The following is a 72,089-nucleotide window of genomic DNA, read 5'->3' as shown; positions in this document are numbered from 1 at the left end:
ACTAGTACATAACTTTATCTGTCTGCCGTTTGGTGCTGAGCAGTTAAGTCAGACCTTTTTTTTTTTTTTTTAACAGAAATTAGCTGTGGGTGAAAGCCACGCATGATGAGGGCATAAGAGTGGGAAAAAAACAGCAAAGCCGCAAGCAATAAAACCAAAACAATGAGCTTAAAAATGAACTTTTTGCAGAGCTTACATTAAGTCTGCTCCATGACAATCTCATCAAGTGCAGCTTCAAAATGGATGCGTCTAATTTTATAGAGATTTACAGATATTGCTACAGGTTGCTTCACTGTGACAAACTGTTGCCTGATTTGACACAAAAGCATTTCATTTTCTTTGCAGGATGATGACATCATCAGATGATAGGACATCTGTTAAATACCACAGTTATCAATAAGTGGAGTTTTATGTGCGTGTGAGTTTGTTCCTTACAGAGATGCTGTCCCGGGAGCCATCGGGCCTGTACGTCCAGGAGAAAGTCACGTCCTCAGAGGTCCAGCGCCAGGAGAAGAAGGAGCAGGACAGCCGGATGTCGGAGCCCAACAGGGCGTGACGCTCCCAGCTGGTGTAAATCACTATGGCCTGGGACTGCTCAGGCACTGGGAGACACAAAGCATGAGGATTAATGCACGGATAAACACATCAAAACAAGATTTAAATATTCACGGTCCAGTTTATCGTTAAATATTGCCTTTACTACATAGTCTGACTAGAATGTGCAGCAGAAATGGATTAGAAGTGCATCCTGCAAAAGCTTTTTGTCGGGAGAAAGCAAGTTAAATGCACAGTCATCTACAAGAAAAACACTGTGTTTTATACTTTTGATCTAAATACATTGGCATTTGTTCTTAAGTCTCTACATTCCTGAACATTTTTCAACCCCTTCTGTAATCACGAGACATTACCAAATTCATTTTCTCCCTGAAATCTGTCAAATAAATCCCCAAATACTTAGACATGCACCTACACACACACAACTGTTAAACTGCACATTTAGTGGTGTCAGATCCACCATTGATTCACACATTCACTCTGTAAATATTTGGAGTATTACTGGAATATTGGTGCTCGTCTCTCAAAGTCAAAGGGGAACATCATTTTCTCCATTAATATGGATTACGTTGGCTTAATCGTGTGCACTGTTTATGCTTGAATAATATCTAATGATCGATGTTAATTTGGTTTTGGCCGCAAAAATCTATATTTTACTTCCCTCTGAAACGCACTCTGCATCTCAAACAACCACCCAAGCCCCTCGGGGGAGCTGCACAGTCCTGCCACTCTGACTCTGTTAGCCGGGACAGCATCATTTTTATTATGTCGTTCGGTTTCACTTAGAAAGTGTGAATGGGCCACCAGGCGTCTCAGCATGCTCACGGCTGCATCAACACTGATGCCCCCTAAAGTGTCACGGAGCTTTGAGCCGTCTTTTCCTTCAGCACCCGGAGAGTAAAGTTCACACAGCTCTCACTGCGAGCGTCCTTGAACGAACGCCGTTAGTGGAGCCAGGAAAAACTTGTCAATGAAATCTGGCTTGACATTTTTTAATTAGAACTCTGACAAATATCTGACAGGAGTGGAGCACAGAAAGCCGGCGAGTAAAAACTCTGCCAACTCTCCCCTTTAAAAGTCATAATAATACTTTTTTTCTTTAACTTTGCAGGCTAAGAGACACCTGCTTTATAAGAGGAGATCAGATGTAAAGTCCTGGATCGTTTAGAATAAAACACCTGAGAATGAGCAAAGTCCTCCACAGGTGACCTAATGGCTTTTTTTTAATTGAATCAATAAGAAAATGTTAAGATATTAATTCAAGTGTTTCAGTTTAATGTTAAGCCAGTGTAGAGGGAGATATTACATTTCAGTGAAAGATGAATTAGTTCCCTCTTAAGCCTATTGACCCTTTTTATTATCATCAAGTCCATCAGTTTTTAGGTGAGCGCTGAGGAAGGAAACACAGAAAAGGCCCTCACCATCACATCCTCACTTAACCTTTAACCCCGCATCAGTGGAAAGATAATTTCTACATCTTCCCTTTTTAATAGATGAAATAAAACGCAATAAAAAAAGTTCAAAGAAGAATTTCTTTTCTTTTTTTACCTATTCCCAGGAGGACGACCGACGCCAGCGCCAAAAACGTCAGCATGGTTCTTTCTGGCTTCTACGGAGCTCCCAAAAAAAGACTTGACAGGAGTCTGTCAAGGAAGAGTCCCCGCTGTGGAGGGAGCGTGAGTGGAAGGAGGAGAGAAAAAGAGAGCGAGTGGAGTGGAGGGGTGAAGGACGCCAGGACACGGGGCTTCAAAACAGGACAACAACAGAAAAACCCACTGTCCATTGGTTTATACCCAACCACACCCCTCGCACAGGCCCGGCCCGGCCCATTCCTCCTCTCCACCCCTCATCAACCCCACCCCCCGCCTGCCACTTCTCTCCATTACCACCCCACATTGAAACAAAGTACACACATTATCTTGTGAAGTGGAAGACATAACGCAGGCGAGAGTCACCTGCCGTTAACAACGGGCCAACGTGATGCGAATGAATTTGCAAAACCCGTGTTCAGCATTACACCGTGATGAATGTAACGTGTTAGATTACACCCCCCCGCCTACACGCTAATCAACGCTTAGCATGTAGGCGCGAGCGAGGGTGTGTGTGTGTGTGACGGGGAATCATGACCATCTGCAGACGCTCTGTGTGTGATCGCTGCTCATATGTTAATATTACATGTGGAGCGGTGGGAGGCCGTCTCAAACCCCGTCTCTGTGTGTTTACAGTGAAGGAGGAGAGGGGGGGTGGGGGGGGGATCCTGCAGCGAGGTCAGCCCAGTGCTCTCTCCTCCGTCCCCTCGTTCTCCTCTCCATGCACTTTCGACGGCTCCGAGGCCAGCGAGGCCCCAAAACAAAGCCCCGACTCTTTGCTCTCTGTCCTCCCTCTCTCCAGATTCCTGTCGTTTTCTGACGTCGAGGCACTTTGAGACAATGGAGAGAGAGGGGGACAGGGGCCGACTGGTGTATGCGACGGCTCTCAATGCCGCTTTCTTTTCCTCTCCCTTTCTTTACTCCCTGCCTCCCTTTTTGTGACAAAGCCGTGTATTCAACATGCTTCGCCCACTCCCCGCTTCTCCAGTAACACAGACGGCGAGAGACCTGCTATATATAGACGGGTTGATGTGAGGACAGGACGAGACGAGCTAGACATCGGACCGAGACGGCGGCAGATCCAGAGGACACGGGGAGGGAATGAGACGAGCGGCGGTGGAGTTTCAGCACAGGGCCTCGTTTTCTAAAAGGTCTCATTCCATCATTCTGTCACACGTCATAAATATGCATTCGTTTAGCCGCCGGTGTCGCAACAGTGAATACATGCACAAATTAATGGTCTGCGGTTCTCCTCCAGCACCTCCAAACACACAAGCTGGATGCTCTTATTCCCAATGTGAAGTGTAAACCGTATAAGTCATGGTTTGACTCCTCCCACCCCACCCCACCCCTTTGGGAATGCATATGTTGAGAGGGTAAGACAAGGAGGCACTCGACAAGGAGGTCCACTTTACTGTGTCTTTTTATTGAGCCTACTTATCCAGGTTCCTCCTCCGTAAAAGCGGGCCCGTTGGCCGAGGCGGCGGCAGCAGAAGCATTAAGCGACAGATCGACTTTTGCTTACATTCGAGACCGCGGCATAAATTCTTGCCACTTGTGAAAGATCGCAACCACTCATTCATCTTAACACCTCAAATTCCCCCGCTGACGGATCAGCTGAACAAAATGGACCATCTGCCAACTTGTTGGCGGCCTCGGCTGTCTAAGCTTTGGCTTGAACGTCTAAATCGCGACATCCTTAACAATTATGGCAGATCCTGCCTTCGGGGCCCCCAGAGAAACAGGGGGGTTCTTTATGAGCCTGGCAGGTGCAGAATGTGGCGAGCTCCCAAAACTCGTCAGCGCCGAGTGACGGTGGCAGCGGCAGTGGCTCAGCTTGGCAGGCAGAAACTGTATCACATATAGAGCGAAAGGCCCCCGTTCCTTCAGCTGGCAGTGGTATATAGCACACTAATGTAGGAGAGGGAGAGCTTATCTGCAGCTAATTCATACAGCGGGGAGAGGTAGAGGAGAGGGGAGAACGGGGGAGAGAGGTACCAATGAGGAACACACAGAGAAAACCCGATCCGTACAGCCATTTAGAGATTTGAGCTAAATTATACATGAGTCCTCAGCTGCACTTTAGTCATATTGAGGTGGACAAGGCTTCATATCAATTGGTGTTATTAGAGATGACTGAATACGTGAAGTACCTCCGGCCTCAGCCACTGTGTGAATGAAACCATCTCAACTGTCTGCCTGTGTAACTCATCAAGCTCGTTTTCACGGGGTTGATGGTGGCCTCAGTTGCATTTGGCGGGGGGCATGTCATTAGACACCCGTAGAAATTTACAGAGCATATTTTCTTGTGATATTGTAATTTTCTTTGACGTGGAATTATTTCCAATGGCAGGAGAGAGAAAAAAAAAAAAAAAACATTCAAAAGAGCAGGGATAATCAGAGTCTGGGAAAGCATCCCGAGCTGTAGATGTTAGGAGCTCTTGTCAACTCTATCCATGTCTAATTTTTCTGCAATGTCGAGTATGTTTGTCACAGCTCTGAGTGCAGCCCTGTTCACAAGGCAGGCTGGCAGACGTGCAGGAGGGGAATGTCTATTTTTTCAAAATGTGAAGGGCTTCTGTGAATGGAGAGCATCTTTGAGACAGGACGGCTGGAGGGTTTGTTGCCCGGTTAAGACGGAGGGGAGAGACAGAAGAGACACACACACACACACACACACACAACAGGCTGGTTCACACGAAGGTCGTAACACTAATGGCCGTCAACAACGATCCAATGGAGTGCACTGCAGTCTTACCCCCTTAAGCACGATTCCTCTCTGTGTGGGCCAAAGTGAAGCACTGGCAAGTGGGGAACAACAACAACCGCCACCGCCGCCATCATAAACCAATCATGAAGTGGTCTCCTAAACGACTAGATGGGCTCACAGTTTTGCTGCAGGGAGTTGGTTAATCAAGCGAAACATTTCCATAACCAAATACGGCAAATGAGCCATGGCGAGCAATTGGCCAGAAAACTGTCAAAAGTTAAGGCTAGAAGGCAGGATTAAATATACAGCAGAGTTATGCCATCTAGGTTTTTTTTTTTACAATAGGACACCGGTTCAAAGCCTGCCGACTAAAAAAAGATCGAAAGAACAAAAACATGCCACGAAAATATGACTAGAATGTGTCTACATATATTTATGATCTCAAGAGCAGTGATCCCCAACCAGGCAGGGGTACTTGCTATTTGGAAAATTAGAAACTAAAATTTGAATTAAAAATGATGTCCTCATATTGAGTCAACTGTAATACCTGAACCCAACATGAAAATGGTGCATGGAAACTAGTTCAGGGAAGTTGAAACAGTTGAAATAGCTTCCTAAATCAAATGGATTAATGGTTCAATTTGATATCTTTTAAGTTATAAATACAGTTAAATACATAGTGGTGCCAAAGGAGGGGTACTTGAGTTCACTTGTGTGGGCTTTGGGAACCACCACTTTAGAGGTCAGTCTTCTGTACGAGCTTATTGACGCTAAGCAGCTTGTTGCAGGAGACATGAATGTTAATGAACATGTGGTCCCATTCAACCTTTAAGCTTTCTTTACTGTTACACACATGCACAGTCGAGACCTCCTATGACAGAATCATCGTTTCAGCAAATGCACATTGTATGTTCAAGTGACAAAGACCTGTAGCAGACATAGGAGTTATGACGACCCTTCTCTCCACTGACAGCCGCCCGTTATGACTCTTGTCTGTCAGGAGCAAAGGAGGATGACTCTTGTCGTTAGGAGGAAGAGCAACGAGGACGGCAATGCAGGTCTGTGGTTCCGTCCATCACTTTGATTCAGACCAATCTGCAACCTCCGCTGCTGAGAAATGAAGCCAAGTTGCCAAAAACTGCAGTTCCTCAGATGGCTGGTTGAGGAAAAGCGAGTCAGTCACCATAAACCTTTATGCGAAAAATGCTAAACTTTGTAGCAGAAATAAACATGTTTAGAGCCGGGTGCAAAGCTGTTTCGGTCTCTATAGCTTATTTCCCGGTTTATGATATTTTTATAATTTTTATACAGATCACTGGTTTGAATTATACTACGGTTTAAAGTTAGGCATAAGTGAGATGGTGGTCGCTTTGAGTGGCAGGTGGTTGTCATATCAGGTCGCTAGCTGCTAACTATCTTCTCTGCTGTGTCAAACCGGCCAGTCTCAGCCCCACAAACTATCCACCTCTTTGCCCACTTTTAGAGTTTGGCCTTGTCATCACTGCCAAGATGGCGCCAGCCGGAGCCGCCTACTTTGAGCTTCACAATGGCTTTTCAGACACCTATGGGTGATGCCACGGAGACTACGTACATATTTTATACAGTCTATGGTTGTGAAGGGAAATAGTTGCGCACTCATAGCCACAATACATGGTGTGTGTTCCTATTCTCTCTCATCAGCATGGTAGCATAGTCGGTGTGAGAATGTTAGCATGCTAACTCTTGCATTGACCTCAATGTACTGCTGTGTCAAAGTTCAGACTCTTCAGTCTCGATTGCCTAAACCTAATCCCGTTATCTCTTAGACTTTTATATTTGCACTCTTCCCACTTCATATTGCAGCTGCTGCAGAGCAATTTTCTTCAGCATGAATAAAGTTCTATCTCATCCAAAGCTTCAACAAAGCAGAGTCAGTCATCAAAACTTTTTTTACAATGACGAGTTGTGACCGTTTTAGAAGCCACAGACAAGTGATGTCCTCCCGATGGAATAGCGCTCTGGAGGGCATTTACAAACAATGTATTCTCGATTAACTTGGAGGACTTGTTGGCACAGCTGCACACAACTTGCACTAGTAGAACTGAGCTGATGAAGTGCCCTGATGAGTCACACAGAGCATGCAGTTCTGCAGAGCCTCTTCAGTTGAGGACATAATACCCCGTTAAGAGCGGAGACTGGAGGACGAGGGAAATCATATAAAGGGCCCGAAAAAAGAGGGGGCCTGACATCATCAAAATCCGAAAGGTTACTGGCCAACGCTCGGCCCTCCTGCTCAAGAAAAACACTATTGATATTCCGTGGGTTCGCCGGGGGACAATGGCCGGGCCTGTCCCTCCCTCTCTCCCTCATAGCCTGGCATGGCAGAGATGTCACAGAGAGCACCAAACAAATGGATGGAGGGATAGAGAGAGGGATGGAGGGACGGGGAGGAGGTGGAGGAGAACAAACGCATTGTTCTCGGGGTGGAGAAAGGGGTATTGTGAACAAGACAGATAGCTTATGTGGGAGAAACGGGGTGGGGGGGGGGAGAGAGGAACACAAAAGGACAGAGAAAGGTGAAACCTGGCATTTTTTTTTATAGATGCCCCCCTTTTTTTCTTTGCGATTGGAGGTGATCCATAAACCTCCTTTAGGGAACGCTACCTAGAACTTTAAAGAGGAACACAGCAGGGACAGTTTTAGCTCAGAGGAGACGTCTTCAGCTTTCATCTCTTATCACTTCTTGGGTTGCTTTTTTTTTTTGTCTTTCTTTTTTATAAATCATGCTCCACACCCCAAAAGCTCCCAACCGCTTATGTAGCAAAGGACAGCTCAACCGAGAGTGGGCGAGCAGGTAGGTTTGCAAATCCAGCTTCCCCCGCGGGACCCGGTGTGAGCGGGTGACTTGATGTGAACTAACAGCACAGCTGTTGGAACATGGGCGAGGACCTTGCTGGAGATGGAGGCCACTGTGCTGCAATGCCCTGCAGGCGTGTTATGTGCTCCAGCTGCCCCGCTCGGTAAACATCAGTGACACATATACACACAAACACAAACACGGGCGGTTAACCAGACACACACACATTCACAGAGATGATGAAAACAAACTCATTCACACACACACACAGAAGAGGAAGCGGATACTGTAACGTCTCAGCGTGCAGGCGCTCGCTGTCTACACAAAAGGTGCACAAAGACTTCCTCTCCACTTACACCATCACACGTACACTAATTAAGGAGACGGCGCTTGCCGCAGTCAACCTTCAGAGTAATCACAACAAAAGCCGGGATCATACGGCGCACACAGTATGGAATTGAATTCATTACGTATTTGCATTTTCAATATCTCATGCTCTGTTGCACGTTTGATTTCCAATAGGGTCTTTTCCATCCCTCACACTGGCTGTTTGCTCGCTGTAGCCAACTTCTAAAGAAACTGTATGGCCGACAAGTGCTGTTTGAAATTCAGATCATCCCAACACCAGCAGGTCCCTTGTTTCTATTCCAAAAAAATAGACGAGATGCGATGATGATATTCATGATGAGCGTCAGATGTGCTCCCTATCAGGAGAAGCGACATATTTCAAGAGCAAACTGGGGGTAAAGAAAAAAGACAAAAAATGCCTTTAAATCTTCACGAGGTCGACGGAAGTGAATATGGATGGAAATATAACAGTATGGTACAGATAAACAACAGTGGCAGACAGAAAGGGCAAGCAAATCTGGATTTGGATTTTTTCCATGATTACTGTACCACAATGGTGTCCTTCTCCAACTTCCAGTCAGCAGACACAGCCCACACACACACAAATAATAGCCGAACCACCAGCCGTGCAGTATGCATACTTGCATACTGAGATAGCATAACAAGCAGTGACCGCACAAGCACTCCAGTACAGGAAATACAAACCACTCTGCATGTTAAAACAGTGACATTCCACATACAGAGCGAGTCACAGCAGAACGGGATGAAATTTACATGCAAATATCCTGCAGAGGGGGATGTAAAGCTGCCCACTTGTTGTACAGACGGCCTCCCTGCAGCCGAAAGAATGCCGTCCTACCAACGGTCATTCCTAATTCCCCTGCATCTCATTGTGTTCAGCACCGCTTCCTGCTGCTGCTGCTGCACTTGAGCAATGCATTACTGATACTACCATAATCCCAGAGTACACATCCCACACAGATCAAAACACGAGTCCACAGCCTTGTCAGCAGCTCTTTAAAGGCTGTGCTTAAAGGGATAGTTTGGATTTTTTTTTTGAAGTGGGGTATGTATGCGGTACTTATACAGAGTCAGTGTGTTATCCACAGTAGATGGTGGTCTACAGGCCCAGGACGGGAAAAAAAGAAATGTGCTGCTGTGTACGTGGGCAGTGGCAAGATGTATTTTAGCCACCTGTGAACAAATATCAGTTTATGGGTACGCTATATTCAGAATATATTGGCTGCTTTACCTTTTTTCTCTACGAAGACTTGCAGCAGTTATCTAAGCTCTCTTTAAAGCCCCCAAGACTCCATTGGCAAAACCTGTATTTGTACCTTGCAGAACTCGGGAGTTGCTGGACTAAGGCTGCCTCAATCTGTTCTGCGAAGTTCAATTACTGTTTTTGTCAATGGAGTCTAGTGGCTCTGAAGAGAACGTAGAAGAGAAAGGGCTGGTTGCACAAAGGTAAAGCAGTATTTCTAAATAAAGTGTAAACTTAAGCCGACATTACTTTCTAAGACAGGCTGTAGAGGGCTCAGTTTTAGAGCTAGGGTGAAAATGTTCTGTTAATATCATATCACACATGTTGACCTAAAGCATGCTTTGGTACCAATCATGTCATGCTAGCTTGACAGAAGGGGGGCTAAATAACACAAATGTTGGCGAGGGAAAAACTGGAATGTGTATAATGACCTCTTAATAATATATTCTAAAATAATATATATTATGAAAATGGTTTCTGCATACTGGGGTCCCTAAACTGTTTTGGAACTGTATTAATTGAATTTGAATGGAAATCTTGTCGATCCAAAGAGCTCATTTGTATTTATGTGTGTGGATGTTAGTCCCCATAGCAGCCGTTTGACATATTGAACATGTTTTGAACTTGACCTCCGTGTATAAAACCCTGTTGTGACATCTCGGATGATCACAGCCTCATGAAACTTTACAACCACAAACAAGATGCCGAGGACATTCAGAGGATGTTTGGCTTATGAGCCAGTTTGCAGAAATCACACAAATCTCCAAATGCCCTACGTTTTCTAGACCAAAGCACAGCATGGCTTATTCTATGGTGTTCCTCAAGGTCTTTGTATCTTCATGTGGTATTTTGAAAGGATATTTTGATCTTTTTTTTTTTTTTTTTTTTTTTTTAAAGCAATCCTTTAATGTTAAAAAATGTTAAATTTAGCAACAACCAAAAGTGAGCTTGGGAACGGCCATCACATACTTCCATCATAATAATTTTCTAGGACCTTATACACTGTAACAATATATTTCCATTCATTCGTTTATCAGATTTATGAGCTGCTCAAATGAATGTCGAGGTTCCCAGCTTTCAGATGATGTACACCACTTCTATGTGGCATCTACTGCTCACCTGCTATCTCCCCCTAAAGATCCCCTGTCCCCCTTCAGAAGACAGAAATGGCTCTATTTGGTTCTCTAAGGGGGTGCACAGCTGAGGCTGATGGGAATGTCATTAGTCACAAACAATTTTGACCTGATGATGATGTTAGATGAAAAGTCAGCGGATCATTAAAGTGATTACAATTAATCCTGAGAGAGACACGAGAGATTTCACTCAAAACCACAAATGTCAAGCTCACGGTGACGCTAGAGGAAGAACCAGACTTCGTCCCCTGGGGACCATGAATGCCTGCAAAAAAAAAAAAAAAAAAGTACACGTTTAAATATTTGAGTCTTGATTAAAATGCTGGAAAAGCGACCAACCAGAAAGCTGATAGCGAGGCACCACTGCCAAGAGTTTATTTTTGCAGTAACTTGAGCAGTTAGCAGTACAAGTTGTTTTGTTTTTGTTTCAAAGCAGAATTCTCAAGCGGTCGCCCCCTTTTGTCAGAGTCAACAACATATTCCCAGCAAAGAGTCTTAATAGAAAATGCAATCCACTGCGATGTGTTTGTGCTTTTGTCCGCTTGAGCCGCGAGCAAAACATTAAAGTGCTTCAATCTCGGTCACAGGCTCGCTCGCATCCTCTCAGATGGCATCACTATGCAGAAAAACTCCTCTCGATCCCTCTCTGCTCCGGAGTGTAATAACTGCCCCGTCCTTGGCTCTCATGCTGAACCCCGCAACCCCACCCCCCTCCCTCCTCCTCCTCCACGCATCTCCAACAGCCTCTGATTGATTCAGGCTGGACAGTTAGTGGATTTCCATCATCTAATGCAGGCTTTGAGTGCTTCTCCTTTGTCCTGCTGCTTGAGCAACTGTCAGCTCCAGCGTCTTTTCCTACTTCTAATAACGTTTTTCGGGGGGGGGCAGCCGGCAATCTCCTTGGCTTGTCCTCTTATTACCGCACACACGCCGAAACACTTTGCTGCCTCCCTTTTTGAGTGCTCGAGCATGAATGGTGGGCCCGGGTTGAAAACATTGGTATGCCACCCATACATTTAGAGTTTTTGCTTGGCCTTTTTTTTTTTTTTTTTTTTTTTTTTGCACAGCAAAATTTTTTGATAGGGATCCATTACCAGCAGGTGTGCTCTAAACTGCTGAGTCGATGTGGTTTTTTTTTTTTCAATTTATGTGCACAGTATGTGAAGAGATGTTTACGCATTTATTTCTTTTGCCTCTGAAAAAAGTAGCAGCTTTGATAAGTCAATAAACTCAAACGACAGGGTGCTTAAAACGGGCCAGAGCCTTTATTTTCATTCGACATTACAGAAAGAAAAGAAGCTATTTACAATTATTTTTGAAATTGCCAGTTATTCAACATTCACGGCCGACGACCACAGATGATCAGTAGTAGTCCTCCGGGTCGTTTTTCTCCCCCTGATTCTGAATCTGCTGCTGCTTCTTGTACAAATCAGCAATCTGCAGAGAGATGGACAGAGAGCGAGAGGAAAAGAGAGAGAGAGAGAGAACGTAGGAGGGCAAAAAGCGTTTGCATGAGAAGAGGGAGAAGGCAGGAGAGGAAGGGGGGAGAAGATCATAAAGTCAGGTCAGTAACATTAGGAGAGGAAGCTAAAAATAACAGTTTGATTATTCATATCTGCAGCTTTGAAGTCAGGGACTCCCAGCTGCTGACTGGGAGACGGGTGTTGTGTTCACTTGAGCTCATCGGGGTTTTCGAAAGCGAAAGGAGGGGGAGGAGGTCGGGACAATGAGTAATGTGTGGGTAAGCGGGTTCCACCCAGAATCCGCGGCATCAGTACCAGTGCAGCAGGGCGGCACAGCGAGGAGGAATAAACAATGACAAGAGGAGAAAAGGTAAAGCATTTATTCTCAGCCGGAGTCAGAACTGTTCAGGCTCACTCACAGTTTCTTCTTTTTTTTCTAAACTGTCTGCTAAATCCCAGAAAGTGAGAAGTGTGTGCATCCCGTCAGATCACAACTGATAGAAGCATCATTTGGATGCAGCTGATGTTCCAACCCAAACTCTCGACTCCACAGTTAGCAGATGGTTGTTTATTCCAGTCAGTAAAAAAATGACATTATAATATGATTCAGACCTTATAAAAAAAGAAAATGTTACACCTGTTTAGGCCCTGGTAGAAAAAATGTATATATATATCTGGATTTCCAGGTGCCGTTACACAACAATGAGGAAGAGTTGCGTGATATCTGGGTTCGGTTGTCAGTCAGGGTTTGGTACTCTGGATGCTGGGGAATACGTCTCAACGTTTTGAGTAGAGAATCAAACAAGTAGACAAAGTGATGGACATTGAAAACGTCTACAAATCAAAGCTTAACGTTTGCTGCTTTTTGTCTGGTTTGTGTAACTGCTTTATTTTTTTAATATATTAATATTTATGACTTTTTGCCACTAAACATTTGGACACTGGCATACACAGATTACTGTTACTGTTGCATTAAACGCCCAACACCATCTTATAATTGAATGCCCATCCCAACTTAACAGAATTTGAGGTGATCAGCTTTTATGCAAAGCAAAGCAAAAAAAACACTAATATTTAATTTACAATAATAAAGGAACTGGAACCAGCAAATGTATCGAAACTTTTACTGAATCGTGTAGATGAACGATATAAAGATATAAAGTTCACCAGCAGCTGTTATGATAAGCTTTCAATAATTGAAGTATTTTCCCCAAAGGTAAAACATAAACACATTTGTTGGTTTGAGATTCTCTAGTGTAGTATTGCGCTTTCTTCTCTTACATTATTGAAAATGACACAAATTTGGCTTTTGAACTGTTGGTAGAAAGAAAACAAGCCAAACTATTTATCGTCTATTCTTAAAAGCAGATTAATAGTTATTATTTTGTTACTTGACTGATTTAGAACCATTAACATGTACAAACCAGACATGTAGTAGTCGATACCAATACAAGTGAGGTTCCACTATTACCAATACCCATATCAAAACCAGGGTAAAAACAACAAAACAATAAACCCTATTTACTTTAAACTCCTTTATTAACGTTTGCATGCTGGTTCTCTGCAAATGTACCCTTAATACCTGATGATCTGCCTCAAGTCACTCGCCAATAATTACATTTTAAAGATTAGATTTAGACACTTTATGATAAAACATATGATTTACCTTTGCTCAACACTATTTTTTACTTAATATATCTTGAACGCATCACAACGTAACTCAATGCAACCTCCGTTAACATCAGCGGTTCGCTCCGTTATCTATCCAAGCACGTTACCAGCTCACCATCTTGCAATTTCTACAGTGTCGCATTATCAGGGAAATGTTTTTATCATCTCTAGACAATGTGATGCCATTAGTCCTGAGGCCTTTTCCCCCCTGTACCAACGATACCAGTGGTACTGTAGAAAAACAAGTAAAATCTGTTTTTTTAGAAAAGTATTGGTTCCTGTGACGTCTTTGTTACATCCAGTTAAGTTTGTATGCAGTGTTTCATATCATAAACAACAACAACATAGTGATGTGTGCATTCACTTGTAATTCAGGTTGGTTTGGGTTGGATCATTAAAAAATGATGTGCTAGTAGGTCAGTAGGCAGGTTATTGAGGAGCAAATAAAAGAAAACAACATCTTAAATCATTTCAACTAAATGTATGTCTTTGGTAAAAAACGTATCGTCGCCGTGCCAGAGGTGGCGTTTGTTCATTTACAGCGCTATAGTCAGAGACGCCCGGGGAAATGAAAGCTTTATGTGGAACAGAATCACAGATGTGTTCGTGGTTGGATGGTAGAGTTTGTGTGTGTTCAGGTGAAGGTTCAGCTGACCTGCATATCTCTACTGGACTGTATAATTCACTGCTTTTGCTTCTGCACAATATATTACCCAGACTCCCCAACACTGAACTCCAGAGGTGCTGCTTTACCTGACTGTTATATAGCTTTGCTCACCGTGCAGTGGGAGACCTCTACATGAATCAATGCCAGTATATATATATATATATATATATATATATATATATATATAGCTTTTGAAGTGCAATGTAGAGACGGGGCATCAACCTCATCACGGTCACCTCACAGGAGCCGTCCTGTAAAATTTCAAGGATGAATAGCACCGCAAGGATGAGCTTTTTTTTTCTTTTTTTATATATATATCTATATATAGATATATATAGATATATAGATATATATATTGATATATATAGATATAAATCTATAATAGGCTATATATATTGGTAAAACTATTCAAAAGGCTCATCCTTGCGGTGCTATTCATCGGCTCCTGTGAGGTGACCGTGATGAGGTTGATGCCCCGTCTCTACATTGCACTTCAAAAGCAACACGGTCAAAGAAACAGAAAATTGAATTTCTTCGTGTTTACAGAAGGGATGACACAGTGAGCAACATTCTCACACCTTCACCCCCATTTTCCGCTTAATAAACTTATGTCAACACCGATGTTACAGGTAAAAGATACTCAACATCTGCAGAGTGCTCTGATCTTTATCTGTGTGTGGGTGAGTCTTCCCTACAGGGCTGCAGGTTTCCACCTGTGTCACAGTTTGTTTTTTTACCGCCCTCCAGACGCCTTCATACCTAAATATTACAGATTGCCTCATTATCCCCATTTATCTTTTCCTTTAAATCCAAAATACTGCCAAAAAGGCGCTTTAGGTTTTTGCTTTGACACAAAATCCTCCACCGTCGTCTTGTTGGTCAATTAAGTGATCCTGATAACTCGCTAAGTATATTACAAATCAGCTCTATAATTTGATGAACGTGGGCGCTTATTAAAAAATAAATAACTCAATTGGTTTTATTTCTATTTAAAAGACAAATAGACCCGACTGTCTGGACGCCCGTACACATGTAACGCTGCAGCTAGCCTAGTTTACAGTCATGTATACCTTGACCAAGGCCGACCTCTTTGACCTCCTGACGCTTTTGAAAACCATTTTTGACGCTTGAAACGTGTCTGACATCATTCGACACTTCCCTGCACTGTTCATTTTCATTTCAGTACAGGTTATCTGATGTACCTGAGCTCCAGTCGTGGCGTCCTCAGGCTTCTTGTCGTCTCTGATCCGAAGGAAGCGGGGAAACCTCAGAGAAATGCCCTTTTCTGGATCCACCTGAGGGCAAACAGAACGACAGTCAGTGACGGAAAAACAACCACCGACGCATGTGAGCCTTTCTTCTTTTCGTTTATTGTACTGTGCTGTAAATTGTAATTGTGTTTTTGATTTTATGTTCTGAAAGCTTTAAACCCCGACTAGTTGAAAACATCAAAAGGTTGAATCCTTTGTTTAGTTTTTTTTAAATGAATTAATTTTAATCTCTTGTTTTAGTTCAATCTGCCGCCTCTCAAATTCTCTAATTACATTTAAATATGGATGAATTGCACATATACCTTTTTTTTATTTTTTATTAACCTGTGGGAAAAAATGCTGAATGTAAAGAATTGCAATTAAGATTTTCGATGGGTTATTTGTTATCTAGAACTAAAATACACCTTATTAGAATTCTTGTGGTGTCAAATAATAATAGCTCTCTACAGAACGATAATAATCAAACTAATCAGTGAAGCGTTATCAAGCTTTAGATGTAACTGGCAGCAGCTGTGGGTTGAAAACTGACTCATAACCAACAAATAACATCGGTCCCCACTTAAGCAGTGGGGACCGATGTAAGAATTGTGATCAATTGTGAATTGTTTGGTATAATTGTGGAAACACACTGAGAAAATGGTGGCGATGATTGGAAGCGGATGTCTCACAAAAGTGCTACTGACATTTCCCCATTAAACGTTTCCCTTTTGGAGTCATTTCTTTTCTTGTTTACACATTGTTTCCATCAACTATTGGAGGAAAAATATATAAAGACATGAGGTTTAAAGCTGTAGAGTAATCTGACAAATGACCTGTCAAAACTAACCTGGTGGTTCACAATGTGCAAATAGTAGATACTACTAATCCGCTTAGCATTGATCTGTTTGCTTACAACTCGTCCACTTATCTCAAAATCCCAGTGTTTAAAAACAAAGTCTATGATATTCTATAACTAAGTACAGTAGAAAATGTGCAAAAATGTTTGCGTTTCTTCCCACGAATGTTGTCAGATTGATAGAATCCATCGATCTCGGTGGCCTTCTGCTTCTACTATGGTGAAAATGAGAGTTGAAAACGGTTAATGTTATGGGAAACCCTTTATGAGCACTGTGGGACTGTGACTGTAATGTGCAGCGGGTAATAAACAGGAATCTGTTCCATTAAATCCGGCATCTTTTACAACATTTTTAATAACTCAATTAAGAGGCGCTAATTGTGACTTTTCATTGTCGGCGACAGACCGTAACCAGCAGAATTTATCAGCGGAGACACATTGTGGTGGTTGGGGGGGGGGGGGGAGACAAACACGCTGAACTGACCAATCCCATGGCGGCCTTGTAGATGGGCGACAGCGACAGGTCGGCGCACTTCACCTCCCAAACCTGCACGGCGTCCAGCCACACGTCGGGCTCTGCTGATTGGTCGATGCGGTAGTAGGCGCGGGGTTTAGGCAGAATGTGCTCCTAAAGGAAAGAATGAACAGATAATGACCGTTTGTTTCATTAGGAATGTAATTAAATGTTTATTGTGACAAATAAACGAGTTCACAGAGCCTCAGATGATGTCACAAAACTTAAATATTCTATTTATAATGAAATGACAACATAAAAACACTTAGTATAAACACTGTAAATACATAAAGGCTTGCACAATGTAATTTTTTTTTATAAATAAAATAAAATAAATATATATATATATGTGCAATGTGTTCACAGAGAACTTGATAAAGACACAGTGGCAGAGCGGTTTTGGTCGCCCTGCTGAATCCTATCGCTGCCTCACAATCGCTTCCCAAGAGACGCTCACATTTCAGATGATACCCGTTTGCCTGAGGGCCGACATGAGAGGGTGATTTCCAAAACCACATTATCATACACCTACATGAAATACTTAGTTGTTCAGAAAACACCTTGATATGCTCGCTTTTGTCGCCGGATATTCGCCTCTTAGCATAATAATAAAAATAACAAAAAAGTATGAATAACATTGCAGCTGAGATCAAGCATCAACCCCTCCACCAAACTGTTCCTGAGACAACTGTCAGCTTCTACAATATTTAACACAAGCGATCATTCTGTCAGCGTAGGTGTCACACATTTACAAAATGATACCCGTCCTGTTTTTTTTGGCATAAAAAACCCCCAAAACATTTCAACTAATGCGAAACGGTGCAGCGTTCACCAGACTGCAGCAGTGTCCACAGAACTGGGTCATAGTTAAGTAATGCTGGGAAAAAGAGGGCTCCAGCTCCAGCAGCAGCAGCAGCGGCGGTGCTGGTTTTACTCTCACACATTATTTATACTGTAGGCATTCAAGTGACTCTCTCATACAGAGTGAATTACAATGAGCCAGCCGGTAGCCGCGTAGAGTCTTATAAAACATCTCTGCTGATCGACACCGGTTAGCGATACACCTATATTATAGTTTATCTGACAGGTTTGGGCACCAGCTGAAATATAGTCTTGATGGTTATAAACTCCCACCTCCTAGCTCAGTATAATGAGCAGGAGGAATCTCACTTAGATGCAGATATTTGTGTCATTTACACCTCCGAGCGCTGAAGCATCCGTCCTGGGGCCATATGTAAAAGACACCTATTCAAGAAGGGGAGTAATTATAATCAATTACAGGTGTTGCTGCTGCGGGAAATGCACAGATTTTTTTTTGCAGACTGTGCAGCATTAATGGTGTGGCAAGCTAAAAAAAAAAAGTTTGAGTTCAGGTTTAGTGGATAAACTGGAGGTTTTTGTAGCATCAAGAGCAAATCCCTCCGTAGAAGTCCTTTAAAGGAATATTTATATGAATTATTCACCCCGTGTTCCTCTGAATAAGTGAGGTTTAGTTTAGGGCTGCTGATTATTATGTGCTGATTACTTTCTTGATTAATAGTTTGGTCTTTGCAAAGTCGGTAAATAGTGAAAAATGTCACACAAGGTGAGAACGAAAAGGGGGAGTAAAGGGGGGGGGGGGGGCTCAGTGAGTCCAGCGCAGCAGCTCGCCACCCAGAGGAGCGTGAACAGAGTCAATCGTCTCCGTGTCTGGACTCCCGTTGGCCTGCAGCTCTGCAACCCAAGCAACACGGCCACACCGGCAGCTCGCCTTAATTCACCATCCATCACTTTCAGATGGAGGGGCCTCATTACAAAGCACTACAGAACTGGCTGTATTGGTCCGGGGGAGAGAGAGAGAGAGAGAGAAAAAACAAAAAGGGTTACACCACCTTCTCAATCACTGTTTCACTGTGATTCTGCACCGTGCAGCAGTTTGTACCACTGAGTCCAAACCCTTAACCTTTGAAATATTACTTTAAGGTTATTCCACTCCACAGCACCCCAGCGTGTAGCAGCGTAGAGTGAAAACAGTCTCACTATTAGCTGCTTTCCTAAACAGATGACTGCATTAAAAAAAAAAAAGAAAAGCCACCCCTCGGCTCTTTATTTCTGCAAAAGCGTGTCTAAATTTAGCTGATAAAAGTCAACACGAGCACTCAAATGAATTCTGACTCTCACAAACAGCTATCATTTTCAGGGAGCAGTTGTCAATTTCTTCAACTGCTGCTGCTGCTCTGCTGCTCTGGAACGAACCTCTTCAAATGTAAATTGAAAAAGCAATTCATTACCAAACTTCAGAGCACGCCTGCACAGTTACTCCAAATGCAGAATTTTTTTTATTTATTTTTTTGTTATTGGTGAAACAAGCACTTTATGAAGTCTGTAATACCTGAGCTTATTTTTTACCACTTATCTCATCTTGGTAATTCAAAAAGGTACCTGGAGGCATCGCTTAATAAATGATTGCAGTATTTGAGTTGTATTTCAGAAGTGCTTTTGCACACTGTCCATCTCAATTCTGGCATGAAAGTCTCCATTTAGATCTGTAAAGTTGGATTGAGTGAAGAATCTAATGAGGGAATGAAACGGGACCTCAAGCCACACTCGTTCTTGTCTCTTTTAGCCTCAAAATTGACTCTGAATCTGTTTCCCCCCAAAAAAATGAAGAACCTGTAGCTGCTGAATGTTTAAAGCCCCGGGTTCTGAATTTTAAAAAAATATGCAGAGGCATCGACGTGGGAAAAACAAGTGTCGAGATGTGATTCCTACCGAGCAGGTTAGTGCTCGCTGTGTCGCATTACCTTTAAGAACTTGTAATGCTGCTCCAGATCTTCATCCTTGAAGCCTGTCCCGATCTGGAAGAGACGAAAGGAGATGAGATAAGACGCACACACACACACACACACACACACACACACACACACACACACACACACACTTGGATATAAACACATACTCCCTCACAGTGAAACAGCAGACATTTGGCAGCGAGCAGCAGAACACAGCAAGCAAATCCCTCCCAACCCCCCCCCGAATCACGTCTCCGTTCTTTGCCTGAAGCGTCATGTCACCTCTCAAAAGGCCTGAGCCCGCTGAGACACGACAATCACCCAACGGGCTGACACGAACAGAGAGGGGGAGAAAACAGGCCGCTGCATCATGCAAATATAGCCTTTTTCTGCTCACAGGTGTAAACTATAAAGGGGTTTTTCTGCAGGTGTCCACCAGACGGTTTACGTTCCCCAAGGCTGCCGTCAGCACAACAAGGTTTAGAGGCGTCTCATTCGACAGTGGAACCGTAATGCGTTCGGTTTAATCCTCCACCAGGTAAAGTCCTCTGCAAACACCAACTCTGATGCAATTCTACAAAAAACATTATCCATTAAATGTACTTTGTATTTGAGTGGCTGACATGGCACGTTTTGTGTTGAGCCTCTGATTCACAGGTTTATGCTTTTCGTTATTTTTCATCTTTTTAAACAAAAACTCGTACTAGCCTGTTGCTCCGACTCATTTATGCCTTAATGCTTTCACAGAGATGGGTGGAGACACATTAGCAGATACTCACGCTGGGAAACTTGGCATTTAAAAAATAAAATAAAAAAAAAGGCAGAACAAGATTAGTCTGGATTTATATGTGAGATTGTAAAATATTGCAAAGATAATAAATATAGTACGTTTAGCTGAAGTGACTGGGACTTAATCCGTTGTTTCAGCTTCTTCCACTGTCTTTAATACAACGCCACTACCAATAACAGCCATATACGAGCCATTTGTGAGTCCATGAGACTTTTATGACTCCGGAGAAACCTGAGCACACTGACTACAATAAGCAGTAAAGTAATGGTGGGAGTCCAAATAACAAGCTGTTGCTGGCACCGTAATCCAATTGTCTTTTTGGTTTTATTGGTATTCCCTCTTATTCTGCGTGAACTGTGAGCGAACCTCGCAGCAGCGCTTTCTGCTGGAGGATCTGCTGAGGATGCGAGTCTCGCTCAAGGACACTTCAGCAGGACGTACAAGTTGAAATTACTTTCTGGGGGGGGAAAAAAGGGAAATGTGGTTTAAATTCTGCTTTTTAGCTAAAGCGGAGCCTTTCAAAGCGAGGGCTGATCAGGTTTACCGTGTCAAGGACAACGAGATTGTGCTTTTCTTTCTGCCTTTTTTTTGTATGACTGACATTGAAAAGTGAAAAGAGAAAAAGAAAGCAGAGACTGTGTGCTACATGTCTGTGACTTCATTATGAAAAGAACAGATTTTGGCTGTTATTTTTGAAGACTGCAGGCCTCTATGTACTTTTTTAGATATTACTAAAGTTGCTGTGTATGGGGGAGGAGATGCAGCAACAAAACTTTAAGAAAAGCACAAAGTGTAACTGCCAAGTTCTCCAAACATAACTGAGATTAGATAAGAAAGACTCTTAATGGGGCCAGGATATGAGCTGAAATGTGAGACTAAAATAATGAGTGGACGCACCAGGTCAGAACGCTTGACCCCCAGTGCTTCCAGTGTGCAGCTCAGTCAGCAACTGTTAAAAAAAACCCCAAAATACTCTGAAAACACTGAAACAAGCAGCTGTGCAAGCAAAGGGAGATGAAAATCATTAACAGACAAAAGGCAGGAGCTCTTCATCAAACACAGCAAGCAATGTCTTCTGTTGTGTTCTTTAAGCACAACATCCATCCTCCGCCTCACTTATACAGGATCGTCATCATCTAAAGTGTGAAGACGTCCTCCAACGAGGTTCTATTTATAAAAAAAAAAAAGGGAAAAGTCAACCAGCAGCGCCTGAAAAGGCAGCGCGCCAATCCGACGGACGCTTTCCCTTCCACCGGCTCCACCTGCTCAGTGGCCGACCGCAGAACGCTGTGGTTGTACCGCCGAGCTCCCAGGTGTGAATGTGTGTAAGTACATGAAAGGGAAAAGAAAAAAAAAAAAGTGTGTGTGCACTCACTAAATCCCCTTTCCACGGATAAAGACGTAAAAGTCAGAGTGAAAAAAACGGAGATAGAGGAGAAAGAAGAGACAGAATTTCTGCTCTGTGGTGAAGTCAGACTCCAGCTTGTTCACGCTCTTACTATCTCTCACACACACGCACACACACACGCACACACACACACACACTGTAGTGGTCACGCATTCTCATAAACACGCTTACCACTTATCCTAAGATGCACCCAGTCACGCCTTCACACACAAACTTGTAGACATATAAAGATTTTCCTCAGACTCAAGATTTGAGGGGAAAAGTGACAGTTCAAAAGCGCTCACACAAACTGCAGAGCAACCACACACACACACACACACACACACACACAACAACACCCCGCAGCACACACACGTAAACAGAAAACACTCAACGCTATCTAACTCCTTAACAAAGAGATCTGAAAAGCTCATTACACACAGGAGAACAAGCGAGTTGACAAAAAAACGCCAGAGGTGCAACGGAACATTAAATATGTTTAAAAGAGGCCGTCTCGGAGCTGAAGATTGGTCTCGCCTCCCAAAGGTTACATGTTTAAAAAACATAAATTGCCAGAGGGCAAAAGTAAATAACTTATATTAACATTTTGAACTTCAGGATTCAAGTGCCGCCTGAAAATATTGACATACATGTCCGGGCCAGAAATATGGGAACGGTTTCCTTGGAGATGTTTCATTCGGGTTCTTTGGTGCCGATAGACGCTGGACAGTCAACACGTTTGTTTGTGCACTATTCCCCCTCATAAAATAAAGAGAATATTGATAATGTTTATCTATGACACCAATGCAGGCACAGTGAAGCACACCTTTGTCCAAAAGCTACAGTCCAAGTCACATCCTACCACTGAAATACACTGAATTTATAATTCATTCGAAGCAACCCGTCTGTCTGAATGATTCTGTGGTTTCCAGAGAATGAAATTGCATAGAAAAGAGAAAAACACTTGTATTATATACAACAACTCTACCTTGGTGAAGGCCACAAGAAAGAATGTGTCTGGTCTGATGAAGTTATTTAAACTATAAGTTATTTTAAATATATTAAGTGAACAATGAAGAAATGAAAAGATATAGTCAGCTAGACATTCTTATTCTTGTGTGAATGTCTGCTGGGTAAAAAGTTCACTTTTGCTGTGTCTCAATCTGGACTCGTCCGTTAGTACACGTCCATGCAGTACAACGTGTACACTGGATTTACTTGCCTATTGCATGAATACATATGACCGTGAGTGTCCCAAATCGAAATCAGCTGCTGTGTACTTTCCCTAAATGAAGATCATAACATGGAACTGCTTCTTTGACAGTTGTATTAAAACTGAATAAAAATCAACGCTTTTTTATTTTACTTGCTTGTATGTACTCCCCGTTTCCCCACTAGACTCTCACATGTCTAGTGGTTCCTCTTCCACTTTGCAGTCAATATGGCGACCATTGAGTGTGAAAAGTGTCCACCGTTCCACAAACTAACTTCTTGACATCATCCGGGCGCCATATTTGTGAGTGTGAATGCACTTACGCACTCAAAATAGCAAGTGCGAGTACGGAAGAACCTGAATTCAGTGCTGCGGGGATGAGTCTTTTTTTTTTTTTAGTAGACCAACCCAAAAGTTAGCATCCCACTGGCTCCCTGGACAAAAAGCCAAGGAGATTCTTCAATTGGAATTTGGAATATTGCAGAAAATAAGCTCTGTGGCTCTTTCTGAACATATTTCATATCATAGAACAAAACGTTAAAATCTCTTAAGCTCGTGTTTACCGCCGAATTTATTCCAAGCATCTATCTATCTATCAAAAAAACATTAAGAAAACATTTAAATTTGACACAAGGGAACAGGAAGTGAAGAAACTCGGTGTCATAATTCAGACTTTAAGCCTCATTCCTGCAGCACTCTATAGAGACACATCGTTTGTTTAAGAGACTGTCTTCTGCAAATCCAAATGAGAAACTAAACAACTGTAAAACCACCCAAAAATGATCTCATTTTCCTCTGAGACACAAACCATGTTCCCCGTGTCCTGTAACGTAACAAACCGTGTGTTGGATGCATCGTCGCCCACCAGTTAAACGTGCACCGTGCCGACACTCACCTTGCAGATGGACTGGAACTCCTCGTTGTCCTCGTCGTAGCAGGCGAGCAGGAAGCCGCCGTAGGTGCCCGTCCTCTTGCCTTTCCCCATGTAGGCCCCGATCACACACAGGTCAACCGTGTCCCCAACGCCGTCCAGGTAGTCCTTTTTCAGCTGAGGGAGAGAACGCAGCAGCGTGTTGAGAGACGTAACTTTATATTTCATAACAAAGGATGCAGTACATTATAGCAGAATATAGCTCAATAAACAAATGGGATTATATGCATTATTAAGAGCAGAAAAATGCATCTCAATATCTCAGTTCTGACTCTTAAAAAGCACATATCTTTTTGGATTTATTAAATGCCAGAGGGCACAATTGAATGCGATTTATTAACAATGTGAACTGTCAAGAGTTGTTGAATAAGACTGAAAATGTTGACCGGCTGAATTCCCTTTTTTTGTCCTCCAGAAATATGAAAAAGGCATGAATGAAAAATGTTAAAACCGGACATTCTCTATTATCCTTTTGAAGAGTCTGAATTTTTTACCCTTCAGTTTGGTTTGTATGAAGATCAAATTCTTCCACAAAAAGAAAAAAAAGCTGCTGTACTTTTTCTTTTGAAAAACAAACAGAAGAAGGAGAAGGACAGAAGAAGGACTTTTGTCTGACTAAGTAAATTTAGTCAGACAGAGATACATAAATGTGTGCTAACTTGTATGTATGTGTGTCATAAGAGGACAAATGCTTTTTAATTGTGTCACACACACACACACACACACACACACACACACAGTCAGTGCATGCGTGTAAAGTGTAGGCGAGTTCACACCGTGTCACACACACCTTGAGCCAGTTGTGGGAGCGCTTGGCAATTTCATAGGTGGCATCCTTCTCCAGAGTCTTCACCATCAGACCCTCGCAGGAGTCTACACACACACACACACACACACACACACACACACAATAATACAGCGAAACACACATTACATTAATACAGCGAAACACGATTCTAGTAGTGCAGAAAGGAAATGAACAGATTATCCTTCAGATACATGGAAGGTCTTTGTCTCCATCTAAGACGTGCACACACACATACACACACCCACACACACACACACACCCACACACACAAACATGTTCAGGACACAAAGAGTGACGGTAGACAAAGTCTGGAGACACAACGCAAGAAAACCCAATTACACCACCCACAAGTTGTGTCTCTGTTTTGCAAAAACACACACACAAGGATGCAGACACACAACGATACAACCAACATACAGGTCAAACACAGACACAGACAACTACTGCTACACACAAACACACACACACACTTTACACATGAAGGAAGCAGGCGAGGGCACAAATGAAATGAAACTTGCATGCCACACACCCACCCACAAACAAAAAAGGTTCAGGATGCACAGGAGACAGCAGGAGGGAAAACAAATAAGAGTCTGCGTCTCACACACAGACAATCATGAATACACCCACACACACACATATAAACGCACACACACCTCGGACAGACTGCTCCAGGAACTCTGCGATGGCGTCTGTGTTGTCGGAGTCGATGGATCGGGCGAACACAAACTCTCCCTCCACTTCTGAGAAACTTTCTTTCAGCAGAGCCCGACGCCGACACAACGGCTGTCGCACAAGGGACTGCACACGCACACACACACACAAACAAATCATTACAAATGGCAAAACTGTGTGTCATTACAACCATTTCCTCTTCATAGCTTGGAGCATTGTAGTGACAATGATGAAATACCAAACTAACACACACACACACACACAGTCTTATAGTATACTCACAGATACACAGTCCCTGCAGCATTGGACACGTTCAAACCCACACAACAATCACACATATACAGACTCAAACACACACACACACACACACACACACACACACACACACACACACACACACACACACACACACACACACACACACACACACACACACACACACACACACGGTTTTGTGTTGGGGTGAAACGGATCAACGACTCAGAGTTTAGACTGTTTCACGTTTACGGATCGGATCATTATTTACATTTTGCCTTAAATCTGTTAAAGCGGCACCGAAAAAAATAGTTTGAAGCTTCATACACAACGTTGACATTCAAATTCTAAATCTACATTGAATGCAGCGCTACATTTTTTTGTATTTGGTCTGGAAAAAAAGTGGTATTGGTGCATTTCAAAATAAAAGCCTTGAATGTAAGATTTTTTTTGGGTGGGACATTAGGTAAAGCCCTAAATTTAAGATAACACCTCCTCTGGTCTTTAAACGTGGACATGACCTTGGTCTGGCTAACAGCCCCTAATGGTTTGATGGAGGGTTCCTATCAGGCAAACAATAGAGTTGGCAGTTAAAACATATAGAAAGGAGAGACAACCAATCAAAAATAAAGAAATAGATGAATGAATAAAAAAGGGCAACAGCCTTTTTAAAAAAAAAAAAAAAAAAAAAAGCATCCAGAGAGAAATGAATTCATAACATTTACATAAATGCCACATTAGGTGGGAGGCAGCATTGAAATGGCACAACTTCAGAGTCACTGGTGCTCTTTTTAATTCTGTAATTTTGTTTTCCATCCACTTGGGAATATTCGTAGAGCATTGGCTGATGGAAACATCGGCTGATTTGCATTTTCCCTCGGCTGACTTTAGGAAATTAGCCTAAAACAAAAATTGTGTGTATCATTTGTTTGGGAATCATACACACTCTAAATCCCACAAACACGCACACACAGACTCAGACACACTCCGCTGGAATCACAATGAGCGTTACAATCATGATCTGGTCACGGCCTCCAGTACCACCATCATTGGCATTCAGGGACGTCGTTGGCATCTCAGCGGGCGACAAGCACGCAGGCGTGCTCCCAAACATTAAACAAGCACACACACACACACACACACACACACACACACACACACACACACACACACACACACACACACACACACACACACACACACACACACACACACACACACACACACACACACACACACACACACACAGGTTTGCAATGACGACAGGAGTGTTTGGGAGGGATCTCTGGGTAATATTTCCCCTCATCAGCACCGGGTCTTACCTCGCCGTTGAGATAGAGGAGGTCAAAGGCGTACACACACACTTGGACTTTGATCTCCGAGGCATCCACGTCCTGCAGGGAGGCAACAACAACAAACACACACACACACACACACACACACACACACACACACACACAACACACACACACACACACACACACACACACACACACACACACACACAAACACACACACACACACACACACACACACACACAACACACACAAACACACACATTGTTTATATAATTTTCCCCTGACAGAAATATGCAAATAGACGCATCTTATTCACAAATCGCTACATCCAACCTTGGGACTTGTTACAAAGAGCTCTTTGATTTTTCTCCTGCTCATCTTAAAAGTAAAAAAAAAAAAAAAAAAATCCTACCCCGCCTCCCCTCTACCTTTTAACAGCATCGCACCTCCTCGTGGTGTTCATCCTTCTCTTCCAGCGTCATTACTCCTCCCTCCACTCACCCTCTTCTGCTTCTCCATCTCCTGCCTTCACCTCTCACGCACCTCACCCTGTTTATTCCACACTCGTTTGCTCCCGTCAGTCTCTCCACTCTGCCGCGTTACACCGTTTCCCCCTGTGGCCCCCGATGTAACATTCCATGACTTTTCCATAACTACGCCAGATTGAATATTGAGTTCGGAGATTGGGCTGCACCCGCTAAATCATCGAATCCATTTCCATGTTTGTGTGTTAAGTCCTTTTGCTTCCTCGCAGAATAGAGTTTCAAACCAGTGATTCACTAAATCAGGTCGTGCCGTTAAAAAGGGAACTGGCAGAAAGTAAACATGGATGTAAACGATGCAGGTTTCAAAACGATCCCAAAAATGTTTTAGAAGAAAAGAAATGCACTCAACTTGTTTCTTAGACCTCAGCAGTACAAGCGATGTACTTTGATGTGCAACACTGAATGTAAACAGACACTCTGTTGACAAGAAAATTCCACAGGGCAAGACCTGTCTGAGCTAGTAAATACCAGGAAACATTTGTAAAGCTTTCAAATCAAAAGCAATACATTTTTCTGCAGCATAACTAGAGATTTTTGAGTGGTTCGATAGCATTTTATCAAAACTTTCATCCTTTCGAACCCAACAGCTAAAGCCCAGCTGCGTTTCCACCAAGAAGTTCCTGATCACTTCCAGTCCCGAGACTTCTTTTCAAGGAACGAAAAAGGCTCCTTCAGCCCGTCGCTGTCTGCATTTCAAATCGCGGACTGAAGACATACGAAGATTAGACAAATTAGTCTCCAGTTCTCCGAGGGCGTTGGCGTTAATGAACGTAATGTAGAAGAGAGGGATGAAAGAAAGAACATCTGTCTCCACGGTAAATTATCTGTTGTGTGAGCGTTGGCTTGGTTATTAAAATGTGCTGAGAAGGTAATCACTGTGACACAATCAGAAAATAACTTATTATCTCTACTCTACTCTACTCTACTCTACTCTACTCTACTCTACTCTACTCTACTCTACTCTACTCTACTCTTTTTCTCTCCGTGTTTACTTTAAGATTTAGACGTAAAGCTGACATTAAAGCCTGACTTTACTTTAAACCCGACTCTGAAAGATCTTTCAGGGGAAAGTTCATGCAGTCGAAATGGGCCTCTGGACAAACGAATACTTACGTAAAAAAAGTTTTTGTTCAGCCCGTTTGTCATTAATGTTGAGCAAATCTCTGCTTTATACACATACATTACATTAGGCCGAGTTCTCTTTGGTCTCTTAATGTACTACTTTAATGAAACTTTCAGAACTTGCTATGATATTCCAAAGCTTGTAAAGGGAAGTGATCAGGATAACAAAATGAAACTACCAGTGTCTACAATAAAAAACCTTTGCAGTCTTCAAAACCTGAAAAGATGTCTCTCCCTCTGCTCATTTCCACTCGCTCGTTACTTTCCCCTCCGCCAATAAATGTTGTTTAATTAATCCGTATCGGGTTTCATCTGCTCATCTGAAAGATTTCATTTCAGCGAGAAACGCTCTTGGTAGCAAAACAAGAGGAGATGCTGTTACGAAACGGCCGAAGGGGCAGCACAATCAGTCTGTGCATCAAACCGTCATTACCAATAATCATGATCTCGTAGCGGCGGTAGTAACTGTATCGAGCAAAAAAATAAATAAAAAGTCATCAGGATAATCATTTCCATTATCGTGTGTCCCCCCCCCCCCCCCATACCGGCCCTGTCATTTCTCCTTTTTTTTTTTTTTTTTTTTTTAACTAATTTTCAAGGATGCCAAAGAGACGCCGTCTGGCTCTAATGTGATTGGTTTAATGGGAAGAGGCCGTTATTCTGATCAAAACTGAAAAAACACCTTGCTGACATTTGCGATCCTGCATCCCCCCCTCCTCCTCCCCCTCGACTCATTTGACTCTTCTGTCTCCCACTTAACAACCCTTCCCCCCCTCCCATCTTTCTGTCTTCTCTCCCTCCGTCCATCGCCCTTCGTCTGTCGGGTCGGATCATTTCACTCCATTATCCACCTCTCCTCCACCTTCTGGTCTTTATCTCCGTCTTGTTTTCTCGCTTCAACCTTTTCACTTCTCTTTTTTTTCCCCCCCTCCTCTAATCATCTCCTGCCTTCTACCCTTTTTAAACCCCCTGAGCATTTCATTCACCCCTCCCTCCCTCCCTCCCTCCCTCCCATCGTATCGTATGTACCTTTCTCTTGCGGGTGGTGAGGACCTGGAAGGGCTGGATCTGCTTCTTCTCACGATCCCAGGCCACCGCCTCAGAGTCCAGGACGCAGGAAACCACGGAGTCCTTCTTCATCTTTTGAAGGAAAAAAAAAAATAAAAAATAAAAATCACACACACACATACAGCAAAAGGGAATCATGAATGAATAAAAAGAGATTATATTCAGTAGAGAGATGAGGAGATTTTTTTTTTTTTTTAAAGATAAAAAAAAAAAAAGGAAAGCCAGATGATGTTATTCGCAAATCTGCATATAAGCAACATCTGCTGCAGCAATCAGAGGATTATCAGGAGGTTACATTGAAGTAAATACAACAAACTTGGGACATTTACACTCAGTACAACACTCAACTTTTAAAAAAATACAGGCAAACAAACTGAATGCATGTTCAGGCTGACTCAGGACCTGCAGCTGCTCTCCATTTGTTGCCAAATGCTTTGGAAGTCAACCCATTTATATTTTCTCTCTCTCTCTCCACACTACATTTATCGTTACCATTGAGTAGCCATGTCTGTTGCCGCAGTTTCTTCTACTCAACCAGTGTGTTAAACCCCCCCCCCCCATCTTTTTGGTGGGATGCCCACGTTGTGCCAAAAGCCAAATATTTCACCAGAAATGTTTGTTTCTCAGTTAATTCCTGCATTAATTAAAAGACTTTGGCAGCTGGTGAGTATTTCCCTGTGCAGGAAAACAAAAAGAAATTCACTGATCAGGTTTAGGGCTATGGGCAGATTATATTGATTTTCAAGATCAGACAGAGTGGCTACATTTATCTTAGCCACTGAATCCTGTGTGTGATGCTTAGGGACATTAATCTCTGGCGTCCCGGTCGATTTGGGGCCACCGGGACGCTTCATATGTAACTCAAACCCGATTGAGAGGCGATCAGCGAGTGAGATCTGAAAGGTGATCAGAGAAAACCGATCACAGTAAAGAGCAAAAGACACATTAGAGGTAACAGGTTGTTTGGAAACAGTGAAATGTATCAAACAGAACTAGTTCTACTCATAAGGCCATTAGGCTAAGTAATGCATTAATGTATTTGGATACAAATTAATGTGTTAATATATTAATATCAATTCATAATTAGGAGCAGGAAAGGCACTATGGAAGATTCGGGGAGAATTAGTTTCCCCTCATTAATATGCAAAATAATGCAGCAAGGTGCTGGAAAATCTAATCAGACCTTCTTCTCTGTGCAGGAAAACGTGTGTGTGTGTGTGTGTGTGTGTGTGTGTGTGTGTGTGTGTGTGTGTGTGTGTGTGTGTGTGTGTGTGTGTGTGTGTGTGTGTGTGACACAGCTTCACTTTACGACACACACAGACAGAAGACGCCATGAGGACGTCATGTCAGGGCTAAGGATGCAAATTTGATTTTAAGCAATTTCTTTAAGTAATTGTCTGCCATGTTTATGATTAGCGAATGATTTCTTTGATGAAAGCTTCATTTGAAACAACAGACATGGGCTATTTCTACAGCACAGACATGGTGAATGAAATGTCATAAATTAAGGGGAGATGCAAATGAAGCACAAACACCCAAACTTTTCACTCTGACTATCGTTTTCTTTTTTTTTCTTTTTCTTTCTGCACAAAACACGAAGTTTAGACAGAAGTAATGGTGAGAAACAAAAAGGGTGAGATAACGCAAAGGAGGGAGGCGAACCAAATGACAAGAGCGTACAGGTTAAGGAGTGAAGAGAGAACGAGGAGAACGGAGAGGAGCGAGAGAGAAAAAGAGGGGCTTGAACGGGAGCGGGAATGTGTTGGAAAAGACAAATTGTGAGAAGGAAGTCGGGAGTAAAGAGGATGTGAAAGCAGAAAACCAAAAAGGGAAAAAAAAGGTGAGAGAAGACAGAAGGCTTCGACAGGAAGGAGAAGGAGAGCGAGAGTGAAAATATGTGAGGACTGTAGAGAGAGAGAGAGAAGTGGTGAGAGGAGAAGGCTATAAGAGGCAGAGAGACGGACCAAAAAAGAGGTAAAATTGCGAACACACTGTATCAAAGTGTTGGAAAAAGATGAGAGGAAGAGAGGAGGGAGACAAGAATGAATAAGACAAGAGTGAGAAGAGAGAGAGGTGAAAGAGAGACACGGAGAGAGAGAGAGAGAGGGGTGAAAGGATAGTCGGGGGAACGAACAGGTATCATCAAGAAGTAATGAAGAAAAAAAAGAAAAAGGAGAGAGCCATGATTAGACGGAGAGACATGAGAAGGAGACAGGTGGACAGAGAGAGCCGATAAAGGTGAGAGACAAAAGAGCCGTGTAGCTTTTAAAGTTCTGGGAGAGAGAAAGAAAGCCGAGAGATGAAAGCCAGCGTGAGAGGAACCTGAGAGGGCAGATGTTACGCGAGATGATGAGATAGAGAGTGTGATGGAGAGAGGGCGAGTGACGGATCACAAATGAAAGGACGGGCGGGAAGCACTGAAAAAGTTAACTTTCCGTTTGCTGGCGTGACCTCTCGGCGGTGGGTGGAGGTGGGTGGAGGTGTTTTTCGAAACCGAGCTGAGCCACGAGCAACCACAACCATTGATGCCACGCTGGCACGGAGATACTGGCCTCCCACAGGTAAGCAGTGCAAGGTGAAATAAGATTGTTTACCCCCTAACTACAGCACTGCTAACAAAGCCAAATGGATAACAAATACACATTTCTTATAGCTATTTCACAATAAAAGCCTCCTACTGATTTTCCTGATTGAAAGATTTCCTTATAAGGTATTTTTTGGGGCTTTTTTACGACCTCATTAGAAGGATGCAAGCAGAGTAAAACGCCCCTTTTGGCAAAAGCGTGTGGGGCTTAACAGCTGATGAGCCGGGGGGGAGAAAGGGGTTGCGTTTAAAGCCAGTTAATCAAATGTAAATAACGGGGAGAAAAAAATGGATTCAATGCAGACATCGAGCTCTTGTTGCTGCTCTGCTGTTGATTGAGGAGGAGGGGAAATTATACAGTTCATTGTAAGAGAAAGAACGCTGCTATCAACCTTCTAACTGCCTTTGTGTAGAACATGCTCGTCGAGAAACAGCTAGAAAACTATTTTTGCGTGTCTCTGTGATGAGGCCTCATTCAGCGTCCGGTGGTACTGAGCGTCACCATTTCCTGTAACTTGTGGTTGCAGAAAAAGCAGGATGGCGGCCGAACTCGAGGCTTTAAAACTTGTAGTCCACAAACCAATGAATGACGTCACGGTGCCGTGGTCCACTTCTTCTATACAGGCCATGGAGAGGAGACCATTTAAGGTTGTCCTCCCTGCAGCTAAGCAGGACCACAACAGCATCGTCTTCAGTGTGGTTATAATATAGGCTGTATATGAGAAGGGGACGCAGTCATTGCGAGGTCATCCATTGGTTTGTCGACTGCTGTTCAGAGTTGTGGCAACCTGTCAATCACAAGGTAGCCCCGCCCTAAAGCATACCCTCCTTTATGGTCTGTTTGACTCTAAATGCGACCAAAAGTTACTAAATGAGCATCATGCTGATTTAAAGAAGACGTGAAACTAGAGATTGAGACCATAAACTCATGATTACAATGTTTACTGAGGGAATAAATCAAGATAGAATCAGACTTTCTTTTTGCAACCAGAGGAGTCGCCCCCTGCTGGCCAGTAGAGAGAATGCAAGTTTAAAAACACCTCCGCATTGGCTCCACTCCTCATAACCGGAGGTGGCTGCCTGGTTTACACCCTGCTGCGAGGCCACAGTGGCCTGATGGAAGCAGCCTATACGGGGCCCCGAGACAAAAAATGGCTCCCTGTCGCTTTGACTCAACCTCCCATCATGCACCTTTTTTTTCTTCTCATCTTTGAAAATGAAGAAACTAAAGTCACCAGGTGGCTCACAACCAAACTACTTTAGTCTCATGCGTGACAACCGCGACACAAACAACAACAGTGAAGGAGAAAAGAGAAATAGCAGCGTTGGTATGACATTGCAGTTCCTTACTAGGGCAAAAAAAAACAAAAAAACCACACTCTCTGCAGGCTCCACGGTAGTGAGCGCGCTCAGATAACCCCAGGCCAACTGCCAAAGCTTCAGGTGCTGGTGATCTCTTCCTCCATCCTCCCACGCTAGCAGTAGCTTGCTAATTTGGCAGCTCTACCCACAGCTGCAATTTAACAAACCAGCGTTTTCAGAATCTATTAGAGAGATGACCGACCCCAGTAGACGTTGATCAAAATTAAAAACTAAAACATGAACAGCCAAGCGGTAGGTCTTGATGACTGAAGGGGAACAAAGGAGGGTAAAGACCGACAAAAAAAAGAAAAGGAACAAATAAACTCTGAGGGGTTTCAAACTGAGGCTGGCAGAGTCGGAGAGGAGGCGTGGGCTCATGGAAACCAGACAGCTGAGCGACAGGTTGAGAGGAAACGGGCGAAACGGATAGACGAAGAGTGAGCGAGATAAATGTGTGCAGTTGTTCTCCGCACCGCTGTTAAAGCTCTCATTTGACAATCAAAAGCGCAGACAGGCTCTCCTCTCTCTCCCAGGGGGCCGAGCTGCAGCGCTCGCTCTGTGTGTTCACGTGTTCTACCTTGGGGATGCGAGAGATGATATCGGGGTATTTGCTGGTGTTGTCTTCCTGGTTGCGGCTGAATACTCGAACCTCGCCGTTCTCCAGAATGTGAATCTGAAAAAACAAATTATACAAACACAATACAATGAATAAAATAGACACAAAATAAAAATAAAAAATGGATATATGTTTTAAACCGGGCGGAGGGAGGGTGAGTTGGTGGTCGATCAGCATACTAAGAGTGATCCATTAACCGTCTTCCAGATTAATTGATTGATCAATAAAATGTCAAAATAGTGAAACTTATAATAAGGTGACAAAATTCGGCTTCAATCTCCCTAATAATGTGAAACATGACGCTAGCTGTCACCATCTTCTCCAGTTATTTTCTGATAATTTTTTTTATTTGTACAGTGGAAAAGCGCCAAAAGTTATCACATCTGTCAGAGTAAAAAAATATATATATATAATATAAATATATTTATATAATATATAATAAATAATATATATAATATATATATATATATAAATATATATATAAGCGGATGATTATTAGAACCTTCTTTTCTATTTTTTTCTTTATTTCTCATGCCTCACTAATTGACATTAATATATTTATCACATGAATATAAAACAATAAATAAAAAATGAGAGCTTTGCTATTTACTGGCTCGCTGCCAAGCTATTTCAACAAAAGGACTCGCTGGGGGGGGTCCTTTGCCGTTTTTGGTCGGCTCTGTGTCGCTGCATGCGGATCAACCAGGTTACCGGGGCTCCTCCATCGCACGGCAGGTGAGCGGCATGATGGGGGAAGGCACGTGACACAGAGCCGGTTTGAGGTTCTGCAGAGGTTCACTGAGGGGGCGTCACGTGACCTCACATTATCATTCCACTTGAAGAGGGCGGCTTCAGCCACAGGTGCTTTCACCTTGCACATACATTTTTCATTGAGAGAAAAAAATGAATTAGGCCTAACACTTGCCTACAGTAGCTTTAAAATAGTTTCCATATGTTTAGATTTCACAAAATAAACACTGTAAGGGTTTACTTGGTCATATACAGCATTTGTAAAGGAATGATTCTGTCACAGGCTCTTTAATCCATAAAAGCAATTGATCACTGTAAGCAGATTTGACTATTTTTCTTTCTTTTAATCATTTGTCCTTTCTAAATGTGGATTGTAGCAAACTACCACTACCACTATTTGTTATGTTCCTTTAAATGCCTTTAACATATGTTGCATCATTTTAACAGTCAGGGACAACAGATAACTCTTATTATTTTTCTTCTTCTGTTGATCTCTGATAAATAAACTCAAATAGACAGAAATACACAGACAATAACTTACTCGACTAATTAGAGACGGGACACTGAACGCATACGCAGTTATTTTGATTCATCAAATGCCACACATGCAGAGTCACACATTTAATTGTGGCTCTTCACAGAATCTCCACACACACACACACACACACACACACACACACACACACACACACAAACACACACAAACACACAGGGAGTGTTTAACCGAGTGGTGAATCAAGAGTCCCTCTGCTGGCCGTTGGAGGTAACGTCCACTGCAGTGAGACCGGCGACGGAGAGGGTGAAGAGGAGACGTCATGGGGTTTTTCTCTCTCTCTCTCTCTGTGTGTGTGTGTGTCTCTATCCTCTCTCTCTCTCTCTCTGTTTCTCTCTCTGTGTGTTTCTCTCTCTGCTCATCTCTCTTCTTCTCAATTCAGCTCAGTTCAAAGGCACTTTATTGGCATGACTGTCCAAAATTAACAATACAGCTGGAGGGGTTTACATTACAATCTCCCTCTCTCTTTCCACATTTCCTCATCCTCACTGCCGTCTCCCTGTTCTGTCTGTCTTTCGTGTTTCCTCTCCCTTGTATGTCACACCTTCACTGTCTCTAGCCTCTTTCCTCACGACTCCCTCCCCCATCCCCCCCCTTCTCTTTTGTCCACATTGGCAGAAGTAGCTTTCTCTGCCTGCAGGCCAAGGGCAAAAAAAAAGCACTACTGTTTATATTAAAGAATAAGGGACACACACACACACACACACACACACACACACACACACACACACACACACACACACACACACACACACACACACACACACACACACACACACACACACACACACACACACACACACACACACCGGGAGTCACAGAACAGTGCAATACCTGGTACCCAAAGAACACAGCCCAAAGGTGTATGCATACGAAATTCAGCAACCATATGTTTGGTGCCAAACCGTGAGGAAAAACAAACAGTTGCACTCTGTCGCACAAACACACACCTGTGCGCGCTCGCCGTCGTATTTGTACTCGCAGGTGAACGTGGAATCGTCAAACCTCTTCATCACCTCGCCGACGCCTTTGGTGGGGTGAGCCAACATGGGTCTCAGCGGCACACCTGGGAGAAGGAAGTAAACAAGAATGAAACAGCGGGACGCCGATTCGCCGAACCAATACAGACAGATATGCGGCCATGCATCTTTCGTGAACTCTAAATAGTTAGAGGAACTAATTGCGAGTTAGCGGCAGGAGAAGTTTTCTTCGTTTGCTGGGAGGGAGGAGGAGGAGGAGGGGGCGGAGCTTTCGCTAACGGACCTCCAGGTTATTAGAGCGAAGCAGATCTCGGATCCGTTTTGAAGCTGTGAAATTCACTTCATTCCCCACATGACGCATCAGCATCACACCCACAACTGTCTCCGTGACAAAAAAAACGCAGTTGAAATGAGTTTGTTTGCATTTTTATTTGGCCCTAATATGAAAGTTCCCTGACTCACATCCCCCCCACCCCGTGGGCTGCGAAGCCGAGTTAAGCTTCGAAAGCAGCAGAGAAGAGATATGATGTGAATACACCAAACAAATTCCTATAATTGGAGCTTACGGAGCCCCGATATGACAGGACAGTCAAACTTTTTGTCCAAACTGGTCGGTATCCAAAATAAATTAAATTCTCCAGCTCCTTTAACCAATCTCGCATTTCAGAACAGAGCAGCCCTGTGAATAACGACTGTTAACCTGCCAGAATAGCTGCCAGATTTGTCCAACTGACCCACAACGGCCAATTAAGTAACTCTCAGATGGAGGCTGGTATTCATTTTCGACCTTATTGCCCCGGCAGCTTATCTCAAATAGCTCGACAGCAGCGTAATTGGGAGCTAATCCTTAGTTTAGTGGTATCTTTTAATCTTTCTGTGATAAATATCTCAACTAAAATAACCGACTCACCTCCGCCGAACGGATCAATAAAAAGAAATTAAAAAAACACACACACCAGTCGCTCTTTTGGATCTGAAAGCCGTTCTGCCTCCTGATTGGTTGCCTACCTGGAGTGAGCTTGCAGTGATTGGGCAGCTCGTCTATGCCTTCTTTCAGCAGAACGGGGATGAGGACGTCGTAATTGGGCATCTCGCTGGACGGGAGATGAAGCGGAAAAACAAACATGAGTAAATAAATCAATATCTCTTCCAAAAGTGAAAGTGAGCAGAATGAGCGAGACGGAATGAGTGTGTCGGGGCTTAAAAAGGGAGGCGGGGGGGGGAGATGATGAGGCATTGTAGTGACTGCAAAGAGACACGAGGGCGTTTGTTTGGGATTCAGTTACCAGTAAGTCTGTTTGAGAATGAGACTCTTCTCTTCGATCCAGGCCCGCCTGCTCTCAGCGCTCATCCTCTTCCCCGCGTCGAGCACAGCGGGGGGGAAACCTATAAGGAAAAGAGGGGTGGGGGGGAGACAGGACGCATTTCAAACGGATCAGCGTAAGTGTTTGAACATTTGTTTGACCGAACATTTGCTGGATGAAAGGTCAGACGCGCTTCAAAGAGCAGGATATACACCAGACTTACAGCCGCGCAATCACTGGTGCACGGCTGCACGCGAGCGTTTCCTGTAACGCCGGACCAGCTAAGGCTAAAGATGAGAGTTTCAGTCTCATTGTGGTAAAAAAAAAAAAAAAAAAAAGGTTAAGTTAATCCTGAAGAGTGAAGGCTAAAATGAATCATCTTGTTTCCTCCCCCCCCAAAAAAAAAACCCATTAATAATTACGATACATTTAAAATACGGCTGAATATTAATTTATCAACATTTATTATTCATGTTAAAGGTCCACTTCAGCCCGACAAAGAATTTGCTCGAAGTTGACCTGCGTGATTAAATAAATGGTTAAATAAATAAATAGAAATGTTAAGAAAAACATCTCCGGACCAGACCACAGATCAATGCAAATTTCCCCCACTGAGCCTCTGGTCTAATTGACTCTTATTAAAGCATACCTCCAGTCAAAAGTAAGCCACGCATACTAATAAGTGCGGGGGTGAATTTATTTCATTTGGTGGAGGTGGAGGTGGTGTTGGTGAAAGCAGGTCGGATCATTACTGAACGCAGGCGGTCAAAACTCTCTCCAGGAAGAGATGAATTCAGCAAATATAAACTACACACCTCCAGAATACTGTAGTTATTGTTTTGAATTTTTGGTTATATATTGGTTTGTCTGGCACCAAACGTTTCACATTTCATCTACGACTCTTCTAAGGAATGAATATTCATTTGAACAAATATTAGGAATATTTTAACACAGTGTTAACAAGAGTTCTATAAATAAGAAGTTGTGATTACTTGCTTTAACACCTCACCTTTCCTTAAGTGTGACCTCCCAATTGGGTTTTTTTTTTAATTTAAATTCTGTCATTCATCACAAGGACAGAAGTATCTCATTAATACAGCCATGAACACGTCTGCAAACTTAAAACTTTAATGAGTAAAGTAAGTGAAACGCTAGCTTTTTGCAAACTCCAAACTAATATGAGGTTTCTGAGATTTGAGCTTTACATATGAAGTAGATATTAGGTTCGGGTTATTTCAGAGTGAATCCCTTGTTTGGGGTTTTATGTCGTTATATTTTTGCCAATTTAACGGTGTCCCTCAGAAAGAATTCTGCGCTTATACACCTGCAAACGCTGGTTGACAGTGGCCGGTTGAAAACATACAAAGATCTGCAAACTGGAGCTCACATTACTGCAACTGATGTTTTGAGCCAATGCTCTTCTTCAGACTGGGTATATTTCAATTTATCGCCCAACCCAAGTGGATATTTCCCTTGTTTATTTCTGCACACAGTGTTTCCTGCTTAGCTGTGTTGAATGGACGTAACACAAAAAGAGATTTTGTTAACTTTGGAAAGTTCTCACTTGTCTAACTCAGACGGTTGAGGCCTAATGTTCTACTTCAGAACCAGGAATATAGATTTATGTTCCCCATCACTTGTTGCTTAAGGAATCCCTCACTGGCCAGTATGAACAGAAGCAAAAGCTGGTTCAATGTACACATGTGCACAACGACGTTTCAAAATTGTGAAAGTGTCCCTTTTAAAATTCAAGATTACCTTGTCCAGGGGGGGTCAGGCACACAGCCTGGCTCAGAGCTGATAGGACACTCTGCTCAGCCAGGCCGATCCTCAGCTTCCCAGCCAGCGACCTGTCAATCAAAAAAAAACACACGACCAACAGCTGTCAGTGCCGACGCCCTTTTGCAGCTGCTGCCCGTAACAAACGCTGCTCGAACATATACACAAAGAGCTGGGAAGCAATTTAATATATGTGCTTCTATATACATGCAGGTGTGTAGGTGTGTGTGTGTGTGTGTGTGTGTGTGTGTGTGTGTGTGTGTGGCGTTGCCTTGGTGACACACGCGCAGCCAGGCTTCTCTATGTATGTGTGCGAGTGTTATTTTACCTGACGATGTAGCGGGCCTCGGAAAAGCGGCATGCCACAAAGAGGCCTTTGATGATGTCGATTTTCTTATTCATGGCCTGAGGCAGACGGGAGGAAATTGAGATTCACAGAGGAAGAGCAAGAAGAGACAGAATGCAAAAAGAAGACTGAGGTCACTGGCGAGTACAAACTCCATGTTCAATACGGGGAGAAAAAAGAAAACGGGAAAAAAAAAAAAAGAGCCAGGAGCAACGGGGATGAAAAGGGAACTAATTGCTTGAGCGATTCCAGCCAGGTGACGACTTATTCAAAAAGGCACAGAGATAACCCTCTTCCCTCTGAAGCAGACAAATAAACAAATAACTCCACGTTCGATACACAATCACATTAACGTTTCCTTTCTTTTCCCTCTCTGACCCGACACTTAAGAGGCAAATAGAGCGAAAACAATATTTGCCCAGTGCTGCATTCCCCTTAATGAAAACGTTTATTCCCCAGCTCACCGAGTTCCCACTCATGCTTGCGATTTCCTTCAATTTTCTGAACACGCCCCCCGCTGTCAGACTGGCCGGCTGGAACATCATGCGCTGGTTGCTACGGGAACTCTCGGCCACGAGGCCCAGATCTCCTTTCTCCTGCGCCTCCGCCTTGATTTTGTCCAATTGTCGCCCTGGAAACAAGAGCGAGACGGTAAATAGCGGCCGCCTGGCCCGGGCTGACGGGCAGAGGAGGGGTGGCGTTAGCAGTTAGGCTGACAACGGCGAGGCGTTTAGGTGCAAATGAAAAGGTTGTGTCCGTGCGCGTTGCCCTCTATTACCAGTTGCTTGAGCAACAGCTTTCATCAGCACCGTCTCTCCGACACCGAGCTCCATCCCCAGGTAGGCTGGACCCAGCTGGTTCAAACACAGGTACAAACAGCACAACAAGTCGTCTGGGAAAAAAAGAACAAAACAAACATATTAGGCAACAGAACATATAAGAATTTTACCCCGCGAGGATCGCTGGATGAGAGGAAAATCCATCAAGTATTGCATTTGTGTACGACTGTTGGTTCAAAACAATAATGTATCGGCTTCCAAAGAGGTTAGCGTAGATGATGCAATAGCAGTTACATCAGAACTGGTGAGTATTTCTTCACTGAAAGAAGAGAAAGGACGGCATTTAATCCTAACTATGAATCCAACTACATTTCTTGGAAAGACCAGCAGTGGGGTAGCTGGTTGAAGCAGAGACTACTGGTTAAGGTTGGGCAGTAACTTCTAGCTGTAAGGGTCAGGATGGCCCATTAGGATATATATATACATATAAAAAAAAAAGCAAGGCTGTTTTTGTTTTTTTTATAGAAAATATGTTTTTTCCCGACTCGCTTTGGCAACAGTTTGAGTTACACTTATCACCTGTCAAGTATTGGTTTTAATTGACCTGCCCTTTTCCAATGACGGCCGTTTTCCAGATGATTCTGTGTGACAAACTATCTGGTGTGTCGGGTTATCAAGCATTACGTTTCAGCCGAATATGGTGATGAAACCATATCAGGTATTGATAATGTGTTTTTCAGGAGGATCCCACAAATGTGTCTCAGGTCTCTTTTTGAAGCCTTTTGTTATACGAATACAACATCTTCTGGATAAACAACTATTTATGTATATTGCATAATAACATAAATCATATTACTAGATTATAATCACTGATACATGAATGTGTTCATAACTGTTAATGCTGCAGCTGGTTAAAAGGTAGAGCTGATTTTTAATCAATTTAAATATATTTCATACATGACTTAACATTCTGCTGAGTAGCTTGAGAATTTCCCCCTGGGGACCAATAAGTCCTTACTGATATCATAATATCATCATTTATTTATTGAATATATTTTATAGTGTTAATCTGAATTGGTAATGAAACTAAAATCGTCAGATGAATATATTGGAGTAAAAAGTAGATGTGGAGTAGTGGAGAAGGAGTATGAAGTGACACGAGATTTAAATAGTCAAGTTAAGTACAAGTACCTCCAATCTGTACTTCAGAATTTGTTTAAATGTACTTAGTTCTTTTCCACCTGTTAGGCCATGAAGTTAGCCAATGCTAGCTTGTAGATAACATCATGAATCAGGAAGGTGGCTTTGAAACAGACAAGTTCTTCACCCGACACTTTGTTTGCTCGGGCTGCAGAGAATCGCATAATGCAAAAAAAAACGCCTGACCGAGAAGGAGCGCCACTCTTTAGACGACCGAACCCGACAAGAGCGACATTGCACGTTAATGTTAGCTACGAAAATAAAAGATTTGCCTCACTGACTCAGCAACCCCCCCCCAAAGAACTCCTCAGATCTACACAATTGAAGCGGATGACATATTTTGAAAACGGTGAATTTTTCCCCAAAAGCGACTAGTGTGCTGGTATGAAATAAAAACAAAAAGTACAGAGAAGCAAACACACACACACACACACACACACACACACAGACACACACAAAAAACTCTGATACAGCTCCAAACACACAGACACACAAAATCAAGGACATATGGACAGAAACAACATATACACACAGAAGAATCATGAACACATACAGACACAGACGACAGCAGCTCAAAAAAACAAACACAAAGCAACACTTACACACACAATATCAGAATCACACACACACACACACACACACACACACAATATCAGACACACACACACACATACACACACACACACACACACACACATCAATGAACTGACTCATCCTCCCACTTTTATGTGCAACCTGGCTTCATCATCATCATCAGCTTGATAGAGTGGCAGACAGCCAGCTGCCTGTGTAGCTCCATCAGCATGCATTATGGGAGAGATAAAACACCATTTACCTGGAGAGAGCAGCAGCACGGAGCGGAGCAGGTTGGACAGCGTCTCGATGTTCCTCAGCCTGGGAAATGACAACAGGATTGCTTTGAGACAAGGGAGGCGAGTTAAACGAATTTTAAGGCCATCCTGTAAATACTGGGAGGCGGGAAATGAGATTTGTCTGGAGGTTTTAATCGGAAATGGAAGCTGGGGAGGCAGATGAACAGTTCATTTATGAAACGCTATACATCTACTGGAGTGGGAGGGGGGAAAGAACAAGTCATCACCAGAGAGCTTGTCATTCAATATCCCCAATAGACAAAAAAGGAAGTCTGTAAAGGTGTTTTCAATTTGCCGGCTGGAGGCTCGAGTTACGAATCATCCTTTAATATGTATGATATGGATTCCCGAAAACTGATTTACATGCTTTTCCTTCAATAAAATGGTTTTTCTGGCGGTTTCTTTCAATTTTCTTGAGTCACCGTCCAGGTGTGCGGAGAATAAAAGCTGAAAAACTGAATTAAATGAAAACCAAAGTGATTGAGATACATTCTTTAGCATTCTTTAGCATTCCTAGAAAATGACCTAATTGTAAAATTAAATTTAATATTCCCTGCCCTCCTCAAACTAATTAAATTCCCTCCCTTTTCTCTGGCTGGAACACGATAATTATTTTCCAGAAATTCCCAGCAGGAAGCCAGAGTGGCAACTTTGTAGATATGTTTTTTCTATATCCCCAAGTCCTTTGAACAGCGATCACTTTCTCCCAAATGGTGTTTTCCTCGTTCAGATGGGGGGACGGGGGACGGGGGGGACGGGGGAGAGAAACAAAAACACAGCTCTTACCTGCCAGAGTCCTCTTCAATCTTCTCAAAGGTGCGAGCCACCGCCAAGTACGGCACTCTGGAGAGCGATGAGCAGATAGTTAGCAGGCGAAGCATTCACACCGACTGATTTTTAAATTCACAGCGTTTAGCCGACTCAGCTGTTCGGCGCCGCTCGCAATTAGCGCAACAGTAGAATGAGCTTTGATTGGGGGTTATCAAAATTCCATTAAAGCAACAGCGGGGAGGGCAAGGGGTCAGAGCCGCCGTGGTGGGAAAATTGTGTCCCTACAATGATGTTTGATATGCAGAAAGAAAATCAATTAGGCTCCATATGGGAGGGGGACAAACAGGAGAATGGCTTCTTTTTTCTTACATTACATGACATTACAGTCATTTAGCAGACGCTTTTATCCAAAGCGACTTACAATCAGTAGTATATTACATATCATTCACCCATTCACACACTGATGACAGGCTACCATGCAAGGTGCCACCATCAGACTCTAACTAACATTCATGCAACATCCAGTCCACACCGATGGCAAGCCTTCAGGAGCAACTTGGGGTTAAGTGTCTTGCCCAAGGACACATCGACTGCCGAAGCCGGGTATCGAACCACCGACCCTCTGATTGGAGAACTACCCTGCTCTCCACTACGCCACAGCCGAAGACAAGTTTCGTAAAGAGGAATTTTCTAAAGATCTTTGCTAAGACGAACCTTGGCGTTTAAATGCTTCTTGAAGCAGACGGGTTTAGCTGACAAGATGAAAACATTTGAGGAACCCTATGTTTTAAAATATAGCTTAACGCCTCGTTTCCACAGTTTTTCTTTGGGCTGTTATTCTGTGTCGTAAATGCAGTTGGCCCCCTAGTGGTCAACGTAAGAAATGCATATCTTCGCCAAAAAAAAATCAATCAAAGCCCACGATATTATGACTACAAGCTAGCATTAGCTAACTTCATGGCCTTTCTTAACTCAGTAACAATAACTGGAAAATAACGAAGTACATTTAAGCAAATACTGAAGTACAAAATTTGAGGTACTTGTACTTAACTTAAATATTTTAATCTCGTGTCACTTTATACTTCTTCTCCACTACATCTACTCTTTACTCCAAAATATTTATCTGACGGTTTCAGTTCCATTACCAGATTAACACTATAAAATATATTCAATAAATAAATTATGATGATATTATGATATCAGTAAGGACTTATTGGTCCCCAGGGGGAAAGTCTCAAGCTACTCAGCAGAATGTTAAGTCATGTATGAAATATATTTAAATTGCTTAAAATCAGCTCCACCTTTTAACCAGCTGCAGCATTAACAGTTATGAACACATTCATGTATCAGTGATTATAATCCAATAATATGATTTATGTTATTATGCAATATAAATAAATCACAGCTGCTGGGAACCGGAAATTGGGCGAAATATATTCAAGAATTTGGGATCTAATTTCTGCATGCGGCCGTCGAGGTGAGTAGGTTGATTCGAAATGAGCTGGACTTACTTTTGGCCCTGTTTCCAGCAGGCGTGGTCCACGGGGTGGTAGTTGGCCCTGGATGGATCGTAGTCCGTTGGTCCTGAGGTTGACTCGCTGAGAAGGAAAACAAGGAGAAAGAGAGCAAATTAAGAGTCTGAGTGAGTGACGGCGACAGCTGTTAGTCACTGAAGCGACTCAGATCTCTTTGTAGGCGGAGAGTCGAGCACACTCTCGTCACAACAACGAGATGCTTTGAAATGTAATGAGCGTTTTGGGAGAAAGCTGGTTCACTTCACACTGGAAGAAGATCAACTACAGTAAAATGTCACCTCTGTAGAAACAAAGTTTAAGAAAAAAGTATTTCACACGTCACCGATGTTATATAATAATTTATTCCTGCCAAAAACACTGATTGGGATAGTTAAAATGTTCACTGAACTTGTTAGATGCGTTTCTTTTCCCCTCACACAAGGAGGAAGAAAACATGGTTGCTTGAATTCATTACAAAAAGAAGTAGTGGAGCTGTGAACTATCTTTTGTACGCCATGCCCATCACTCCCGTCCCTGTCGCACACCAGGCAGTGATTAAAAAATAAATAGGCGGATGAAAAATGCATTTCCTCTTGTTGAGAGCTAAAAATAGTCTTCGGCTGGGGTAGTTAGCATGACCTGAAAGTGACAAAGCAGCTACGCACTGATTCTGCTGCTGGTTTATTTACACACAACAAAAGCACTGCTTCATGGAAGAAAGACTCAGATCATGGAGAGACGGTAATACGACTTCTACAGCTACAGTAAGAGCAGAAGTTCTTGAAAGAAATAAGACAAATTGTCAAAAATGCCAAATCCCAGTGACCTAACTTTAACATAAATCTATTGATATGATGCCGACATGCCCTGATAATGAATATTTGACAGAAACTGTCAGGATTAAGCCCAGATTTGAAGCCTAAATTGGTGAAGCGGTTCACATATTGTAAATTCAGGCAGAATTTCCGCTAGATGAGCTGTCGTTGTGTTTGAGACAGGGAGACAGGACGCCTAATTGAGCATGTGTACGACGGTTTAACTCAATCTGATTTCTCACATGCCGACTGTCGCAAGATCCATTACAAACTCTAGTGTGCTTGTTATTATTCAAGTTAAATTTCAGTCGTGACTGAGACTGTGCCGTGGTATAAATATAAATGAACTTTGCTGCAAAACAGACAGAAGACACTGAGCCACTAAACTAAATGAATGTGATATCCTCCAAGAAAAAACTAAAAGAATACGAATAAAAAATAAAATACAAATGAATGTAAATGTGTTTCAGTTAGGGGTGGGAATATGACCTTCAAATGTTATCAAAGTATTTTGAGGGGTTTTTTTGTGCAAAATGTTGTGTTACAAAATGAAAAGTGATACTCTGCTCAAAACATGATTCTACAAATGTTTACTCTATTTGGGAACATATCTTAAGAAAGACAAACTAATGTTTAAAAAAAAAAAACAGCTGTGCATATCGGCTCCAAATCGGCTCTAAAATAAAGTATCGACCTACATGTGTTTTGGGCGGAGTAGCCCGCTCCGTAACGTAAATGTAATGTGATTCATTCACGGTTGATCGCCTTCTAACAGCTGCTGTTTTGAGTCGTGAGTGAACTGTATATTGCACAGCTTGTGTATTTCTCACCTCTTTTTTCCCCATCACAGCCATAATAGGCATTACATTTACATCTATGAAGGAACCAAAAGCCGACATAACCGTTTACGTCTTAACCCACAGGAAGAAAGAGTTTAAAAATACGCAGCGTCGACACTATTGGACCAGTACTGTAGAAAACAAAATGAAAAAGACACGTGACCTCGAGCATCACGGCTTAGCAGAAATATGTAGACGTTAAAAACGGATCGCCAGTGACCCGTTTGTAACAAAAGACAGTATGGAGTGTGTGGGGGTGACGTAGCTCACACGCTGTTGTGTCTCCCTCGTCCTCTAGTGGGCGCTAAAAATACAAAACGTGTGCGTGTTTATCAGAGCAAAGACGGTAAATCCACATCGTAAGGAACGCGACACCATGACGGGGAGGAAATGTTTTAGCTGCAACATAGATTATCAATACCGTAAAAAGGAGACAGCAGGAATTTTGACTTGACATTCAAGGAGATGGCTCCGTGCAGAAGTGCAGATTAAACATTATGGACATTCCTATACAATACGCCCAACTATGTGTTCTGTATGTTAATGTGGCCACATACTTCTGAGACATTATACCTGGCCCCAACAGAAACAAATCTTTACTAAATATATGAAAACTAAACTTTTATGCTAATCTTAAGACTAAACTGAAACAAGCAAACGCACTCTGAAAACTAACTAAAGCTAAAAATAAATTGAAGAGCCAAAACTTAAATGAAATAAAACTGTTTTATTACTTATTTATAATACTTGTTTTGATCTTTTTTTTTAACTATGTCTCTTGTTTGCAGTATCCTCTCTGCTGCTGTAATCCTGTAAATGTCCCCTGCTGCGGGACTAATAAAGGATTATCTTATCTTTTCTCTTAATATACTAAAACTAAAATACACAACTATCATAAGCTTGCTCCATCGCCTTTTTTTTTTTTTTTTTTTTTTTTTATATAGCATTCTCCTTTTCCATACAAAGTAGAATTGCATGCCTCCTTTTTCGTTTTGTCAACAATTTTGTATATGCGGCAATCTTTCTATTACAAAGAGGTTATATACTTTAAAAAACGGGTGCTGTGAGTCAACACAATGGGCCAGATATTTTGAAGGATCTGACCATGTCTAACAAAAGAAAACGTTTCACATATTCGGGTCGATATGAATTACTTTGGTCCGGATAATCTTGACGTGACATTTTCATGCCTACGAGCGTGGTGACATGTCCATCATGTCCTGAGTTCTTTTTAACTTCCTGTTCTACTTTTCTTTTTTTTTTCTTTTTATTACCCTTTCGTGTCTTTGCTCTCCTCCGCTGAACTCTTCCTCTCGGCGCTCGTCGTCTTCTTCTCCCCTTCATTGTTCTCTGGTTTCTCCGTCTTCACTGCAGCTTTTCTTGGAGCTATTGAATAGAAAGAGGAAGGTGAGGGTGGAGCAGGAGTTGGGGCAGAGGAAATATTTTGCAGTCTTTCCTAACTGATATAAGCATGGCACATTTACGGACACATTTTTTTTTTTTCACAGAGCTATGCAAATTCCTCCTCACCAAAGAAACTGCTGATGGGAGCTTTCTTGAGTGGCTCCTTATCTTTCTGCTCTTTTGGTTCTTTCTGCTTTCTCGCCGTTTGACTTTTTGGGCTCTCTTTTCCCTCTTGCGTGTCCTTTTCAACCACCACCTCCTCCTCCTCCTCCTCCTCCACCACCTTCTTCTTCTTCTTCTTGGCAACGGCGGGCCCTTTCTCATCATCCGTCTTCTCCCTCGCTTCATTTTTCTTTTCCGCCCCCTCAGCTTTCTTTACTTTCTCATCAGAGCTCTTTCTTTTCACGCGCTCCTCCTCCTCCTCCTCCTGCTGCTCCTGCTCTCCTTCCTCTTTCTTCTTGTTCTTCTTCTCCACCTCTTCATCTGGGCTGTTAGCCTCGGCCACTGCCTTTTCCACACATTCTTCCTTCACACCCTCCTCCATGGGTTCATCGGTGTTCCCTACACAGGGTGAGACAGAAAGGGAGTGGAGTCATTGAAGAGATAAATGCCAGCAGGTTCACTGAAGACACAGGTTTTTTTTTTTTCCCTTTTTCTTTTTCGTGAGACAATGTTTGAAGGTGGTTTTCAAAATAACAGCCATCCTCAATAAATGCCGCAGGTTAGATTTTTTGTTTCCATTTCTCACCCGAGAGTCAGGTTAGAGAGAATTACTATTGACAAGCCTGTAGGACCGAGTCTCAGCAGACAGAGCCGGGGTCATGATACCGGCTGGCTGAGGAGACAGACCTGAAAGTTACATTTTCTCACCCGCAGGTTAAAGTGACGGCTGAATCCAACAGTCCCTTTTGGTACTTTAAGAGCCAATTTAAAGCCAATTTAAAGAGAGAGGCCATTTTCCTGTCTGCTGTGCTTTTCTGCAGGTTCACATGCGACTTTAAAAGAAAAAAGAAAAACTGGTTTAGAGGAGCCGACTGTGGCAAAACTCCTTTACTGAATAAAAGAAAAGACTGCAGACAGTCATTACTTTTTGTTAATATAAACAAAATACGCAGACTAACAAATCAGGCACAGTGGCTTTTTGTTAGTGGGACATTTATTCTGTGGCTAGGACTAAAAATAATAAAAGATCATTTTCATGGATCTTGTCACTCTTATTGTTTTGTTTTTATTTCAATTTGGAAATAATAAAAAAAAATATGCAGTTCTGTATTTTAGTGCAACTTCTCAACTCTGACAATCCCAGAAAGTCTCCAGCTCATTTTCCATTCTCTCCAGGACCTTTTTTCTAGCAGAGCCGTGCTCCGTTATCACACCGGTAGCAGAGGTGAGGGCGTACCTGCGCTGCCGGCGCTGCTCTCCACGCGGGGTCGCTTGTTTTGCTGACCCTGCTCCTCCTTGGCCTCCGCCTCGTCTTTCTGGCTCTCGCTCCTGCTCTCATCAAGCTTCCTCTTGGGGAACATCTTCCTCGCTGCACACGTCAGGACGGGCGTTAAATAAAAAAATATAATAAAAAAAAGGAGAAGCGGGGAGGAAGAGAGAGAGAGAGGGGAAAAAAACGAATAAGTGAGAGGCATCCCAACTGAAATCATGACATGATCAAACAGAACGAGGATGTGGGAATGAAAAACAGGACGAGTCTGCTCTCTAACTGCAGATGTAGGGCAACGAAGAAGAAGAAAAAAAAAAAAAAGAAGAAGAGAATCACAGATACATACTTTGCTAATGAAAACACTAATTCTATCCTGAAAGATATTATGCAGCACAGCAGCTTAGGCTTTCTGTGTAATTTCCTCTGTAATTTTATGCAGCAGAGGTGCTCGAGGGCAATGCTTAGTTTTGGTTCCACATCCGCCTCTGTTTTGGGTCCTTGTGAGGGGGTTCTAGACCAGGTAGCACTGCTGATGTTTGTCTTCTAGATACCATAATGAAAACATTAACCCAGGACATTAAGAATGCAATTTCTGCTTCAATTAGAGTGACATTAACGTGATGGTGGCGGGGCGCTCTCTCTCTCTCTCTCTCTCTCTCTCTCTGAGGCAACGCACCACTGCTGAAAGCAACAAAAAAAACAAAAAAAACACACTGCAGTCAACAAACACAAAGAGAATGGGATGATGAAAAGAGAGTGAGCCGCTTTCCTGCTGCAGAAGTAGGATGAAGACAACAAAGTGAGAAAAAGGAGCTGCTTCCCAAATGAAAACAAAGCAGTGATAGCAGAAGCCTGTGTGTCTCTAAGTAGCTTAAATGCTCCTTTTAAAATCATATATTTCTGCTGTGACATGAAAAGTACAGAGTGGAAAAAAACAAAAAACGCCACTTGGAATCACTTTGGCATTCTGTTTTATGTTAAATGCAGAAAGTAACGATCATCTAATTTAAAATTCACAGATAATGAACAAAAAAAAAAGACAGAAAACATCTTTCACACTTATAGACGCTGCATAATAATCACTTCATAAGTTTTTTGGTTTTTTTTTTTTTTAAGAAAGTTACCACAAAGCCTGCAAAGCAGAATGGAACAACAATCAGCTGCAATAACAACACGCCTTGCTCTGCTGGTTTCATTAAAGCCCAGAAATGATACACCGCAAGACAACGCAGCAATAATAACAATATCATCACAATGCAAACACACGCCGGAAAATAATGACATAGGCTTGAGCGGCGTGCATTCCTGCTTTCGCCAGATGAAAGAAATGACAAACAATGCAACGCAAGAAGAGTCGTAAAGGTTGAGACCCTTCCGGAGAGACGGATAACAAAACAGGAAGAGTGGAAAGTGTATTTAGTGTTTTCTTGTGAATAAACTCTCATGCGTTCAGTTTGTAATAAATGTCTCATTGTGAAATAATGAGGATTTGGAGACATTAGGCTCCTGCTAATAAGTATAATCAAGTAAAACAGCCTCAGGCAGAAAAACTATCAATCCTCAGCTGGTGTCAAAAGTTTGAAAATGCAACAATTTGGGGCGAAAAAGTTACGACTCACAGATTAAGTCTTTAGTGAACAAAAACAAATGAAAGAAGTAAACCATTAAATCTGATTAGATACTGACCCGTCTTGCGTTTGACGATCCCAGAGGGGGAGATGGAGTTGGGGGTGCTGGGGGTCCCGGGTGAAGCAGACGAGGACGGGGTGGCCGGGGTGGCGGGAGTCACAGGGGTGGCTGGTGCAGGTGGAGGAGACAGAGGGGTGGCTGGTGCAGGTGGAGGAGACAGAGGGGTGGGAACGGCCTTAAAGACGTCATCCTTCTGAAAGAGAGCAGCAGTGTTTGTAGAGAGGCAGAATAGACAAAAGCTGGATGGATATGAACACTGCAGACCGTGGTTTTGATTTGAGGGGATTTCTTTTTTTTTTTTTTTTTCATTGCATCAACATCTTGATTATTTCTACAGCCGACAAACAACTGACAATAAGAGTTGTCCAGCTGTACAGAACAATATGATCTGGATCACTGTGGACTGTTTGTATAACCCCATGTGGCATTTTATTCCACGTCAAAACGAGCATTCACTTTTTAAATGGTTGTAAATGGTTGAAATTGTTTGATAATAGACTTTTGGTGAAACAATGGCCTGTCAATGTGGATGGATGGATGGATGGATGGATAGATAGATAGATAGATAGATAGATAGATAGATAGATGGATAGATGGATAGATGGATAGATGGATAGATAGATAGATGGATAGATGGATAGATGGATAGATGGATGGATAGATGGATAGATGGATAGATGATAGATAGATAGATAGATAGATAGATAGATAGATAGATAGATAGAGTGGATCCACATCTCATCAGGTCACACTTGATCACAAAACAACCGGTTGCTTCATTGCTCCATCTTAAACAGAACATTCTTTCTTCTCTCCCAGGCCTGGCAAATAAAATCTGCTACAAAGAAGGTTCCTTTCCTAAAACACAACTCGAGTTTTTCATAAATCATCCAGCCAAAAGAAATCAACATAAATGGAAGTCATTTTACTGAAGAGGACATCCCTTATGTCCTCGTAAACAGGACAGTAAAACAAAAAGTGCACCTCATTTTCAATTTCCCCGAGCTCACACAACAAACAGGTTCTGTCCTCTGGAGTGGAATGAAGCCTGCCGGTCTCTCGGGCTAATGCTAATGTTCCTGAGCGCAACTGTGCACACAGGGATCTCTGTCTTTTCTTTAAGTTGTACTTAACATAAAGTTCTGCATTACAGTTATTCTTTATGAGACAATAAGTTCCTTTGGATTACACCATATGTCAACTGGAGCAGCTGAAAAGAAAAATACGCAAAATCGATGAGGCAACGAATCTCAGTAAGCGTTTGGAAAACAACACTGCAACCCCTGAACGCCACGCACCTCCACCAGCGAGGAAACTAGTCTGCTGCTCAATGAAGCGCATCGTTGAGAGGGCTGCTAGAAGAAGAAGAAGAAAAGAAACAAAACACATCAGAAAGCAGGGAACTGCTAAAGCCCTGCTTAAAGAGTCAGCGTTGAGGCCTCCACATGAAAACGTCTCCAACGTCCCAATTAATCATCGTTGTGGGGTCGTTCTTGCATGAACTAAAAATCTGCACGAATCCCTTATGAACCATCAATAACTATGCAGTCCCCCCCGAGCACTGCAGCAGTGGGTGGGTGATGTACATGTAGCTTGTGTTTGGCTCCAGAATCCCTGATGAGGAGGACCTTGATGAAGGTCACAAGCAGAAACGTGTCCGTGGGTCTCGCAGTAAAGTTGTTGTTTTTTTTTTTTTTTTTTTGTTTTTTTTAAAGTGATTCCCAACCCGGGGTACTTATACTTCAGGGGGTAATTCTGCAGTTTCAAGGAGATACAGTAAAGATTAAAAACAGCTATTTGAAATATTACCAGCTATTGGGGAAAAAAAACAAAAAAAAACTGATTTTAAATCGCAGTGTTGCTGATCTTTAATGCTTGTTTTTTTTCACAGAATAACCAAAAATCTACTATAAAGATACTTCTCCTACTAACCTGAATACACTGTAACACCTGAACACCACATGCTATGGTTGAGATTTAAAAAAAAACTAGTTAGAGAGAAAGCAAATAAGTTGAAATAGAGTTAAAAGTATTGGATAAAGGAATGTTGCAGCTTCTGCCATTCTATGTGGTAATAGTACCAACGCACTGTATGAAATGTCATTATTTTATCCTAACATTTGTGTGAGATTGTCATCATTAGCATATTCATTCTTGAGTTACTGCCAAATAAATGTTGTGTGAGGTAACGGTGACCTTTGACCACCATGTAGGCGTTCCGGAGTTATCGCGGATTGGAAAGAAGGAGGCATAAAGAAAAAATAAAGAAAAAAACTCCACAGTGAATATTCCTAAATAATAATTTAAAAAGAAAATGGTGTCTACTTTATAGAACTGATAGAGTTAAATATCATCTAACTTTCAAAATCAATTCAGATGATGACATTTGGGACGTGATGAGTGGAGTTAATGATGCAGAGTTACTCATCTGATGAGCTGTGGGGGTACGACTCAGCTCTGCTGTGTCAGCGCTAAACAGAGATCTCAGCTCCACGTTAGTCATTCTGGTATTTGTTTTGGGAGGGGGGGGGCACTCTGACTTGTTTGTGTTTCTATAAACCAATCAGAAACATATTTGGCGGCGCCAAGCAGGGGATGCAGCGACGGGGAGGAGATTGCCGTTTGAAATATGCCACAAAACGCAGACTTGTATCCACAGTCTACATCCAGCGAGTCAGGATAGGAGACGGAAGAAGGTTGGGAAAAAAAAAAACTGCTAAAAAGTGTTACCATAGGTGTGACCTTCTCAGATGTTTTTCCTCCTTCATAAACCTTGATTATAAACTAGTTAGAATAGTCTGTATATATATAATATTATTCAGTTACTGTGAATTCTTTACTGTTTTTTTTATTGCTCATTTGCTTATTTATAATACTTATTTTGATCTTGTTTTACTATGTCTCTTGTTTGCACTATCCTCTATGCTGCTGTAATCCTGTAAATTTCCCCGCTGTGGGACTAATAAAGGATTATCTTATCTTATCTTATCTTATTATGAGGAGAGTTGTGAAAGAAATGCGGACTCTAATGTCGGGACTCTATCCATCACATTTGTTAGTTACATTCTCTCTGCTTGGATCTGAAAAACTTGTGTGATCATGTCTTTCGGGTCTTTTCTATTTCCCATAAGCTAGAAGCGTTATGTCCCCACGAAGACTTCCACCCGTCACGGGCATTCTGGTTTACGTTTCATACACCATCAATTAAAAACAAACAAAAGATTAAATCACCGATGAAACCAATCATTAGTTGCTGCCCTACATTTATCTGTGGTGGTGTGTGTGTGTGTGTGTGTGTGTGTGTGTGTGTGGCCGACAGTTCACGTATTAGCAGAACCTTGTCACAACAGATATTCCATGATTGCAACCACATGAAAGTGATGCGTGGGGTGGGGGGGGGGGGTCAGGCAGGCTGACAAACGCCATGTATCCATCACAATCTCTCCCCTCAAAAGGAAACAAATGATGAATAATTGCCGCCACATTAGGCAGAGAATGAACGTGGCAGTTAAGAGAAGTGTTTATCAAACAACAGGTGGTCGAGCGACAGCCGAAGCCGATAATCAGGTCGTTTCATTATGCGGCTTATTGATGAATGCATTCAAAGTGGTGATTCACCATACAATTACTGTCTTTGTGCAACAATGTGGTTTATTTTTATTTATATTTTTTTTTTGCCACCATTGAATAAACAGGCAGCGGTACGCCTACGGGGGCTTTAACAGTCTCATTACGTTCAGCTTGTGTGGGGACAATGTGGATTTAGAACATTTGATGGGTTACACACTGCTGCGATGACGTCTACACTGTACAAGGAGGAGGGGAGCCTAGTGGTAAAGCACCTTTTATAACTAGAACATCAGGCGTCCTTTTATAAAAAAGATTGCTTTGTTTGTTAACACAAAAGACATCCCGTCAAATTGTCTATTTGTTTTTGCACAAATGTCACAATAATTCCAGCTGACGTGTTGACTTTTTGGATTTAAATACACTGAAATAGGAAGATTGAAGTGTCCTTTACCTTTTCTTTTTTATCAGCAGCTTCCTTGTCTCCTTGTCCCTTGGCAGCGACCTGCTCTTTAACGACGGGCGCCTCGTCATCGTCGCTGTCCAGGATCTGACGGCTGCGTTTGGCCACCTTCTTGACGGGCGAATCGGCCTCCCGGACGCCGTTCTGCACCTTGAGGGGGCTTTTGACAGGTCTGGAGACGAGCACAGGCACGGGGGAATTCAAATAAATAAATAAAAGCCATAAGACCACTTTCATATGGTAGCGTTCAAGAGCACGGCCACAGGGCACTGTATTAAGTATTCCAGACGGGATAATACAACCCAGACATTTCAAATCAAGACAGGAGCTGTAAAAGAGAGGTCAACGCAAAGACGAAGAGATCATTACATGAAGAAAAGAGATTTAAAGAGGCTTTTAGGACGCACTCTGAAGATGATAGCGTGGCGATAATAAACGCTATCATCAAAGCGGCTCAGAGATGGAAAAAAAACAAAACAGAAGTTATCATCTCTTTTGATTACAAAAAGTTTTACCAAGCAACGGAGATACATAATTCAGAGTGATTCAAAGATAATTGCCCATATTCAAGCTGGCAGTGGAGTTCCAACACAACAGAATGTGTGAAAATTGGCTGATGCTCTGGTGTGGTTTTTTTCTGGTGTCTCACATAATATTCTTCCCCCGCGATCCTGCACATTGGCCACTCTGTCTTGGTATAAAAGCAGGTATTTTTAAGTATTCATACAGACAATAATATCTCCATTATTTTGCTCAGGTTTGGGGGGTGCGAGAGAACCAGAACCAGGACTAAGCGGGGAAGACTTTCAGACTTTCACACCCCTGCTGCAGGAAAATGAGAGGTTTTCTAAAAGGGACTCTGGTGCTCAGAAACACTACCGCTTTTGTCCACAGGGACCGCCAAAATCAACACAAAGACGAAGTTCACTGAAGTAGCTTTAAGTTAAAGTATGCAAATATGATCAGCAAAATGTACTCAAGAGTATTAAAAGCAAAAGTAAGACGAGGTTTTCGGACCTGGCTCGTCTCCATGACTCAGAAAAGACATTTCTGTGTTCGGCACAGGACTGCAACATGTGTCTTTTAGTTTAATTAAAAGGCATTAACTTTGAAGGATTCTCTTATTCTACAATATTGTTATTTGTTTTTCATTGGTTATTGAATAAGAAGCATTTTCCAAAAGGTTTGGTGTGCTTTATGCATGTTTGTTACACCGATGGGTCCGAAAACAAAACAAAAAAAGAATATCCGAATACCAAAAATTTAAAAAAACGTCAACCTCCCAAAAGAACATATATGTGACTAGTTGAATATTCACGATTAATATAAGTGCTGCATTATTGTGTGTGTTACATTTTACTGCTAAAATTGAAGATTGTGTTAATTTTAACTTCTTTATAGGTTAAAATCTGTTAGGTTGATAAACAGTAATCAAAAAAGTAATTAATGTATGAATGTTGTGGGGTGAAAGGTGCAATATTTGCCTACAAGATGTACTGGAGTAGAGGTAAAAACATGCATAAAATAGAAATGCATCATGTAAAGTGCCACACATTTCTACTTCTGTAACAGGATGTAGTTTTCTGCATGTTTCCATCAGATGGTGCAGTAAATAAAACCCCTTGCACAGAATTTGCACTTTCATTCTGTGTGATTGCAAACTAAAAAATCATACTTTTTCACAGGTTCATCTTTGGCTTTCTTCTGAATGTTCTTGTCCTGGATCTTGGGCTGGAAGAAGGATCTGGTGGATGAAGAAGAGGAGCAGTGAATGACCTGATAGGACGTCTAGCATGAGTATAATCAGGGTTAAATATGGTAATACAGTCATTAAAACATTATATTTCTATGTGCACTCACGCGATGCTCCGCTGCATGTTGTCGTTGAAGTCTTCCTTCAGACAGAGACGAGATTATGACGTTATTAGGTCAAAAACACACACACACAAAAACTCCCGCGCTGCTGAACGACCAGGAAAAAACATTCGGCGCCAAAAATGACATTTCAAACAAAGATCGTCAAAAGAAGAGGAGGAGCAGTCACTCGTTTGATAAAATCTGGTCCGGTTTCCGGTATGCAAATTTGATACATGATACAGATGTATGCTTTTCTATTTAAGTATTATATGAAAAACAAAAAACAAAAGGTAAGATATTGTAGCCTTAATAAACAGTGTTAAATACAATGCAACATTATAATTCACTAATGTAGACAGTAAGGAAGTTAATTATATTCGGTTTTATTATCTTATTATGATACTGTTTGCAATATTAAAAGATAACATAGTGGTATTATTAATTCGTTGTACAAAAAAAAACCCACCATAGATCAACATTTGTGTCTCTTTAAATACAATATAAAAAATAAACATGGAATAGAAAAACATGGAATAATGTATTTAGTAGAAAAACATGTAGAATAAATATTTAGTAGAAAAACATGGTAGAAAAAACATGTAGAATAAATATATAGTAGAAAAACATGGTAGAAAAACCATGTAGAATAAATATTTAGTAGAAAAACATGGTAGAAAAACCATGTAGAATAAATATATAGTAGAAAAACATGGTAGAAAAACCATGTAGAATAAATATATAGAATAAATATATAGAAAAACATAGATAAATAATTAGTAGAAAAAACATGTAGAATAAAAACAGAAAAACCATGTAGAATAAATATTTAGTAGAAAAACATGGTAGAAAAACCATGTAGAATAAATATATAGTAGAAAAACATGGTAGAAAAAAACATGTAGAATAAATGTTTAGTAGAAAAACATGGTAGATAAACCATGTAGAATAAATATATAGTAGAAAAACATGGTAGATAAACCATGTAGAATAAATATATAGTAGAAAAACATGGAATAATGTATTGTTTAATCTGATGTGTACAAGTAAAACCTTTCTTGCAGTTTTCCCAGCATTCTGATTCTGATTTGGATTTAGGTACCCGAAAATACTTACGGAGTGATACATCTCACCTTCTGGGACATCTCTGCTCTGACTCTCTACCGAGAAATATCTGTGTTGTGAAAGGTTTGCTGCCCCCTGCTGTGTCGGAGTGGAACCTGCAGACTCCTGTGTCTGGTCCTGATGCTGCGAGGAAGACATGAAGGCTCCTTTCATGAAAATTTCACATTGTCTGTTTTTCAATGCATCATTCATGCAGCCCTCGTTTCTTTCATAGAGTCAGAGGGAGGATGCAAGACAGACTGCTGAATAATTTAAGTTAAGTGCAATGCTTTATTTACTCAATCACGAGAACCATGTTGTTAACTGTTTACAAGTGCCATTCCCCTACTGTGGAGTGAAGTGCTGACAGAAGAAAAGTAGCTCCCTCAGTATTTCCATATAAAACAAAAACACACACATCATGGTCCAATTTAATAAATAAAATGAAAACTAATGTACAATGAGCTTAAAAACACACACACAAAAGAGGAGTGTTTTTGAGAGATTTGAGGAGTCAAAGCAGTCCATCTGTTGTAGTTTGTTCCTCTTCCTCACTCTCTCTCCCCCATCTGTGCAAAATCCCCCACTCTCCTCTCCTCTTCTTGAATATCCGTCTGCTTCACTCCACCAAACAGGTTTCGACTGATGCGGTTCAGATCCCAGCCTGCCGGGCTCTTGTGCGGCCAGACGTTGGCACCGACGCGGAGGGAAAACGGGATAGGTGGGAGGCCCGACTCCCCCAGGTCGGCCCCATGACGGGCAGGGTGGGAGATAAAAGGGAAGTGGCCGTGGAGAGCCCGGGGAGACGGGATGGGCTTAGGGAGGCAGCACGGGAGCAAGAAGGGGTGAGGCAAAGGCTGGACTGCTAACGGGAAACAGAGAGAGAGACGCATCAATCAAAGTTTAAAATGATTTGTCTTCATGTGTGAAAAAGAAAACAAAGAGCTCGGATACATATTTATGAATTAACGTTCAAACATTCATAAAACAAATCTATTTTCCAGAATGAACTTGAAGCACTAAACAGGCCTTAAATCAAATTAATGTCATTCACAAGAAAATGAAAACCTTGTTAGCTGATGCTGCACAATATAACTTACACATTTGACATCTTTATGGCAAAAGTTATGAAAGAAGAAGAAAAAAAACATTCTTGACCTCGGTAATTTGACAAAAAAGCTTAACTCAATGATGACTTGAATGAGGAGTTTCAATTGTAGCTATCGTCATAGCAACTGAACAAACTCTCTGCAGAGGAAGACTGTGAAATACGGTTAAAAGCACAAGTAAGGGAACTTTGAGTTAAGATGTTTTTCCAAAGAAAATCTAATTTGATGTATTTTATTCCGCTTAAAGCTGCACATTTGAAGTAGTTCATTGATGGGATTCTGACCAGCAACCTTTTAAATACTACACCTGAAACCTGCAGTACTACAACTTTCAAGGTACATAGTAGGAGAGCATTTCTTTTGGTGTTGACGCTCAAAACATAACACACAGTCATACCCCAGATGTTTTATTCATTCTGAGAAAACCCAATATTTGTCTTCAAGGTCAAAAGTGAACTCCATCCTTGCATTTTTTTCCCCCTACCTCACACGTCTCATTTCACCTTCAAATGGGAGTCAGAGAAGATAAAACAATTTCCTTGTGGTTTGAACTAAAAGAAACTCCAGGACGAAACTCCAGGACACTCAGCTTGATGTCAAGCTGAGTGTGAGGAGGATGGAAAAGTGATATATTTAAAAGTCAAAGATGAAAAGCTTCAGATATCCAGCAGATAACACTGCAGTTTCTGCCCGTACTGAATACTTTTGAAACGGTTTGCTCCTACTTACAAGTATTCTCTGTGTATCTTCTTCCTCTGTGAGCTCCATTGTTGTCCAAACAATATTAAAAACACATCAGTGAACCAAACTGTTGCACCGAGAGACTCAAACACATCCTGCTGCTGTGTATGTCTATCAATCCACGGCAGAAAATAGTCCCCAACAAATACACAACCTACTCTGGTTTGAGCAACGTTTGCTAAAAAAAACTACAGTTCCCTTCTGTCTCGGGAAATTACTGAGCCATTTCTTTTGTATTTGTGTATTTGTGTATATATGTATGTATGTATTTAAGAAATCTGTAAAATGTGCGTATGTATTTATGAATGGATCACACGGCTTTCATCATTTTGTATTTGTATTTTCTCTTTTGCTTTGTGACGCATCGTGCAATCACTGGTATGATAATATAATGTAAATACACTATTACCTTTATTATAATTATTACTATGAGTAGTAGTTTTAAATGAAACTCCATATTTATAATCTATTTGGATCTTGTCAATATAATATAGTTGTCTCTTTATATTCGTGTAACTTTTATAGACTTTGTTCTATTTTATTCCCTTTTTTATTGTTTTATCCTATTCTAATTAGATTATTTGAATAATAGTTTTTACATTTTTTGTATGTATAGCGTCATGGGGACTACAACTTCAATTCATTGTGCAATTCTGTATCATATAATGATTATAAAGCTGAATCTTATGACCCAGTTTTAAGGTTTATGTCTTCGGTAGGAACCAATGGGCTTTAGAGCCACAGACAGCATCAATACAATGGTTTCTGTATTTTCATGATCCAAATTCAGTTTTTTTCAATCAAAAACTCTCACTAAAAACAGAATAAATGCGTTTGCCTTTTCTAAAAGCCTCCCTGTGAGATGTTCCTGCTGTGAAGGTGCGTTCTTACCTCCTCTGTCCATCAGCGAGGCCGCTCCTCCACACAGAGGAACACCACCCTCGGGGGGGAGGAGAGGGAAGGGAAGGAGGCCGCTCTGCACCAGCTGAGGGACGGACGGATGGACGGGTGAGATGGGAGGATGGTCGAAATGGGAACATGGATCTTTCAATGCAATATACGACGGATACAGAGTGCACAAAACACCAGGGATCTATTACCGTTTTATTAAATATGTAGCTGAGAGGAGGTAGAACTGTTAAACAAGCACTTCAGATGATTAAAACATTAATAAACTTAATAGCAGGAAGCCGTTACTGATGTTTTGCACACTGGTGGCCTCATTTAAAATTGAAATATATTGAAAAAAAACTTGATTACAATGCATGATATTAAGAGTTTGATTCCAAACTGGGATTCCAATTCACAAAACCTAATGGTGTTTTTATAAATAGACTGCACTTATACAGCACTTTTCTACTTGAATTATAAACGACAGTGCTTTCTAAGGTAGGTGGGTAAGATGATATAACTTTAACACAATGACTCCCCTCTACATTTTATATCAAATGATAAAGTTTCAGAAATTATTTCTATTCAAGTCAGCCAGTTTTATATATAATTATGAAGTGTAAGTAATTCTTTCTTTTATAGTCGGCCCATTTTTTGTTGAATAAAACGGTTATGTAATTGTTTTTGGAATAAAACTTTTCTTAAAGGACCAGACTCCTGTTTGGGAAAATGATCAAATTGCAGCTTTTATGATGGGAAATAAAACTACGTGTATCTCCCAACAAAGAGACAAAAGAGGTGCTTTAATAACACTTTTATATAAAACGTTATATAACATAGAAGCCAGTTTTTCCAAACAGTGGAGTCCTTTAAGTCGTAATATGAGATGTAAAGATGTGGTGACGACCTGATGGCTGGGTGGTGCTGGAGGTGGAGGTGGAGGTGGAGGTGGAGGTGGTGGAGGTGGAGGAGGTGGAGGAGGTGGGTATCCTGGATAGTTGACCAGGATCAGTTTGCTGAAGTTGAACTTGTAGGTGAATCTCTTCCCTTTGGTCTTGTGCAGGATGCGTTTGTTGTAGTAGTATCTGGAAGTAAAGTGTTTCCTGTGTCAGACCACACTCTGGATGTGTGTGTGTGTGTGTGTGTGTGTGTGTGTGTGTGTGTGTGTGTGTGTGTGTGTGTGTGTGTGTGTGTGTGTGTGTGTGTGTGTGTGTGTGTGTGTGTGTGTGCAAGACTGTGCTGTGTTTATGGTATGCCCTCATGTTCCTGTAGGGCACTTTAGATAGAAGTGCTTCCCGAATGGCTTGTGTAACATCTGTGTGCATTTTTAATTTTTAATTTTAAATTTGACAACATATGTTGGCGAGGAGAACGTTTTATTTTCAGCATCAGCCCGAGGGAGAAGCTGCACAGAGAGGGAGGAGTGTGTTCAGATGCTGTGTATGTGTGCGTGTGTATGTGTGTGTGTGTGTGTGTGTGTGTGTGTGTGTGTGTGTGTGTGTGTGTGTGTGTGTGTGTGTGTGTGTGTGTGTGTGTGTGTGTGTGTGTGTGTGTGTGTAGATGCTGTGTTTGTGTCAGTGTGTTTCCAGTTGTGTGGGTTCACCTGAGGGCCCGGCTGAGTTTGTCATAGTTCATGTGAGGTTTGCCCTTCCTCTCCCCCACAGCCTGGCCAGCCTCTCGGGGTCGCGGATGACGAACTCCCCCACTCCCCCCCCAGCCGATGGCCCCGCCCTCGCCCCGCCCGAGAAGCTCCAGCAGGAAGTGCCACAGCTGCACCTGTCTGGAGCCGGGCGACCAGGCTGGTTTGTAGGCCCAGTCAGGGAAGAGCACTGCTGGAGAGACGGGAGGAGGAACAGTATGATGAGGAACTGTTTGTCTGGGAAAACCACAAATTACATTTTGATGAAGTCTGAGTAGGTTAGAAATTACTTGGACATTTTGGGAAATACAATAGAAGGTTGATACCACTCTCATTTCTGTACTGAGCAAACAAAATCTAGCATGTTAAAGATGCTACATTTGATTTTTAGAGCATTAATAAAGCACCAAACAACAATTTGCAGTGTAAAGATATCGCGGAGTAATGGCGCCTTCTCTTTGTGTGTTGTAATCCAAGCTTCTCTGTGCTTTGTTTGCGTAGCCGGCCCGGCTGTGGGTGCACACGTCAGAGCTGATAATGGTCGTGGAAGTGCAGCGCCCACGCTCTGGTTCACCCTCAGGTTTAACACCGTTGTCGTTCTTAGCATTGTTCCCGCTGTTAGCACTGTTTGCTGTTAGCACTGTTTGCTGCTAGCACTGTTTGCTGTTAGCACTGTTTGCTGCTAGCACTGTTTGCTGCTAGCCGCCGGCTCGGCCGTCGCCGTGTCGAGAGCCGTACTGTTAGAGAGCCGTATACTTTTAAAAGAAAACATTTTATGCTCATTTCCAGGTTCATACTGGTATTTTGGGGTTTCTACATGTTTACATGCTTTAATGTTCAATACATTTTCTCATACTGTCGGCCTGTAGATAAAAGAGGCAATCCCTCAATCATAGATACGATCTGTTTTTGGAATGGTGAGCTTTAGAGATGCTGGTAGGCATATTTTGTTAGAGCCAGGCTAGCTGATTCCCCCTGTTTCAAGTCTTTATGCTAAGCTAAGCTAAGCTAATCAGCTGCTGGCTGTGGCTTCATATTTATTGTACAGACTGGTCTTTTCATCTACTGTGACTCTGGAAAAGAAAGCAAAGAAGCATTTTTTTTCCAAAATACTGTAGTATTCCTTCAGAGTACTTTGGGTGTATTGCATGTAACAAAGGTCAGACTCAAACTGGGAACTTGAGAAACGAGCCGCTACCCCACCAGAGCCCCAGGGTTACTGCAGCTTCCAAATGATAATTGTTGCTACACTTAATTAAAAAGCTCCTCCTCTAACTGTGTGCTCCAGATGTCATCATCCCAGATCAGATGGGATTCCTGCATGTATATTTAACTTGGATAGTTTGTTTGTCTTTTTTATTATTTTGTCAATTAGTTTGGATGTTGACAAAACGTGAGAAATTTGAAAGATTTTGAAAAGTTATGCAAATCTTTATCTAAAAACAAGAGAGGACATAGAGTATGTGTAATTATTTCTGTGAGCACAAACAAATCCCTACTTCATTCTAAGAAGACAATTATAAACTCATTATGTTCACAACATGATTATTTGTTACAAAGGTTTCATTTATCACAGCGAAACAGTTATCTGTAAATTCTTCAAGTTAGATATTATAATTTAAGAAAAATGTTTGTGGAGCGTATGAACCTCAAATCCTACTTATTCAGTTTAAATCATTAAACAAACCTGGAATTTGACGCAAATAATCCTATATTTCATGTCTTAATATAAATATGTTGGGAAAAATGTAATGTGTGTATTGGTGATGTGTTGATTTTGAATGTTTGTGATGAACTGAAAGATGAAGTGTTGAGAATAATTGCTTACTTATTAAATGGGACATGTCACGCTCGTTTCCAGGCTCATACATGTTTACATGCTTTGATGTTCAAAAAACTCTTTATTTTGTATTCAACCTCTATAAAGGGTTTTAGCTCATTTCAACAGAATTGCGTTGCTAGGTAACAGCTTGGGTACTTTTTTTTAACTGAGAAGTACACAAATTGCATATATTTCTGGTGGAATATCACAGTCTGCAAAAACACTATGCAATATGAATATCCCACAATGCAATGCAGTACTGGCGACAACGTTCATAACAAACAATGGCAGACAGCTCTGTGACGTCTGTAATGCTTCTTACTAACTTTGCCAGGCGTAAAAACTTCATGGTTCAATCATGGCTTGGTCACATGAGTTTGGCACATGTATCCACGGTTACACATCAGGAAGTAAGAAAGAAATAACAGTTCAATCCGTCAAAAGATACATACCACTGTGTATTCACACTCAATATGTTGTGTATGTGTGTAGAGCGATCTTGGAAACAGCACGAGACCCAAATCTGTGGAATGGTCCAATTATCGCATCGTTGACGTCCCAACCTGACGGCTCCTTTAATGGCACAGGTTCTGAAAACTATGACTGTGTGTATTGAGCGCTTTGATACTTTGACAGTATTTATTTGGCTCTACTTTACAATAAAAAAGACATGAAAATCTCTTTTTACACATGGGATCTTTAAGCTAAATAAACTCCACTTTGATCAGCTGGGAAATGTATCGTCAGAAAGTTGTTTTTCTGATCTCAGGAAAGGTTGACTTTTTAGAAATACTTGGTGCTCACAGGACAGTGACAGTACAAACATATGATGATCTTATAGAAACTACCCAACAGTGTATAAAGGAGTTAAAGTTAACTCCACAGTAAACATCTACAGCAGTAAAATGCAAAATGAATGCATCTGTTATGTCGACACCATATCAAAGTAAAGAAAAGTTCACCAAGGACGTTCAAAATAACCAGGCCAACGTACAATAATGGTTTCTGATTGGTTGAGAGTGGGACTATTCTTTAGGGATGATATGTTTATTTTTTTCATGATTCTATCCATTTGTATCATGCCACTGTGCTACAGGCTGATGCACAGTGCAAAGAATGAATACATAATCAGTCTTACATAAATATGAAAGATCTCCCAGCACACAAATGAAAAAAGCCCACGCAAACCCACACATGTAAATAAGAGAGAAGACGAAGAAGAAGGAGCGTGGATGCACACTTACTTCTACTCCAGTAAGGCGATGAAAGGTGTCCCGCTGAGGAGCTACAGCTGCACTGCATCTAAAAAAACACACCAGAATATAAACTACTCAGCATCTTCATCACTGTGATCATCATCATCAGAGAGCAGAGAAAAAAAGAAAAAAAAAAGCTTAAAAGAAATATGAATTGGTTGTCATGTGATGCTAAATTAACCATCACAACAAAGCAGAGATGTAACAGATTACAGCAACCTCTGCACTTAATATCACTTATCAAAGTAAATCAACTTTACGCGTATTAATTTAATGACGAATAGGCCCAGAACAAAGTCTCCAGACTCCATATTACATATTACATCAATATGAACATTATTAATAAGAAATATAAGGTTGATAGATCTCTGTCAGTTCATAATGTGCTTGAAATTACATATAATTTAACAGCTGATTTGTGATTAGAGCTAATCAGACTCCTTGGCAGTAACGTAAATGTGTGTTTGAAGCATCTCTCACCCTGCAGATATTGTATTCCATTGTTTTTCTATGATTTGGACCCATAAACACACACATCATCCGCCCACAGACGCAATGACCTTCCCAGGCGATTCGGTGCAGAGACACCCACCAGCTTCTCTGGAAGGCTGAAAACTAATCTCTTGGAGAAGTACTTCACATAACCTGTTTCCCCCACTGAATGATGCCTCTTCTCCTATAAGCCCTCTTCCAAGAGCTGTAATATCCTCTTATCTTGGAGCAACAAAAAACAATGTCTCCCCCTTAGCTCTTATTTTACTCCCCCCTTTTTTCCCCCCCTGTGCAGCAATACACTCACACATGATCACTGCAGGGTCACGGGGACATTATCGGGAAACTTGAAGGGCTGAGCCAAAAACATTTAAACTTTTAAAACACCATTTAAACAATCACATGTAACGCTTTCAAAAAGGCCTAAACAAAAAAAGCATGGCACAATGAATTAAAATGTAATCATGCTGAAACAAGATTGCAAAGAAATTAAATGTTTTTACCCAAATGTTGACTCCGACATTTGTGTTCCTCCTTTTTTATTGGCTGTTTTTTTAGTTAACTACAAATTAGGAGGTTGTTCTAAGTGCCTAAACATGCAAATTTAAATCCACCATCAATCTAATGAAAGCCAGAACTGCTCTGAATGCCACAAATACAAAACGACAAGTTAGAATCATCATCCCAGTCAGCCACAGAAGGTGGTCAGAGGTTTTTTTGGGTTGTTTTTTTTGTACACGACTAATTCAACCAATCACTCACAAGAATTCATAATTCTCCCTTACAATCATCTCGTTTACAGAGAGCCAGCTAATGAAAGAGTCCCGTGTAAGTGTGATAATTATTCAATTGGTCGCGTTACCTTGATTGGAGCAGGAGAGGAAGGAGCTTCTTTAGCTGAATAACAATGATCAGTTTGTCGGCCGGCCCGCTTCAAGTCTGGGAGGACTGAAGGATGGATGGACCGAATCTTAAACCCTCTATCTCATCTCACCCCTAACCACACACACACTTCCACCTCCCCCCTCTCCCTCCTACAACATCCCTTCCTCTCTCCCCCATCCCAGACATAGTGGGACTTTAAAAAACGCTGGATAAAAAACACTGGATAAAAAACACTGGATAAAAATAGAACCTTTAAAAGTGTCTAAACTCTAAAAATAACAAATAATCTAGAAAAATCCTCCCACAAAATTGTTTTCTTGTAGGTTGTGATAAATCAATCTGTTGATGAATCAGTTAGTTGAGCAAAAGAAATCAACGCCAACTTTTGATTACAGGCATTTATCAAGGGCTGCAACTAACGATTTTCATTATTGATTGTTTTTGTGGTTAATTGTTTTGTGTATAAAATGTCAGAAAAATCTCCCAGAGCCAAATCCAAAAATAATACATAATAATAATAGATAATTTATTCATTCATTGACTGTCTGAGCTATTTTTATCGTGAAGTCAAGAATCAAGCAAACATGTTTGTCTTATTTTATGCTAAATTGAATATTTATTTTTTATTTTTTTACTGTTGGTCAAACAAATAATGCAAATTTAGTCTTATCAACTTTGATTTGACATTAAGACGGGAATTTTTCTTGATATTTTATTGATTAAAGAATTGATCGATTATTAAAAAAAACCCTGATTCATTTGGAAACCATAGTTGCAGAAGCACTACATCGGATTCTGTTTGTAAGAAGAAGGGTCAACTGCTGCTATTACCCAGAGTGGAAAAGGACGGCAGTGAACCATCATTACAAGTGAGAGGGTCAACGGTCGGACCTGAAAAGAAGAAAAAATAAGCCGGTATAGGAAACTCTCTGGATTTGTGCGTATCATAGGACGAGGATATGATTGACTGCAGGTTTTCTCCTCGCTGAACTCAATAACAGAGCAGCTCTTTACTCCACTAGAGCTGCTTTTCTCCGAGGACCGACCTTGGCCGAGGTCAACGGGCCGTTCAATACTCTGCCACGACGGCTCGGGAGGCTGTGAGAGGTCGGGACGCACTTTACGTGATGGTGATTACATGGAGATGAAGATACTGAGGAGGAGCTTTGATTTTGGTTTTATTTTGGGGGGTGTTTTTAGATAATGTGTCCTTGAGTTTCAAGTGTTTGTCTCACTCCACTGGGGGTGAACTCTTAGAGAAGAGGTTAAGAAATCATATTACGAAGATGCAACCATTTTTGACCTTTAACGTTGGAGCAGAAAAGAAACTGTAAGAACATTTAACAGCCCATAATACCTTTTGTTTGAAGGGACATGTTTTAATCTATGAGTGAGGAAGCTAAAAAAAAAACGGGGGCTTGAATTATTTGAACTCAAAATATGGCAATTTTTAAATTTTTAAAAGTTGTGGTTTTTCATTAAGAAATCATCAATTTATTTAAAAGCAAACACATGTGCAACTCAATATTAAACCTTTTTTGAAATAATACGTTTCATGGCACGAAAAAGTATTGAGCTTGCAATACTTTTTTGTCATAAGATGTATAATTCACCATGTGTGAAGAGAATTCGTGTTTGGAAAAATAAATCGTGCACCAGCAACTTGGTAAAAAATCCTCAAAATGAACAGGAATTCCCTATTCAAGGGTAAACCTTTAAATGCATCAACAAATTGGTCAGGCATTATAATTCTACCAAATTATGAATATAGTATTTATACATAGAATTTAATTGAATAGATCTGTTCTATTGTCACGATTCCCGCTGCATCTATTTGAGTCAGTATCGGCCCCGATATCTGACAGCCCTAGTATTTGTTCCGATCAGAAAAACAGGTGAAAACCATAAACTCAAAGATAAACTGAATCTGATAGGATGTTTTTACAACGTGAGCTCAGTGAGAAGCCGGTTACAGGATCACATTCTGGACGACTTAACTCAGAACAAAGTGCTGCTGCTGTGTTTGTAGCTGGATTAGCTGTGATTTAGTTTTCACTGCAGCTGAGGAGGAGACAGACAGGGAAGCTCCCAGCAGCAATCCATTTAGGCTTATGATATACACACATCCCTATACATTCACCCCCTACACAGACACACACACACACACACACACACACACACACACACACACACACACACACACACACACACACACACACACACACACACACACACACACACACACACACTTCTCGCCCCTCAGATGCGATAGCTGACACCGGAGGCTTTTAATTTCAGTGTAAATACAAATACTCTCCCAGACAGCTATCAATTATGTATGCCGCTAATTGAGTTGAATGTTGGGCTTTTAGCAGCCTGGGGACCCTGGGTCACATGCAAAAAGCCTGAAACCAAACACACACACACACACACACACACACACACACACACACTGGCCTATATTTGCACTTATATACTTGTGAGGACCGCTATTGCTATCATGCATATCCTAACCTCTGAGCTTTAATCTTAATAGAGCGTTGCATTGATTTTGCGTGTTTTTGCCCGTCTTTAACATATTAAGAGTACTTTATATATCACTGATGAGGATTTTAACACCATGCTTTTCATGCTGTGGGCTGCATTTGGTGTACATATATTTCCATATGGTATGAAGATCGGTTAGCAGACTCTTGGAATTCATGTAATCCATCAAAGTCATTTTTTGTTGGTTATATTACTGGTGTGAGTTATCTGCACTTAAACTGCAATACCATGTAACAATGCAGGGAATTTTTGAGAAAAAAAAAAATTCCAGATGTGTGACGGATCTTCACTGTGATGGATTACTCCAATCACTATTTTTATGAGGCTGCAAATGTAAAAATATACAGGATGCTTTAGAAACTAGAGTTTCAACCATCTTAAGCTTACAACCCTTACCGTTACCCTGACATACACCTTTAAGAAAGTCTTAAAAGCCCTGAAAATTCTCCTCTTTATCAGCAGATGCTCAGTTTGTTTCCTCAGTTTTTCAAGATTAACATTTAACATAAAGAAGATTAAAAGGATGTTTGGTAAATTACACAATTCTTTAGCTTGCTGATGAAGCCCACGCAATACTGTTGAAAGCTGCTAAACTGACACATTTCCGTTTTAAATGTGCTTCAACGCTCAAGCTACTCTTTGAGGCGGCGAGTAGAAATATCCTCACTCTCCAAAAAAAGGTTCCCAATCTCCAACCACTAAAACTCAAATTGGTGCTCTCAGAGATAGAAGTACCAGAGGACACACACACACACACACACACACACACACACACACACACACACACACACACACACACACACACACACACACACACACACACACACACACACATTAAACACACACTCACATTAAAGACACTGCTGGTGCTCATGGATTTACACACACACACACACACACACACACACACACACACACACACACACACACACACACACACACACACACACACACACACACACACACACACTCACATTAAAGACACTGCTGGTGCTTATGGGTTTACACACACACACACACACACACACACACACACACACACACACACACACACACACACACACACACACACACAAACAACACACAACAAAGGAAGAGGCCTCCACAGTGAGAATGTAAAAGCTGACAGTTTGGAAATTGAGCCTTCGGACTGATGGAGCTGCCGAGGCAGCATCCAAAGGCAGATGACAGAAAGAGAGATTTAAACAAACGGGCTGAATATTGAGGCGAGCGACATTGTCAGGGGAATATTACTGTAAAGATGTAATTTAAACACAGAGTTGTAAGGGAGGAGAAAAAACAAAAAAGAACTCTCTCCTCTGCTTTATTTACTCTGTAGCGGGTTTCTGTGCCAGATATTAGCCCAGTCTATCAACACATGAAGCTGTGGAGAGAAGAGAAAACAAATATAATGAAGGACTTCTGCCTGGGCATAATCAAACTTCACATTCCCTGAGGGGCAATTTAGGTAGACGGGAATTTGCTTTCCACCGAGATTGTCATCCTCCTCTCAACTCCTTCAGTGAGCGGTATTATCTCCTCTGTGACAAACTGTGTGTGTGTTTGTGGATAGAGGATGAGGAGAAGGGTAAGGGGGGGGGGGGGGGGTTAAGTCTGGATTTGATCCCCGCTAAAAGGACTGTTTGTTTTACAGCTGACGACCCCGGAGTTTAATCTGGTGCTTAGCTGTCTGCTCAGTCTTTCCTCTCCTTCGTCTCCATGCATCTTCTCATCCTCCCTGACTCTCTCTCTCTCTTTCTCCCTCACTCACTCAATCGTATCATCCTCTCGCAGCGAGTTAACCCCCTCCCTCCTAAGTCAACACCACCTCTCCATCCTCCATCCTCCTCCTCCTCCTCCCTCCATCATCCATCCTCCTTGTCAGCTCCTTACTCTTTTCTTTCTTTGTGGCGCCTGGAGCGGGTTTTTTTTTTTTTTTCTACTTCATTTACATTTAACTGGATCCATCAGGTTGCGTGTTATGCGTAAAATTAAGCGGCGTGTTACATCACACAGTACAGTGGGTGCATGTGTGAGTGTGTACGTGTGGGAGGATTGGAAGGAGTGCAGAGATGGTTTGGGGGCCCTGAGATGTCTCCATGTGTGTGTGTGTTAGGGTCTCTAAATGTGTGTGTGTGTGTGTGTTGTGTGTGTGTAAATGTGTGTGTGTGTGTGTGTGTGTGTGTGTGTGTGTGTGTGTGTGTGTGTGTGTGTGTGTGTGTGTGTCTGTGTGTCAGGAGGACAATAGTGAGAGTGTATCTTAAACAGGATGATAGTGTTGCAGCAGATGAGGGTCATGCTCCGGGACTTAAGGGTCAAATCCTGTTAGAAGTAAGAGGGATCAAGGCTTAAGCAAGTCGCTGCCATTTTTTTCTTCTTCTTCTTCTTTTTTTTCTTACTGCTGCAATAT

General features: G+C 41.8%; 3 protein-coding genes across 4 annotated transcripts in view; all 3 read right to left on the bottom strand.

The window, feature by feature from the left end:
• The window catches only part of mpz (myelin protein zero), a 10,947-nt gene extending 8,764 nt beyond the window's left edge, over positions 1-2,183 (bottom strand). Inside the window, 2 exon segments of the mRNA XM_054596609.1 lie at positions 436-602; positions 2,104-2,183. Of these exon segments, the coding sequence (XP_054452584.1) occupies positions 436-602; positions 2,104-2,149 (213 nt within the window). The 5' untranslated portion in view covers positions 2,150-2,183.
• Positions 2,184-11,681: 9,498 nt separating this feature from the next.
• lig1 (ligase I, DNA, ATP-dependent) lies at positions 11,682-57,348 on the bottom strand. 2 transcript variants are annotated; one of them, XM_054596343.1, is made up of 27 exons: positions 57,200-57,348; positions 57,015-57,083; positions 55,331-55,511; positions 51,307-51,502; positions 49,588-49,719; positions 48,315-48,749; positions 48,059-48,170; positions 45,128-45,214; positions 43,632-43,688; positions 42,809-42,867; positions 40,773-40,886; positions 40,459-40,625; positions 39,977-40,053; positions 39,628-39,719; positions 37,852-37,951; positions 37,574-37,659; positions 36,536-36,651; positions 34,244-34,339; positions 29,682-29,792; positions 27,009-27,080; positions 25,413-25,557; positions 24,739-24,821; positions 23,913-24,065; positions 19,640-19,693; positions 16,827-16,970; positions 15,439-15,531; positions 11,682-11,872 (listed from the first exon to the last, which is right to left on the bottom strand). In XM_054596343.1, the coding sequence occupies exons 1-27, from the start codon at positions 57,214-57,216 to the stop codon at positions 11,798-11,800; spliced, it is 3,123 nt and encodes a 1,040-aa protein (XP_054452318.1). In that variant the 5' UTR covers positions 57,217-57,348; the 3' UTR covers positions 11,682-11,797. The 2 variants fall into 2 exon arrangements, with proteins under 2 accessions (XP_054452318.1, XP_054452319.1); XM_054596344.1 differs by having other exon boundaries at positions 51,307-51,499.
• A 1,500-nt stretch (positions 57,349-58,848) lies between these two features.
• Positions 58,849-65,801, bottom strand: LOC129088637 (ETS domain-containing transcription factor ERF-like). Its single transcript, XM_054595977.1, is given in 7 exon segments — positions 58,849-59,159; positions 61,039-61,132; positions 62,003-62,123; positions 62,642-62,693; positions 62,696-62,742; positions 62,744-62,870; positions 65,744-65,801. Coding segments are annotated over 7 exon segments (810 nt in total).
• Positions 65,802-72,089: the final 6,288 nt, after the last annotated feature.

Source organism: Anoplopoma fimbria, chromosome 3 (genome assembly GCF_027596085.1).
Source record: "Anoplopoma fimbria isolate UVic2021 breed Golden Eagle Sablefish chromosome 3, Afim_UVic_2022, whole genome shotgun sequence".
Lineage (NCBI taxonomy): Eukaryota > Metazoa > Chordata > Actinopteri > Perciformes > Anoplopomatidae > Anoplopoma > Anoplopoma fimbria.
Note: the sequence above shows the minus strand (reverse complement) of the source record. Positions and strands in the feature narration are given on the sequence as shown.

What these genes read in the sequence shown, in the direction of transcription:
- lig1 (XM_054596343.1), bottom strand. An exon ending in ATTGAAGAGGACTCTGGCAG is followed by an intron (nt 42,868 to 43,631) that starts GTAAGAGCTGTG and finishes GTCATTTCCCAG; the next exon opens with GCTGAGGAACATCGAGACGC. An exon ending in ACGACGGCGAGCGCGCACAG is followed by an intron (nt 34,340 to 36,535) that starts GTGTGTGTTTGT and finishes TTGTTTTTTCAG; the next exon opens with ATTCACATTCTGGAGAACGG.